This window comes from Mauremys mutica, chromosome 13 (genome assembly GCF_020497125.1).
Source record: "Mauremys mutica isolate MM-2020 ecotype Southern chromosome 13, ASM2049712v1, whole genome shotgun sequence".
Classification (NCBI taxonomy): domain Eukaryota; kingdom Metazoa; phylum Chordata; order Testudines; family Geoemydidae; genus Mauremys; species Mauremys mutica.
In genome coordinates this window covers 50,684,653-50,755,427 of record NC_059084.1, presented here as the reverse complement: position 1 = coordinate 50,755,427, position 70,775 = coordinate 50,684,653, and the positions used below count along the sequence as shown (strand labels likewise).

General features: G+C 51.6%; 9 gene segments (V, D, J or C); all 9 read left to right on the top strand.

Annotated features, from left to right (window-relative positions):
- The first annotated feature begins 5,966 nt into the window (after positions 1 to 5,966).
- LOC123347612 lies at positions 5,967 to 6,578 on the top strand. The segment is given in 2 exon segments: positions 5,967 to 6,012; positions 6,106 to 6,578. Coding segments are annotated over 2 exon segments (519 nt in total).
- Positions 6,579 to 15,070: 8,492 nt separating this feature from the next.
- Positions 15,071 to 16,203, top strand: LOC123348467. The segment is given in 2 exon segments: positions 15,071 to 15,156; positions 15,258 to 16,203. Coding segments are annotated over 2 exon segments (420 nt in total).
- Positions 16,204 to 20,887: 4,684 nt separating this feature from the next.
- On the top strand, positions 20,888 to 21,511 carry LOC123347611. The segment is given in 2 exon segments: positions 20,888 to 20,933; positions 21,027 to 21,511. Coding segments are annotated over 2 exon segments (531 nt in total).
- A 5,894-nt stretch (positions 21,512 to 27,405) lies between these two features.
- On the top strand, positions 27,406 to 28,173 carry LOC123348465. The segment is given in 2 exon segments: positions 27,406 to 27,533; positions 27,617 to 28,173. Coding segments are annotated over 2 exon segments (432 nt in total).
- Positions 28,174 to 30,884: 2,711 nt separating this feature from the next.
- On the top strand, positions 30,885 to 31,386 carry LOC123347610. The segment is given in 2 exon segments: positions 30,885 to 30,970; positions 31,073 to 31,386. Coding segments are annotated over 2 exon segments (360 nt in total).
- A 4,613-nt stretch (positions 31,387 to 35,999) lies between these two features.
- LOC123348502 lies at positions 36,000 to 36,443 on the top strand (the record flags this gene model as incomplete). The annotated part of the segment is given in 2 exon segments: positions 36,000 to 36,045; positions 36,139 to 36,443. Coding segments are annotated over 2 exon segments (351 nt in total), but the record flags the coding sequence as incomplete, so codon positions are not given.
- A 17,830-nt stretch (positions 36,444 to 54,273) lies between these two features.
- On the top strand, positions 54,274 to 54,756 carry LOC123347609. The segment is given in 2 exon segments: positions 54,274 to 54,354; positions 54,442 to 54,756. Coding segments are annotated over 2 exon segments (396 nt in total).
- An 8,026-nt stretch (positions 54,757 to 62,782) lies between these two features.
- LOC123347608 lies at positions 62,783 to 63,428 on the top strand. The segment is given in 2 exon segments: positions 62,783 to 62,899; positions 63,088 to 63,428. Coding segments are annotated over 2 exon segments (387 nt in total).
- Positions 63,429 to 66,702: 3,274 nt separating this feature from the next.
- LOC123348484 lies at positions 66,703 to 67,305 on the top strand. The segment is given in 2 exon segments: positions 66,703 to 66,748; positions 66,977 to 67,305. Coding segments are annotated over 2 exon segments (375 nt in total).
- The last annotated feature ends 3,470 nt before the right edge of the window (positions 67,306 to 70,775 follow it).

Here is a 70,775-nt window from a genome sequence, read left to right as displayed (position 1 = left end):
GCATCCTCCTGCTGTCCCAGCACTGGGTCACTGGCAACTCGCTTCCAGGGCAGGTCATTCAGCAGGAATTTTAGATGTGAGGAGAACACAGACAGGATTGGTTCCCATATGGTTACAGAACTGCAGTAAAGTGGAACAATTTTCAGCTTGCGTGATTGGAGGATATCTGGATGCATATTATAAGACTGTCCTCCATAAATGAGGAAAAGTTGAGGTGCCTTTATTATTCTTTTGTTCCACTCTTTCTTTCTATGGGGAATTTGCCAATTCAATATCACTGTCTTCCTTTTAAACAAACAAAAGGCAATGGCTGTTGAAAATAGCAATTCCAGTCCTAAAAACCACTGGGAAGCATTTCTTGCTCAATTTTATCCTACTTTTTCTACAGCAAGTTACAGTGGATCAGTATATTTGGTTTGGGAGAAATGAAGTAACAGCTGCCCAAATTGAGCTTGAGCACTCCTGAATTGTGAGGTGTTCAAATCTGGAAGGCAGGTGCTAGATTCCCTTTCTCAATATTAGCTAAATCTGGAAAGGAAAAGTCAATTTCTGCTTCCATGGCTCAGAAGTGGAAATCCTCCTACGTGCCTGATACTGTATCTAAAGCTGCCCAGCTCCAGTAGAGCCTCCCCTCCCTTACTTTTCATTTTAAATTCTAGTGGGATCCATGTACCTCCCTTGCTAGGCTTCAGATAGAGACAGACACTGTCCATTTAGTCCACCAATTCCTTCTTTGGGGGCTGCAAGGTGAGGTCACACCAGTATCCCTAATCCAGTCTGGGGATGTCTTCTGAAGGGGATATCTGGGCCAAAGCCTTCTACTCTTTGGGCACACTTGTTCCCAGTTCACAGTGCCACCCCCTTCCATTCACAGCAAGCTGCAGCATGGCTCAGTTACCTCACTCCCTACCCCTCCCTTTCCTGTTGATAGGTGCCAAGGGATTGCTGGGAAATGTAGTTCTTTCCCTACTTCAGGGCTGGCTCTATAGGGAGGGAGCTAACCAAGAAACTACAGCTCCCAGGGTCCCATGGGTTCTCAGCTCCCATGCTGGATCCCCTGCTGCTCCATGGCTCCCCTTCTGTATGGTTGTGAGAGGGGAGGAAGTGAGTAAAAAAAAAGGATCCCCCAAATGCCGCCCCTGCTAATGTGCTACCCCAAGCACCTGCTTGTTTTGCTGGTGCCTAGAGCCGGCCCTGACCGTGTTAAAGACACAGTCCTTGTACACGGTCTAGTCCATCACTCTCCTCCGTGAGCTCGGGGCTGGGATCTGGAGCCCACTCGCAATTGAATTTCCCAGTCCCTTAGGAAAAGGGGAAGGTGCAAATGCAGCTACTCCCCTCCCCTGCTGAAAACCCCTCAATCCCCAGACCTGCAGCTCTCGCACTGAGAAGCCGCAGCCGCGGGGGGTTCAAGCAGTAAAATAGTTATTTACCCTTTCCCCAAATACACAAACCAGGGGTCACCAGATGAAATTAATAGGGATCCGAAAACGCCCTGTGCCCGGCGCTGCACAGACACTCAGGAGGGGACAGTCTGACTCCCGCACCCGGAGCGCTGGGGCGAGTCACTCAGATCACTGGCAGCAGGAGTGTGTGTCTCTTATAAAGTGGGGACATGCAAATGAGGGAGACAGTTTCCTGTTTATATCTGTGCCTCTCTCTGTCCAGGCTGCATCCGGAGACACAATCCGCAGCCCCTGGGTCTGTGCAGTGACCAGCCAGTCCCTGAGAACTTTCCCCTCCAGCACCCGGGAAAATGGGATTTTTGCTCCTCGTAATTTTCGCTGTAGCCGCTTTGGAAGGTATTTTCCTCCTCCGAATAACGGGCAGAGTTAGAAGAATATTGTGTTACCGCTGTTTTTATACCGATATTAATGGCCTGTCTTTGTTCTCAGGTGCCCGGTCCCAGGTGCAGCTGGTGGAGTCCGGAGGGGATGTGAAAAAGCCCGGAGACTCTCTCCGCCTCTCCTGCAAAGCCTCCGGGTTCACCTTCAGCAGCTACTGGATCACCTGGTTCCGTCAGGCTTCCGGGAAGGGGCTGGAGTGGGTCACTGAGATTAGCACGGATGGTAGCACCACAAGCTATGCAGACTACGTTAAAGGGCGATTCACCATCTCCAGGGATAATTCCAACAGCCTGGTGTACCTGCAAATGACCGGCCTGAGAGCCGAGGACACCGCCCGGTATTACTGTGTGAGAAACACAGTGACACAAACCTACTTGTGGTAATGCAGAAACCCAGGCTGCGGAATCCCCCTTTCCCCGCTCGCCACACGAGGGCAGCAGATGCACAAACAGCTCCAGGCGAGGCACAGCAGTGAGGCCTGGCATAGGGTAATGAGAACCTGCTAGCAGGTGTTAACCCTTTCCTTCCCTTGCAGTGTCACCCCTGGCGGCACCAGGCCCAGCTCAGCCTGTGGTGCAGGGATCACCGAGATCCTGGACTCAGCCCGGTCCGCTCCCCCTGGAACGGGGCAGGGCTGGGGTTCTGAAGATGGCATTCCGGCATTCCTGACCTCAATGGGGGGAGCGAAGGAGCCAACCCACAATAGATTTCCCAAATTTAATATAGCGACCAGGGTGAGAAGCCCCCCAACCCTCAGACTTTGTGCACCAATAACGCGGGGATTGCGCTGAGGCCCAGCTGGGATGCTGTGCCGCGAGGTTGGCTGGAATCGCTCCGGGAGAGGCTGTGACGCAGGTAGAAGCAGAGACCCATAGGTGAGAGGTGAGGGGGCACCAGGATCAGAGAGCCCAAGGCTCGAGGCGGTTCCTGGTGTCTGCTGCTCCAGGCGTCTCATTTGTCTTGTGAGTGCATGTCCGGACCAGCCCAGGTCAGATGAAATCGGGGAATGTTTTACAGAGTAAACCGGTGCCACCCAGGCTTTCAAAAAGAGCAGAGGGACCGTAGAGGGACACTTCTGGCTGGGGGCGGGGGAATGGGGGAGCTGAGACCTCCCTGCTTTGTTTCTGGGAACCAGCCACCCCACTGGGACCCACCATGGCCCCAAACGAGAGTAACTTCTCCCCTCCCCCAATCCCCCCTCATTTCCTCTCTCCCTCCCACCGGGGCCCACCAGCCTAATGTCACAGTTCACTTTCTTCCCCCGTGTCTGATTCTGCCTCATTGTCCCTGTCCCAGTTTTTACAACAATGTCAGTAGTTTGAGGTGCAGGGAGCTGGATAATGTCCCGTTAACCCCAGTAACCTTAATCTTCTCCTTTCGCACCAACCCGCCCCCTCGTCCAGCAAGCCGGGGGCTGCCCTGCCCCGTGCTCACCGCAGGCCTGTATCATCCCTGTTCACATAGCGGGGGCAGGGCCGGCTCTAGGTTTTTTGCTGCTCCCCACCCCAGCCCTGGGCTCTCTCCCCCCTGAGAACTTGACCTCCTGGTTCACCACAGCAATCCCCATTTACACTTGCACTGGGATCAAATCGTTTCTCCTATTTTCATTTCACTTTAGTATAAATCTCGCCCCCCCATCCCCTGCACCCCGTCTTTAGTGCTCCAAATGCACACGGAAGGCACAGGGACTAACCCTCAAACCTGGAAAGGGATTGGGATCTAGGAAAGAGGGTTCAGGCAGAGGAGCGGGTGTGGGGGTGCTTGGGGGCTCCACACTGGCAGAGAAGCGGGGTGTGATGTGCTCGTGGAGGAGGAGAGGGGGTATCAGGAGGGTTGAGGGAGAAGAGGTACGGGGGAAGGGGGAGGTGCGGGGGGAGAGGGCTGGGGGAGGGTACAAGGGGAAGGGGTGCGGGTGAAGGAGCGATGGGGGGAGGTACAAGTGGAGAGGCTGCGAGTGGGATGGGGGGTGCAAGGGCTGAGAGGGGCAGGTGCTGACAGCTGCTTCCCCAGCCCCGTGCAGGCAGAGCCAAGAGGACGGACACTGACCCCGAGGTGCCTGAGCCGCGGGGGTCCCCTGGCAGGGCAGTATCCCCCGCTGCCCCGCTCGGAGCCTGGCTCTGCCTCTCCCGTCCCTGGCACTGTGGGGTCTGGGGCAAGCAAAGCGGGGCTGAGGTGGGGGAGGTGCGTGGTGGGCTGCATCCGAAGGCAAGAGGGGGCACCTCCCTGGCAGCTTGGGCTGGCTGGCAGCTTGGGCTGGCCGGCCACTGGCCCCATCAGCGCACGAGCCGGGATCCGCGCCCCCTGCCCACAGGAGCGGTGCCAGGGTTTCTCGCAGCCTAGGTAGAATGTGGGGGGTGGTATTTTGTGCCCGCCCCATGAGGCACACTGGAGCTTCCGGTTCCACACCCATCGCGCTGCCGAAGAAGGACCTGCCCCTGAAATGCCGCAGGCGACAGCGGCAGTCACTGAGCTGCTCAATTGCCTGGCGCTGTTTTCTGCGGCACGTCAGCAGAAGGTCCTTCTTCGGCGGCGCCGGAAGCTCATGTGGGGAGCGCACAAAATGCCGCCCCCCGAATCCTGGTACCCTCGGCGACCACCTAGGGTCGCCTAATGGAAGCGCCGGCCCTGCCTACCCAGCCCGGTGGTGCCCTGCACAACCCACTGGGGCGGGGAAACGCTGTGCCCCCCTGGGAGACTCAGAGCAGCAGCAGTGGTGGCAGCAGGACCCTGCATCCCAGGCCCTGCTTCCCTCCCTCCCCGGCTCCTCACACACTGCGGGAGCCCCTCTTGCTGTCGCAGCCTGGGCTCAACTGCAGGGCACGATGCTCTGGCTCTCCAGCTGCAGGGCTCTGGCAAGGGCCGGCTCCCGGCTTTTTCCCACCCTAAGCAAAAAATAAATAAATAAAAGGAGCCGGAGTGCCGCCCCTTGGAAAGTGCCGCCCCAAGCACATGCTTGGAGTGCTAGTGCTTGGAGCCGGCCCTGAGCGGGGGGCAGGAGTGACACCCCCAGAGCACAGCTGTGGGATGGGTATGAGAAGGGGCTTCAGGGTGGATGCACATGACACAAGCTTTTAACTCCACGGGTCCATGGGAATCTCCCACATCGCATCAAGGTCGAGCACAACTTACTCCCCTGCTCAACCTCAGCCCCTTCCCATACACACCACTGGTCTCGCTGACATAAATGAGAGACGTCCCGGGAGTGAGAACATTGGAATGTGGCCTGAGTCATGTGTCTGACCTGCCAGGAAATAGTTCCCTCTAGCACGTGTCAGTGGAGCTGGTCCCTGCTGGGAAGGGGTGTGGACAGGGGTTTGATCCCAGCAGGGCCACCCGGAGGATTCGGGGGCCTGGGGCAAAACAATTTCGGGGCCCCTTCCATTAAAAAAAAGTTGTAATACTATAGAATACTATGTTCTCATGGGGGCTCCTGCAGGGCCCAGGGTCTGGGGAAAAATGCCCCACTTGCCCCCTCTCCCCCAGGCAGCCCTGGTTCCTAGTTCTCTCCCAGAGCTCCAAGTTATCTTCACTCTCCAGCGGGTGGGTGACCCAAGCCCTCCCCATCACTAATGCTAGTTACACAGCCCCACTGAGCTGAGTTTCACCCCCGCACACACACACCGTTTAGTCATATTTTTACTGCCTGAACAGTCAACCTCAGTCATTTGTTTCTAATAGATTTAAAACATAATTTTCCTCATTATGTGGCAAATCTCCACAGGCATCTCTGAGTCTCCCGTGGCCAAATAACGTGGCTGTAATCCGGCCCCAAAATTTCCTTTGGGGGAATCGAGCACCTTCCAAACATCTCTTTATTTTCCCTTTGTCAAAAATGTATTTAGCATCCCACCGCACTGTGCCTGGCGCTGCACAAACACACGGGCTGAAATAATCTGACTCCCTCCCTCTGAGTCCTACTGCATGTAACACATCACATCAGATTTTGTTTCTCTTAAAAGGAGGAGAATATGCAAATATGGAATAAAGAATATTCAAATTCCCCTTCAACCCCCCCTTCCCCCGCCCAGGTTGCTCCCGTAGAGATAATCCAGAACCACTTGTGTCTGTGCATTTATCAGCCAATTCCCCTGAGAACTTTCCCCTCCAACACCAGGGAAAATGGTCCTTTGTCTCCGTTTGTTTTTCATTGTAGCCAATTTAGAAGGTATTTTAGCCCCGTAACTGCGCTGGAGGAACAGGGAACATTACACTGTTGCCACTGAAATTAGAGTAATTTGAAACCTGTCTTTATTCTCAGGTGTCCAGTCGCAGGTGCAGCTGGTGGAGTCTGGAGGGGGTGTGAAAAAGCCCGGAGACTCTCTCCGCCTCTCCTGCAAAGCCTCCGGCTTCACCTTCAGCAGCCACCGGATGAGCTGGGTCCGCCAGGCTCCCGGGAAGGGGCTGGAGTGGGTCGCCTACATTTACAGCACCAGCATATACTACAGTGACTCGGTAAAAGGGCGATTCACCATCTCCAGAGATGACCCCAACAGTCTGTTGTACCTGGAAATGACCGGCCTGAAGCCCGAGGACACCGCCTGGTATCACTGTGCGGGATTCAGAGTGAGGCGAAGCCGGGCTGAGCTCAGACAAAAACCTCCCACTGCGATTAGCACAGAAACTCCCGGCTGCTTTGATGCCGCCAGTCCAGCTGCTGCGGGTTCTCACCAGCGAGTCAGTCTGTTCGGTCTGGAACGGTTCGGATTCACCGGCTGCTTTAGGCAACCCTAGGGCCACAGAAAGCAGGATCCAGGGACCGGCCCTTTCTCACCGGGACTGGGGGGATTTACACTCGGCCCCATCAATTACCCTGCCTGGCCGGAGTCTCAGTCCTACCCCCCAGGACTCTGCCGGACGAGCACCGAGCATTCCCCTTTCACTGCAGCCCCTGCTGCTCTTTGTAGGGCAATCGCCTCCTCTCGCCCAGGTTTGGCACCTGTGTAATCAGGGGTGGCTGGGCCCAGCTCCTTCCCTCCTTTGCCACAAGCCAGCCTGATGCAGGGAAGCAGCGCTGTCCCGCTGAGACGGCTCCATTAGGAGAGTTTATTTGGGGGCACGGCAGGGTAGTTGCTGGCCCGCTGGGCTGCTCTTGGGACACGTGGGCTCTAATCCCAGTTCTGCAAAAACTTGGCAGCCTGAGTCCAGAAGAGACCCCCGCCCTGTGTTTACCGTGCAGACAGCAGAGGGAAAGGAAACCAACCTGACCTCTGCCAAAAGCTTCCTCCCCAACTGCATGAGAATGTATCTCCCGGTGGTGCTCAAGGGCTGCAAGGAACAACGAGCCCATTCGGTACAAAGTATCAGAGGGGTAGCCGTGTTAGTCTGGTTCTGTAAAAGCAGCAAAGAATCCTGTGGCACCTTATAGACTAACAGACGTTTTGCAGCATGAGCTTTCGTGGGTGAATACCCACTTCTTCGGATGCAAAGGAGAGTAAACAAACCCGGTGGTTTAATTTCACTTTCTTCCCCATGCTTCATTTCACAGCGGGCATATACAAATATAGATGTGTAATGCCCACATCTCCAATACTGTGCACACTGGGTAAGAATGGTGTCCCTAGCCTCTGTTCATCAGAGGATGGAGATGGATGGCAGGAGAGAGATCATTTGATCATTGCCTGTTAGGTTCACTCCCTCTGGGGCACCTGGCATTGGCCACTGTCGGTAGACAGATACTGGGCTAGATGGACCTTTGGTCTGACCCGGTACAGCCGTTCTTATGTTATGTTCTTATGTGGTCCCCTCATCTCAAAAAAGATATACTGGTCTGGCATTAGAAAAGGTTCAGAGAAGGACAACTAACATGATTAGAGGGGTTGGAATGGGTCCCATATGAGGAGAGATTAAAGAGGCTAGGACTCTTCAGCTTGGAAAAGAGGAGACTAAGGGGGATTATGATAGAGGTCTATAAAATCATGAGTGATGTGGAGAAAGTGAATAAGGAAAAGTTATTTAACTGTTTCCACATTATAAGAACTAGGGGCCACCAAATGAAATTATTATTACTATTATTGACATTTTTATTATTAGTGTTGGAGTTGGGAGTGGCTGTGGTCCAAGCACCTAAGTCCAGGGGTGACCAACCTGAGCCTGACAAGGAGCCAGAATTTACCAATGTACATTGCCAAAGAGCCCCAGTAACACATCATCAGCCCCCCACATGAGCTCCCCCCAGTTGCCAGCGCCTCCCCCTCCCCCTCCCCCCCCCCGCTGCATGTCTCCTGCTTGCCGTGATCAGCTGTTTTACATGCAGGAGGCTCTGAGAGGGGATGAAGAGGGGGGAGGGCACAGGACGTTCGCAGGAAGAGGCGGGGGGCATTGGAGGATGGGATGGAGTGGGGGCAGGGCCCAGGGCAGAGCAGGGGGTAAACAGTGAGCACCCCCCCATTGGAAAGTTGGTGTCTGTAGCTCCAGCCCTGGAGTCAGTGCCTATGCAAGGAGCTGCATATTAACCTCTGAAGAGCACTGTTCCCTCTAAACTGTGCATGTGTGCGTGCGCGCACAGATCCAAAACCCCACACACATGGCGAAACACAGTGCACACAACAAATGAAATACTACATCAGAGTGAGGCTGAAATATCATTTATGGGTGACTTTCAACATTGTTCGCCCGCCATCTGTCAACACAGCCGGATTCTACTAGCTGGCAAGAGACGGAAAGGATAAGGAGGGCAATGAATCGTACCCCTCCTCACCAGCATTTTGAACATGGAATGTTGATCACATCAGGACGGTTGGGACCCACACATCTCCCTGTAGTCTATTCATTTGCCTGTGTACAAACTCAAGTACATGCGAATCAGTCAAATTGCTTGGCCATAGTTGGTAAGGAAATGCAAAGATTTCCCTGAAATGAACAAAGTGTTGTTTTCGTGATTGAAACCTTTCAAGGGCATTGGACTTCATACATTTACTCAGGATGTTTTACCATTTTCCCACGGTTTTTTGCCCCATTTTTTTGCTACCCACAAACTTCCGGTATCCTGATCTGAATGATCTCCTGTTTGCCCCTTTTGTCAAGTCACACTGTTCAGTGCATTGAAATAGTAGCCATATAATAAAAGTATTAATTTTAAATAAACCAATCTGGTAAAAAATCAAGCCCAAAATGTCACTTTCTAGTGGTCTAAAGCGTAAAAGAACAGCGACTTCATTTAAATCTGGATGGCTGGAGGAGACTATAGAGAGGGTTACACCGAAGTCACATAGTGTAATGCTTGTTAAACTCTGTGAAATATTCACATGTGATGAGGACAATGGAGTGGTTTGTGTATATTGTCGAGATGCCAGAGGTTCGGGAGAATATTCAACAGGAAGAATGTGGAAAAACATATGGAAGTTGGATTTCTTAAAGTGATCCGCCACTTCCACAGACAATTCTATACCTGCACGTGACCAGCCTGAAACCCGAGGACACCGCCTTGTATCACTGTGTTAGAGAAAGACACTGTGAGGCGAAGCCGGGCTGAGCTCAGACAAAAACCACCTGTTGCGGTCAGCAAGGGAAGTCCCAGCTGGTTTGACACTGACAGTCCGGGCGTTGGGCTCTCACAGGAGACAACAGTGTGTTCCCTTAGAAATGGTTAACATTTACTCAGCTCTTCAGCCAGGTCTAGTGGCACACACAGCAGAGATCTCGAGGCCGGCACCTCCTCCCTGGAATAGGGGAGTGACATGCTGGGTCCCATAAACCTTTATATGCTTCATAATAGATTCTATTGAGCCAAAGAAAGGGCCAAAATTTTCCCCATGTGAACCCCCATTTTCTGTCTGCTGGGAAAAACCAGGATAAAGAAAAACATGGACCAGGACAAGCAGCAAAGAGCAGAGGACTGCTCCCCAAAACACTGTTGATCAGTGCCGTAGAGCTGTGTAATTTCTGCGTAAAAGGCTATTAAATAGGTTATGTAATTATCTGACTCCCTTCCCACCCATTGTCTCATTTCTCATGGCCTCAGGCTGCTCATGAGCCATAGCACACTGGACTTAATGACTTCCGGAGATCCCTTTCCAGTCCTACTTTTCTGTGATTCTATGATCTGTTTATTGATTGATCCATCACTGATGGATACTACCCCCCCCCCCAACACACACACACTTTTGGTCATAGAGGTCAGAACTCGCGCTGGAGACAGTGTCTCTTATATTTATAAGTGTCTATGCAAACTAATAACCAAATGCCCACTTTCGAAACCTGCCATGCCTCCTGTGATAAATGGGGGGCTGGGGTAGCTCCCTTTTATGGACACTGAGCCAGTCAGTTAGCTATAAAATCCTTCTTGGCAGCTGTTCTCTCCTTGCTTTACCTGTAAAGGGTTGAAAAGTCTCACTGCTGTGCATAGGTAAAAGGAAGTGAGTGGGCACCTGGCCAAAAGAGCCAATGGGAAGGCTAGAACTTTTTTTAATTGATAAAAAAACCCTCCCCCTTTGTCGGTCTGTCTTTTATTCTTTTGACTCCACAGGCAGAAAGGGCAGCAGCTATGCTGTAAGAAGCTTGGGGCCAGGTATGAAAAATCATCAGTATCATACCAAGAAACTATTAATTAAAAAACCTAGATATGTAAGTAGATCAGGACATGTCTAGGAAGACATGATTAGGTTTGTTTCTTTTTATTTCTTTATGGCTTGTGGATTCCTCTGTGCTAACCCCAGGTGTTTTGCTTGGTAACATTTAAGCTGGACTCCAGGAAAGCTATTCTTGGTGCTTAATACTTGTTGTTGCTCTTTTAAAACCTAGCAATAGCCTGAGTTTCCAGATGTCTTTTCTTTCGTTCTTTTTTTAAATAAAATTTATCTTTTTAAGAACATGATTGGATTTCTGTGTCTTAAGAGGTTTGTGCACATGTTTTTTAATTAGCTAGTGGCAACATCTGATTCTTTTTTCTTTTCCTTTCTCAGCTCTTCCAGGGCATGTGGGGTGTGAAAGGGCTTGAGGGTACCCCACAGGGAGGAATTCCTAAGTGCACCTTCCTGGGCTCTCAAAGGGGTTCTGCACTTGGGTGGTGGCAGCATCTACCAACCCAAGGTCAGAGAAAAGCTGCAACCTTGGGAGTTTAACACAAGCCTGGAGTGGCCAGCAGGGGCGGCTCTAGCTTTTTTGCTGCACCAAGCACGGCAGGCAGGCTGCCTTTGGTGCTTGCCTGCGGGAGGTCCTCGGACCCGCGTATTCGGCAGCTTGCCTGTGGGAGGTCTGCCAGTCCCGCGGCTTCGGCGTACCCACCGCCGAATTGACGCTGAATCCGTGGGACTGGCAGACCTCCTGCAGGCGTGCCACCAAAGACTGCCTGACTGCCGCCCTCCAGGGACCGGCAGGGTGCCCGCCACCGCTTGCTGCCCCAGGCACGTGCTTGGAGCACTGGTGCCTGGAGCCGCTGGTGGCCAGTATTAATTTTTATAGTCCTTGTGGGCCCCCACCTTCTGTACTTGCAGTGCCAGAGTGGGGAATCAGTCTTGATACCTATGTCCTTGAATCTCCCCGTATACAGGGGCTCTGGCTTCTCTACAGTTTCTCATTTACTCCCCATCCTTGGACACATTCATTTTCTCCTCCAGGAAGATGAGATTTTGGTCACGTTATCAACTTCCCAAGGAAAACTTTAGCCTCTCTAAAGGCTGTAGGAAGTAACCTATGTTACCATAGCCACCCAAATTATTGCTTCTTTTCTTTATTTCTTTGGGATCTTTTAACAGAAACACCAGATAACGGTGAGCAGTTTATACAAATATAAAACTTCTCTGAAGTGCCCCGCCCCCTCCTTTCCCACCAGTCACAATCTCTCTGCCCCTCAAGGAGTGGTGGAATTATTTTTGATATATTTAAGTAGTCTTTTTATTGATTCATTACAGCCCCAAACCATACCCTTTACGAAAAACACAACCAAAACAATGAAGAGGAAGCTTACAGGGAATGTGGGTAGGAGAGGCAAGAATCTATAGCAGGCTAAAAAACACAAAAACACTCCTTCCTCCATAGAACAGCATGATACAATAATACAACCACCCGTTGGATTCCAAATGAGAAGCCTGAGATCTGACCGCACTACTTTGTGTTACTGTGCCAGTTAGGGACACTTGGGTGATCCAGCCTATTACAAATATACAGAAATTGATTTCTGCTACAGGTGAAAATTAACCTTTCCACCATCTTTCCTCTGTTCCGGTACATTATCACTCGGGAATCAGTTAAAAGAAAATAGTTGTATTTACACGAGTGTTTTTTAAAGGGAATTGGAGGAATTAGGCCTTTAATTCCCATTGATGCTGGAATGCAGGGCTTACTGAGTGCCTGACTCCCTGAGGTTCCTTTGACAATCACAGCAGCAGTGAAGGGTCAGAAAGGCGCTTATACACTTCATTGAAAATGCACAATGCAGCCAGAGACTGTTTGGGGGTGAAAACTGCAGACGAGCTATAAACTCTGGCTCTGATTTATAAAGGAGCCTAAGAGAGTTAGGTGCCAAAATCCTTGTGATGGTCAGGGGGAGTTGGGAACCTAACTCCATTATCCTCCATTGGAATTGCAAGTCTACAGCTCTACTTCCAATCCCGTCTGAAAAGAGAGGATACATTGTCACACATATCTGACTCCAATAACCACAGGTACTTTCATTTTCATCTGTCCTGCCAGGTAGGTAGCCAAATATTCTTGTCTCTCAGGGGTGATCCAAAGCCACTCAGGCCAGAGAGGACATTTCCTTTGACCACAAAAGATTTTGGTTCAACCTCTAGCCATTAATGCCTCGGAATGGGAGGTCATTGACCTCCTGTCATTATTTCTCTGCTGCAACGGAGGTAGAACATCACATCACTGGTTGGAAACATATAGCAATGGAGAAGTCTGACTCCTTCTATCTGAACTCCAGTGCAGGTATTCAGAACATCAATAGAAGGGGTTTGTGTCTCTTATAAGAAGCGGGATATGCAAATAGAGGCGACACTTTCCTGTTTAAATTTGTCTCACTCTGCCAAGGCTGCACCCACAGAGATAATCCAGAGCTCTGCAATTGTGCAGTTACCAACCAATCCCTCGCCCTGAGAACTTCCCCTTCAATCACTGGGGGAAATGGGACCTTGGATTCACTCACTTTTTGCTATAACATCTTTTAAAGATAGTTTTGTACCCTCAGTAATTTGCAGAGTCATCAGAAGAACAACTGCAAGGATTAAACACCAAGAATAGTTTTATTGGTGTCAAGTTTAAAGGTGACAATTGAATGTTCACTCTTTTTATACTAACATCTATAAAGCGTCTTTATTCCCGGGTGCCCGGTCTCAGGTGCCGCTAGTAGAGTCCGGAGGGGATGTATAAAAGCCTGGAAACTCTCTCCGCCTCTCCTGCAAAGCCTCCGGGTTCAGATTAGAAGACTATGGATATGGACTGGGTCCATCAGGCTCCTGGGAAGAGTCTTGAGTGGTTGGCTAGGGTTAACTCCCCAAGTGGATAGAGCCAATGGCTTTTTCAGGCTGTCCAAGGGCAAGTCACCATCTCCAGAAACAATTCCGTCAACACGGTATATTTGCAAATGACTGTCCTGAAACCCGAGGACATTGCCCTGTATTACTGTGCCAGAGACACAGCGAGGGGGAGCTAGTCTGAGCTGAAACAAAAACCTCTTCCTGAAGAGAGGATCATTGACTGGAAGTGTCAAGGCTGATTCCCCACTCTGGGACTCCGAGTGCAGAAGGTGAGAGCCTGCAAGGACCCTAAAAATTAACACTGGCCACTCCCTGCTTGTATTAAACTCCCAAGGTCACAGCTTTACCTGGCCTTGGGTTAGTAGAGCTGACACCACCCAAGAGCAGAACCCCTTTCAGAGCCCAGGAAGGCGCACTTGGGAATTCCTCCCTGGGAGGTACACCCAGGCCTTTTCAGACACACCCTGAAGAGCTGAGAAAGGAAAAGATAAAAATAAAAAATCAGCTGTTGCCACCAGCTAACTAAAAAAAAAAGTTCACAAACCTCTGAAGACACAGAAATCCAACCATGTTCTTTAAAAAGGTAATTTAGAAAAAAAAAAGGGGGGGGGGGATAAAAGAAAAGAAAAATACATCCGGGCACTCAGGCTATTGCTAGATTTTAAAAGAACAACTGCCAGGATTAAGAACCAAGAATAACTTTCTTGGGGTCCAGCTTAAAGGTTACAACAAGGAAACTAAAGCACCTGGGGTTAGCACAGAGGAATCCACAAACCAAAATAAGAAAATCTCTGGTTGTGTCATTCTAACATTTCTACTTCCATATCTGGGGTTCCAAATGAGCAGTTTCTAGGTATGATACTGATGATTTTTTATACCTGGGCCCAAGCTTCTTACAGCAAAGCTGCTGCCCTGTCCCCCTGCAGCGAGAGAACAAAAGACCCCTACACCCAGCAGTTTGTCACAATTTGAAAGGGTTCAGCTTCCCTATTGGTTCCCCTGGCCAGGTGCCAACTCACATTAAGTTTACCTCTTAACCCTTTACAGGTAAGGCAATTAGGGTACAGCTGCTAAGGAGGATTCTGTAGCTAAGTGCATGGTTGGGGAGTTACACAAGGATGCTAACCCCCCCCCCCCCATTTATCACAGGAAGGGAGGGAGTCTGTGATAAAGGACTTTCTTTGTAAAGGGGCCAACACAAAGGCCTTTGCACCTACTGAACCCCACCTAAGCCGCCTGTGGCTGCGTGACTTTTATTCTTTGTCTGTGGCACTAAGCAACTTGACTCCAATATCCTTTTGATCATTATAACCTGGAGCATAAGTTTCATGAACCATCTTTGTAAACTCTTTCCATACTCATTCTCCAAATCGTCCTGCAAAGGAATGGCTCGGTGATATAAATAATTGCTCGTATGTAACATTGGCCACAGCACTGAAGGGAATAAAGACAGAGATTAGATAGATAGAGGGGGTGGATGGGGATAGATAGATAGATAAATGGGGTGGATGGGGATAGACAGACAGAGGGGGTGGATGGGGATGGATAGATCACTCAACTGCTTTCATTTAGTGGTTATATATTTTCAAATTAAAAGGTGCAAAGGAAATGCAGTTAGTGGATTCTGTGACCCACCTGCCATTACATTTAACAACACGATTCAGCGTCACACGTCCTGGATCCCATTTTATATTGTCTCCACGCCCCCCGCCCCCACCCCCGGCCCATGCAAATGTGCTCCCCAGGGCCCTGTTCATAGCCCAGTCCCGGCCGCTCACCCCGCTCAGAGCCAGCGCCGGGCTTCAGCTTCCCATCCCGCCTGGGGACCGAGCCGCCAGCCGCAGCCATGACCCCCAGCCTGGCCATCGCCTTCCTCCTGCTGCTCCCCGCGGGTACGGGCGGGACCTGCGCTGCCGCTGGGCGCCCGGTACCGCGTGTTCCCTAATAACTGCGCCTCCGGAATCACTGACATATTCCCCCTTTGTCTCTGCAGGTGTCTATTCCCAGGTCAGCCTGGTGGAGTCCGGTGGGGGAGTCAGGAAGCCCGGGGAGACCCTCAGACTGACCTGCACCGTGTCCGGATTCTCCATCACTAGCTACGGGGTGAACTGGGCCCGCCAGCCAGCGGGGAAGGGGCTGGAATGGGTCGGTACCATCTGGGCAGGTGGAAGCACTGATTATAATGACGCTCTCAAAAATCGCCTCAGCATCACCAAAGACACTTCCAAGAGCCAAGTGTTCCTGCAACTGACCGGCCTGCAGCCCGCAGACACCTCCGTGTATTACTGTGCCAAACACACAGTGAGAGGAAACCTATCCGAGCCCGGCCTAAAACTAGCCGTGCAGAGAACCAGCCTTCCCGTGTGACGCGCCGAGAGCAGCAGCTGCCAGCACCGCGGTCTCTCTGCTTGGTTAGTTTTTTGCTTCATGCAGATTCCTCAGCAAGTTACAAGCGCTTGTGAGATAAACTCCGTATCACCCGAAATCTCACAGTGAATCAGCGACACCGAGCCTGGGAATAAAACCCAGGAGTCCTGACTCCCAGGGCCCTGCTCTGCCAATGTGTCTATCATTGTGCTAACAAGGGGACGGAAAGACCCCAGGGATATTCATACCTAGACTCACGCTATAGCAACTAGATTATTCTTCCCTCCCACCATGGCTGGGGAAATAAACAGGGAGTCTTTACACTGGTGCCCACTGCTGACACTAGAGCCCGGCTGTCATATGGGAGCCAGGAACAGAGCCCAGGCCTTCTGTTTCGTGGAGGACAAAGTCTGAGTCGTTGGCTCAAGGGCCTGTGGACAGAAAGAAAAAAGCCACCAACACCCCACTCTGGAGTCTGGCTCTATGCCTGCAAGGTTGTGAGCGGGCTAAATCTCTCCCTTCTCAGCCCATTGATAAATCTCTGCCAGGGCTGGCTCTAGGTCTTTGCCGCTCCATGCAAAAAACAAAACAAAACAAAACAACTGCCGAAAAAGAAAACAAACAAACAAAGAACACTCCAAAGTGCCGGTGAAGAGAAAGAGAGGAAGTGCTGGGAACAGAGCCCGGGGCTGGACCACACAAACATCTGCAGAGTCTAGCTCTTTTTAAGGTCTTGCCATCCTTACTAATGGGAGTGACCCCACTGGCTCCGGGGGAACAATATGTGGGGTAAGGGTTACTCAGGCTAGGAAGAGTTTGCAGGGCCACTCTCAAAATCCCAATGGAGCTGAAATCAAGAACCTCTCTGAGCGCAGACCTCACTGGTTCCAATCAGATTTGCCTCTCTGGGCGCCAATCCATGTAGGGTTTAAACGGAAATCAGTACCGCTTCCAAGCTAACCAGTCTGCAATAAACTCAGGAGCCCTCAGTCCTGAATTTCAGGGGTGTGCGAGGGGTCAGCACATCTGGGAAGAGGAGAGCACAGAGGGGCTAGCACAGACGTGTCAGCCAATGCAGGGTCCCTTCACTGGGCTGTCTTGTAACCGCGATGCTTTGTAATGTCAGAACGCAGTGAGGCACCTGAGGGGAGAGATCAAACAGCTGGTTTGTGGCTCTCCAGAGTGAAGTTCAGCCTGACAGCTGGATCCCACGTGCATCGACCCTGTCCTCTAAGCGAACGTGGACTGGCCCTTGGCGAGGCTGACACAGAGCTCAGGCTATTTCACACTCGTGTGTCTGGATGGAGAGAGAGATTCCAGACCGGGCGCTCCTAGGGAAACCTAGGGGGACTGTCCGTACAAATAGGCAGCGTATACAGGGGGTCAGGCTGATGCAGCCAGCCCCATTTCCGCCCCACCATCGCCGCTGGAGCCCAGTTCCCCCAGTCGCTCTGTACGGCTGCAGCAGGCTGCCCCAGCCAAAGGCGCCTGGTCTGACAGAGCAGTGTCAAAAGAAGACCTGACTCTAAAGAAACAAGGACTGGTCAGAGGGACAGGGCGTACGGACACTTTTCTGGGAGAGGCGATCTCCTCTCTCCGTATTTCTGCAGCACCCCGCTGCTTCCACCCAGGCGGCTTTGGGAGAAGCAACGACTCATATGAACATAACTGTCAGACTCAAACACACTCCTAACAAAGGCGACACCAGGGGCACGTGCTTTGCAGGGCTGCATGGAAAGGCGCAGGGCTGGAGCCTCCCCCCCGAGCAGTCAATGGGAGTTTCGCCCCAGGAAAGGTTGGAGAGGGAGGACTCCACCATCCCACTTCCAGCCTTGCTCCTTCCCCAGCTCACAACGGGCGGTGAGACCCCGCACAACAGGAGCCCTGGGAGAGCTCCCCCGTGTCGGGGTGTAGCTGACAGTGCGAGGACACAATGGATGTATAGATCCTGTCTAGACATGCTTATAAACTCCGGGGGTAGGAATTGACAGCGGATTGGCGGGGATCCGGATCCGGCCAGCACATCCCTCGGCCCACACCACTTCCAGCAGCTCCCATTTGCCCGGAGCAGCGATCCGCAGCCAGTGGGAGCTACGATCAGCCGGACCTGCGGGCGGGGCAGGTAAACAAACCGGCCCAGCCCGCCAGGGGCTTTCCCTACACAAGCGGCAACCCCTGTTTGAGAAACTCTGTCCTACAGCCAGAGAGAGACTGTTCGCTTGATCTCCTGGCTCAAGCCTTTATAGGGCCAGCTGGGCCCTAACTGAGGCATGCCCCAAGCTGAGCCTGCTTCCCACTCAGCCTGGGCTGTTCTCCCAGCCCTCCTGCCCTCTCCCAGGGCTGGTTTTAACCCTGACAGGGCTGGAGCGGGTAACCACCCCGCTACACTCCTAGTTTTCATTGCTGTGGCTTCGGAAGGTATTTTCTCCCCAGTCAATCTACTGAAGGGTGAGGGATTGTTCTGTGAGTGACACGGCAATGGCTGTGATTGATAACAGAGCTTTGAGCAGCGCCTGGATGTGTTGATTCAGATGGGAGCCCAGGATGGGGCTGGAGTGGCTGGCCAGGTACTATGATCCCTCCATCCACAGTTACGCCTCCTCCATCCAGGGGAGATCTACAGTGTTCAAGGACAGCACCACTTTCCGCTTGCACATGAACAGCCTGAAAATCGAGGACACTGCCATGTAGAGACACTGACACAGCGAGGGGAAGCCAGTCTGGGCTCAGACAAAAACCTTCCTGGCAGCTGCAGCAGAGGCAGTTCACCGGCTGTGGGTGCTGACCAGACACAGACAGGAAGGGACACGGTGATGGGAGCATTGGAGAGACTGGTCAGGGGAAGAAATGCAGGTCCCTGGATTATAAATATTGGCAGGGCAGCAGCATTTCTAAATGGATTTTAATTATTCATTCTGGAATTCCTCTGAACATGAGCTCTTCTCAACCCATTTTCTATACCAGAGACAGAAAAACAGAAACACACACACACAAACATAGGGACACATCTCAACATGTAAACACAGACACAACAGAAGCAGGGGCGGCTCTAGCCATTTCGCTGCCCCAAGCATGGTGGCACGCCATGGGGGGTGCTCTGCCGGTCGCCGGTCCGGCAGCTCCGGTGGACCTCCCACAGGCATGCCTGTGGATGCTCCACCGAAGCCGCGGGACCAGCGGACTCTCCACAGGCATGCCTGCAGGAGGTCCAGCGGAGCCACCTGCCGCCCTCCCGGCGACCGGCAGAGCGCCCCCCGTGGCGTGCCGCCCCAAGCACACGCTTGGCATGCTGGGGCCTGGAGCCGCCCCTGACCACAAGTACACACAAACACATGCTTACAAACACGAAATATATACAAACAGATATGAACACATAAACACTCACATGCAATCACATATACTTAGGTCTTCAAGCACCCATACCAACACCTACACATAAAGACAGAATCACACACCCTCCCCGTACACCCAAGCACTTCAAGCACTCGCTCAACTATATACACATGAAAGTACACACAGAAAAATCTCTCAGACAATTTCTAAGTGGTGAAGACACTGAATTTGAAAAGACTTAGCCAAATTCTGCTCTGGCTTGTCTACACTACAAAACGGAGTTGACTTTATCTAATTTGACCTCAAGCCCCCGATTTAATGAAGTCGATGGAGCATGGCCACACCATGCTCATTGTCTCAATGGAGTGTGTCCTCAGTAGCAGTGTCTGCATCAATGCAAAAAGCAGTGCATCATGGGTAGCTATCCCAAAGTGCAACTTGCCACAGTGTGTTATGGGAAGTTTGTGCAATGCCTCATGGGACCAAAACATTGTTGCAGGGAGAATGGGAAAAATGTGTAGGCATCCCATGATGCACTGTCCTCGTTTTTGTGCCTTAAAACTGCTGAGCGTAGGCCATAACCCTGGAAGCATAGAGCCGGCTCAGTTGTGCACTCTTGCTGTGAGCATCTCAAATACCTCACACCATCTCCTGCAGTATTCCCAGAGCCAAAGTAGGGCCCACTACGTGGAACATACCGATTTTCTGCAAGCAGCCCTGCTGGAAGCCATTTTAAAAAAATCACAGTTGCTTCTGGCACTCACAGAGCAGCTGCACTCTGTGGAGCGCCGTTTCTGGTCCTATGAAACAAGCACTGAGTAGTGGGACCACATTGTTTTGTAGGGGTGGGATGATGATGAGCGATGGTTGCAGAACTTTTGAATTGGAAGGCCACCTTCCAGGATCTTTGTGCAGAGCTTTCCCCTGCCCTGCAGTTCAGCAACACAAAAATGGGAGCTGCTCTGACAGTGGAGAAGCCAATGGTGATCACTATTTGAAGCTTGCAATGCCAAACAGTTACTGGCCAGTGAGGAATCAATTTGGAGGAGGTTAATCAACCATGGAAGCTGTGTTGCTCCAAGTGGGCAGGTCCATTAATCAACTTCTGCTACAAAGGGTAGTGAGTCTGGGAAATGTGCAGGACATAGTGGATGATTTTGCCACGATGGGGTTCCCTAATTGCGGTGGCGCAATAGATGGCACTTATATCCCTATCGTGACACCAGGTCACCTTGCAAAGATCACATAAACTGAAAGGGGTACTTTTCAATGGTGTTGCAAGCGCTGGTGGATCACAGGGGGAGTTTCACCTACATCAATGTAGGATGGTCAGGAAAAGTTCATGACACGTGCATCTTTAGGAATTCGGATCTGTTCAAAAAGCTGCAATCTGGGACTTTCTTTCCAGACTGCAAAATTAACATTGATGATGTGGAGCTGTCTAATGTTTACATGTATTAGACTCCCTGCCCTGTACATTGCCTCACTTCTATTAGCCTCGTCAGTGAACTGGTCTCCAGCCAGTCTGAGAGCCTAATACCATGTCACAATATGGAGCCAGCCACTCACCCACCCTCATCGTCTGAGTAATTAAATCTGTCTATTTAGCATTCCCTTACCAAATATGGATCTATCTATTCATCCCCAGCCACACCACCCCATCTAATCTAATCTATCTATCTATCTATGTCTCTTCAATCCTTAGTTCTCTACTGACGGGTCTTCCTCCTTGTCTTGGATCCCCAGCCCCAGACAGTGTGATCGTTCGTTTCTTATATCGATGGCGATATGCAAATACCGATGTCTGTTTCCCGTTTAAATCTCTCTCTCTCTCTTTCTCTCCGGAGAGACAATCCGCAGCCCCCTGTGTCTGTGAGTCACCAGCCAATCCCCTGAGAACTTTCTTCTCCAACATCAGGGAAAATGAGGCTTTGGTTCCATTTAATGTTCGTTGTAGCGACTTTGGAAGGTAATTTCTCCCCCTAAATGCACTGGATAGGCAGAGGAAGATTCTATTATTGTTAGGGGTATTTATATGATTTACAACGTGCTTCATTCCCAGGTGCCCGGTCCCAGGTGCAGCTGGAGGAGTCCGGAGGGGATGTGAAAAAGCCCGGAGACTCTCTCCGCCTCTCCTGCAAAGCCTCCGGGTTCACCTTCAGCAGCTACAGGATGGACTGGGTCCGCCAGGCTCCCGGGAAGGGGCTGGAGTGGGTCGCCAGCATTTACAGCACCAGCATATACTACAGTGACTCGGTAAAAGGGCGATTCGCCGTCTCCAGAGATGACCCCAACAGCCTGTTGTACCTGCAAATGACCGGCCTGAAGCCCGAGGACACCTCCCGGTATCACTGTGCGAGACACACAGTGGGGGGAATCCCGGCAGGGCTCGTACAAAAACCAGAGACGCAGAACCGCCCTTCCGCCATGCGCCGCGCGGGGGCAGCACTTCCACAAACAATCCAACCCTTGGCACAGGAACGGGATCTACAACCAGAGGGAATAAAAATCACTCACCAGGTTTCTGAGCTCAATGTGCATCTATGACCATGTGTCCATAAAACTGGGGCTTCTTGAATATTCACAGGTCTGAATGTGGCCCTTATCAGACACCTTTGAAAAATCACCCGATGCCACTGCAGCTCTAACACACTCCTGAAAGGAGACAGCAGGTTCCAAACTCCTCTGCCCTCGATACAAACACAGATTTTCACATGATACTGAACTGCTCTGGTCTTCACTGTAAGGGTCTGATCCAGACTCGGCATAAGCCAGTGGTGAATCTTTCCATCCCCTTCCGTAAACTGTAGCTCAGCCCTTACACCTGGAGGGATGGGAGGGGATTTCAAGGGAGCTCTTGGTGAACCAGTGTGGTCAGATGGCCCCGCACTCGCTGGGCACTGCCCAGGCAGAGCGTTAGCACCAGTCCGACTCCCTCTCCTAGAGCGACCGGCCAAATAACTCTGATCATTCAGGCAAAGGGTTTGTGTCTCTCCTATAAGCAGCGGGATATGCAAATAAGGGTGCGAGTTTTCTGTTTAAATCTGTGCCTCCCTCTGCCCAGGCTGCACCTGGAGACACAATCCGCAGCCCCCTGAGTCTGTGCAGTGACCAGCCAGTCCCTGAGAACTTTACCCTCCAGCACCAGGGACAATGAGGCTTTGGCTCCACTTAGTTTTCATTTTTGCAGTTTTGGAAGGTATTTTTGACTCCAGAGTAATTTGCACAGTCAGGTGAATGTGATACTGTTGCTCTTTCTGTGTGATTTCTATTGTGCCTTTCTTCCCAGGTGCCCGATCCCAAGGGTTGGTGGAGTCCGGAGGGGATGTGAAAAAGCCCGGAGACTCTCTCCGCCTCTCCTGCAAAGCCTCCGGCTTCACCTTCAGAAGCTACAATATGCCCTGGGTCCGGCAAGCTCCCGGGCAGGGACTGGAGTGGGTGTCATTCATCGGCAGCAGAGGGCGAAATATCTACTATTCTGACACAGTAAAAGGCCGATTCACCATCTCCAGGGACAGCTCCAACAACCTGCTGTATCTGCAACTGACCGGCCTGAAGCCCGAGGACACCGCCCGGTATCACTGTGCGGGGGAAGCATGGTGAGGGGAAGCCGGGCTGAGCTCAGACAAAAACCTCTCCCTGCAATAATTAGTGAAGCGGGTTGGAGGCGCCCAGGATCTGTAAGTGAAAATGAGATCAGTTATGGGAAGAGGTCTAGCAACAACAACCCCTTTTTACTCTTCTTATTCCTCCTGTTTTGATCTTACTGAAGATCAAAGAGTTTACACAAGTTCCCACAAAGGAGAGAAAAAAAATATTTGGGTCCCTTCCTCTTTCTTTCCTCTTCCGGGGACAAATTCTGAGCCCACTCACAGTGTCCTGGACAGTCACAGATTCATAGACCTAAAGGCTGGAAAGGAGCAGGATGATAAACTAGTCTGACCTCCTGCATAACACAGGTCACAGAGCCTCAACCCGGTTCATTCCGGTTCCGTCTAGGACCCTCTTCAATTCACCATGCTGGGATTCCGCTCAGTGTCACCACTGTCAGTATCAGTGACACACTCCAGCGGAAACACACCGCTCTCTCTGCTTTTGGCACTAGAACGCACGATTTGTTTCTTTTCTTTTCTTGTTTTGTTTTGTTTTTTGTTTCTTTGTCTGTTTATTTGAATAATGTTTCCACCAATGCAGGCTTCTCTGGCACAAGGAGCATTTTCCTAGGAGAAAAAAATCCTTGGTTAAATGAATAAAGAAATAAGCCCCAAAATATTTATTTTCTGTTTTTAATAATAATACAAAATGGGGGGGATCCATGAGAGACAGAGAGAGGGGGTGTGGTGCAGGGTCCCTGAAGGACATAAATCCACACCGTGTAGAGGTCAAGCATAGGAGTTCATTACGCACAGCACTGGCGGAGTGTCACCTGGCTTATTAGGCTCAGAGACACTGTCAATCAATTGATTACAATAGAATATATAGATTTTCTGTGGGTGGGGGAAAGTGACGGGGTAGGCAGTTCCAAACCCCCGGATAGGTTTTGCAGCAAGACAAGATAGCACATTAGCCAATGGTTAAAAGGTTACATAATGTCTCCGCCCATAGTCTCAAGTTAGCAAGTTAACATTTAATTAATACTTTGGTAAAATATTATTAGTATTTATATATATATATATATGTTGAATTCTTATTTGGAGTCCATAGGAATGGAGCAACTCCTTTGATTGTCCAAAAGGTACATTCCTAGGGGTTAAAGCAAAGGAACAGTGAAAGTATATGGCAATAAAGGTTGTCCCCTTTATGTCTTAAGGCAGGCATTGGTCCCTGGGAAGGGAGCTGGAAGGATGCCATATCTTATACTGACATGTGTCAACTTTTCATAAACTCAAGGTTGGATCTGTGGAAAGAACGTTCCCTACAGAAGAGACTGACACAATAGGAACAGGGATCCTTTGTTCAATCTGAAACATTAGATGAAACATAATTATTTAGTTATTGCTTCAACATCTGTCATTTCTACCGACCAAGCACATTTTAGCAAACGCGGTTATCTGTTTACCCAGCTTTCTCTTAGCTAATCACTATTTGCTAGGCCTCTGGTCTCCTGACCAAACTCTAGACTTTGGGTCTGGAAAAGAGCTGGTACAATTCACGTACCAGGTTGTTATATAAAGTGCATATGGATTTTAACCCTTCAGTCCCCTTCTCCCGTCCAGCAAGAGAGGCAGCAATGAAAAAACAGCACAGCACAGCCTTGGAGACACGCCTGAAAAAGGGCCTTGAGGGTTGTAAAACATCATTTTAAACTCTGTACCTACACAAACTGCTCATTTGCACATAGAAAACCTGCAGGTGCCCTTTGACTCCCCCTCGCTAGTAATGTCTCAGGGTTAAACTTCAGTGCTGGGTCCCTCAGGCTCCTGGGAAGCATCGGGAGTGGGTCTCCAGGGCGAAGTACACAGGAAAGAGTTCACACTACACCGATTCAGCGAAGGGGAGATTCATTGTCTCCCGAGACAATCCCAGGGGCCGGCTGGATTTACAAACGAGCAGCTGGAGACCCGAGGACACAGCCCGGTATCACTGTGTGAGAGACTGGACCAGTCACAAAGCCCATCACCAAAACCAACGGTGAGTTCACACCGTGTTTGGCTCTTAAAATGGCTAAATTTAAGAAAAGACAGGAATTAACCCCAATAGTCAACGTTATGTCAAAGGCACCGATTTATGCTCAGAACTGAGTAGATGAAATAGTTAGAATTTTACTGAACGTCCGGAGCACTGCATAAAATCCTTTCATGTTCTATATTCCCTAACTTCTTGCAGGAATCATTGGTCTGAGCTACCATGGCAGGAAATATAAACAGTGATGAAGCACGTAAAGTTGAGTGACAAATGCCCCCCCGCCGCCAAAGTGCCACCGAAGCCGGACCCGCCGCCGAAGTGCAGCCCGGTCTTCGCCGGTAATTCGGCGGGGGAGGGGATCCCCGCCGCGGGTCTTCGGGGCACTTCGGGGGCGGGTAGGGTGACCAGATGTCCCGATTTTATAGGGACAGTCCCGATTTTTGGGTCTTTTTCTTATATAGGCTCCTATTACCCCCCACCGCCTGTCCCGATTTTTCACACTTGCTGTCTGGTCACCCTAGGGGCGGGTCCCGGAACGAAGGGGCCCCCGGCCGCCGAAGACCGGGCTGCGCTTCGGCGGCGGGTCCCGCTTCCCCCCCGCCCCGGCCCCAGCCTCTTACCCCCGGCTCCCTCCTCACCTGGAGCCTCAGCGCCTCGCCGGAACAGCCGCAGCGTGTGGCCGGCGGGGCCTGAGCTCCGTCCCGCTCAGAGCCGCGTGGTGAGGGGGCGGAGCTGGGAGCTCCACGCCGAGCGGAGGGAGCTCAGGCCCCATTGGAGCTCCCAGCCCCGCCCCCTGATCACGGCTCTGAGCGGGGTGGGGCTCAGGGGCCCCGGCGGAGACTCGGCGCTTGATGCGCTGAGGCTCCAGGAGCTGGGCGGAGGCGGGAGCCTCCGCTGTTCTCTTGGGGGCCCCTGCGGGGCCCGGGGCAAATTGCCCCCTTTGCCCCCCCCCCCCCCAAGCGGCCCTGGCAATTAACAGCCAGTGGAGTTAATACAAGAGCCTGTCCAAGTGTCATGGATCATTTCAACGCAGCTGGTCAATGCTAGGAACGAAGGGAAAGGGGAGGGGCTTCCGTCCCAAATCCCACCCAGTGGGAGGTTAAATCTTCCGTGTCCAGTGGATCCCTGGGACACGACTCCTCCGCAGAGCTGACCCCACTGGCCAGACTTTGCATGGCTCCTCTCCTCATGGGACAGGGCTCCAGAGACAAGTCCCCTCCCAGCATATCGCCTCACAATACCCAGGCCCTCAGGTCCTGGCTGAGGAAATACAGCCACTGCAGGGAGCTGGTCATTCCTCCAAGGGGTACGAAAGTGTCAGGAGGACCCCAGCACCCTGTGCCCGGTGCTGCACAGATACATAGAACGGGACAGTCTCACTCATGCACCTGGAGCCCTAGCGCGAATCAATCAAATCACTGGCAACAAGAGTGTGTGTATCTTATAGGGGACATGCAAATGAGGAAGACGGTTTCCTGTTTAAATCTGTGCCTCTCTCTGCCCAGGCTGCACCCGGAGACACAATCCGAAGTCCCTGAGTCTGTGCAATTACCAGCCAGTCCCCTGAGAACTTTCCCTTTCAATACCAGGAAAAATGAGATTTGTGCTCCTTTTAATTTTCTCTGTAGAGGCTTTAGAAGGTATTTTCTACCTCTGAATAACTGGCGGAGTTAGATGAATATTAAATTATCGCTGTTTTTATACCGATATTTACAACCTGTCTTTACTTGCAGGTGTCCTGTCCCAGGCGCTGGTGGAGTCCGGAGGGGATGTGAAAAAGCCCGGAGACTCTCTCCGCCTCCTGCAAAGCCTCCGGCTTCACCTTCAGCAGCTACGGCATGAGCTGGGTCCGGCAGGCTCCTGGGAATTGGCTGCTTATATTATCCCTAGCGGGGATAGTCCGCAGTTCGTTGATTCAGTGAAAGGCCGATTCACCATCTCCAGGGATAATCCCAAGAGTGAGCTGTATCTGCAAATGTCCGGCGTGAAAGCCGAGGACCCCGCCCGCTATTACTGTGCGGGACACACCGTGAGGGGAATCCTGGTAGGGCTAATCCAAAAATCCAAACTGCAGAATTATCCTTCTTAGAACAGGATCAACAGGCAGAGTGCAAACAAATCTGTCAGTTGGTTTCGGATCTCTGCACCCATATTTGATCACGTGTCCATAAAAAACTGCAACAACTTGACCACTCACATGGTTAAATGTGGCACTGATCGGACACCGAAGTAATGCAGGCTGCACAAGAAGAATATTTGGGGACTCCTTTGTTCAAGGTGTGATAACTAGCACTTGGGTTTCTGGAGGTGCCTAAAAGTGATGACTGCCAAGATGCTTCTGTGGGTTGTTGGGGGATGGATAGAAATACTCTCAGATTTCTTTGAAAAAAAAAAACAACGTGCCACTATAGACCGAACACATCAGGCACAAACACCTCTGGCCTCAACAGAAAACCAGATTTTCACATGATGCTGCCCTGCTCACCCGCCTGATATTCTTCCTTCTAAGGGTCTGGTCCACAGTCCCCTAAAGCCCGTGGTGGAGCTTTCCATTCCCTTCAGCCCTTACACCTGGAGCGATGGGAGGGGATTCAAGGGAGCTCTTTGTGCAGCAGTGTGGTCAGGATGGCCCCGCACGCACTGGGCGCTGCCCAGACACAGAGTTAGCACCAGTCCGACTCCCTCCCTCAGAGCCACCGGCCAAATAACTCCGAGCATGCAGGGAGCGGGTTTGTGTGCCTTATAAGGAGGGGGATATGCAAATCGGGATGAGAGTTTCCTGTTTAAATCTGTCCCTCCCTCTGCCCAGGCTGCACCCGGAGACACAATCCGCAGCCCCTGGGTCTGTGCAGTGACCAGCCAGTCTCCTGAGAACTTTCCCCTCCAACACTCGGAAAAATGAGGATTTGGCTCCATTTCGTTTTCATTGTAGCAGCTCTGGGAGGTAGGTTAGCCCCTGAATGCCCTGCAGACTATTGAGTTATTGACTGTAATACCCATGTGTTTGTAACCTGTCTTTATTCCCAGGCGCGCGGCCCCAGGTGCAGCTGGTGGAGTCCGGAGGGGATGTGAAAAAGCCCGGAGACTCTCTCCGCCTCTCCTGCAAAGCCTCCGGGTTCACCTTCGGTGACTACTCGATGAGCTGGGTCCGGCAGGCTCCTGGCAAGGGCCTGGACTGGGTGGCACGTATAAGCTACTTGGCCGGCAGCACTGTGCGTTACGCCGACGCGGTCAAAGGCCGATTCACCATCTCCAGAGACAACCCCAACAACCTGCTGTATCTGCAAATGACCGGCCTGAAGCCCGAGGACACCGCCCGCTATTACTGTGCGAGAGACACAGTGAGGCGAAGCCGGGCTGAGCTCAGACAAAAACCTCCCGTTGCGGTCAGCAGGGAAAGTCCCAGCTGGTGAGAGCCTGACACTCCCGGGACTGGAAACTGAAAAGAGGAAACAGCGTGTTCATGTCAAGGTGCCCTGCTCTGGCCAAATACAGCTTCAGCCAAGGCACAGGTCCAGGGGCCGGCCCCCTCCTGAGTGAAAAGGGCTGGACCTGGACCTTTCCCTCTGATTTTTAATCAATTCTATGTGCAAATCAAGACTCCCATTCTACACACTCTTAAAAGCGCGGGGGGGTGGGGGTGGGGGACAAAGCCAGTAAACAAAGCCAGTAACACTGACAGCCAGAACCAGGCACCGGGCTACCCCCAGTGATGCTATCGACCATTGGATATTTGTTCTATGTGCGCAAAGGTGTTAAACAACTGATATTATTAATCGACTCCCTGCCCTGCGCACTGTCTCACGTCTATGGGCCTCATCAACAACGCCCATCCACCCGGTGTGAGAACCTAGGGCCATGTCACATAGCAGATCTCTCATCCTCCCAACTCCCTCTCTCAGTGTAATCCCATTAACCTACCTGTATTTAAACAGGAACCCTTCGCCGCCCCCCGCGAGGGATGTCCATGCAAATTTCACCCAGGGAGGTTGGGAGTTGAACGGGGCTGTCAGCAGGTGCCCTAGGTCGATGGGCTCACTCTATCCAGGCCACAAATGGGCAGCTCCTCGGTACTGGCTGTTCACATTTTACCAGATGATGTTACTGGGGAAATCCCATAGATCAGACTTGCCCAAGGAAAGGGCTAAATTCAGGATTTATCAGTCAGAAATGTGTGACCTGAATGGTCTTTGCAAGCGAATGTTTTCATAGCTAATGTGATTATAAAGACCTGAATGGATCCCTCTCTCCATTCACACCCACATTCTCCCTGTCACCAACGCTTACCCCAGGGTTTCTCAAACAGGGGTTGCGCTTGTGTAGGGAAAGCCCCTGGCAGGCCAGGCCTGTGTGTTTACCTGCCCCTCCTGCAGGTCCCGCTGATCGCGGCTCCCACTAGCCGTGGATCGCTGCTCCGGGCCAATGGGAGCTGCAGGAAGCGGGGGTCAGAAAGTGCCTCGGCCCGCGCCGCTTCCAGCAGCTCCCATTGGCCCGTGAGCAGCGATCCGCAACCAGTGGGAGCCGCCATCGGCCAGACCTGTGGACTGGACAGGTAAACACACCGGCCCGCCTGCCAGGGGCTTTCCCTACACAAGCGGAGACCCCGGTTTGAGAAACCCTGACTTACCCAGTTTCACAGTAGGGCATCTGCCAGCTTCATGAAGATAAATGCATTTCGGGGCTGATCCAATTCCCATTGCAATCGATTGTGAAGAGTTTCTCGACTTTACTGGGCTTTGGACAAGGCCGAAAGAAGGACAATCGTTCTGGGGTCAGAGCCTCACAGGTGTTAATTCTGGAAGCTCCTTGGATCCCAAGGCTGCTACCCCGACTGACTATAGCTGGTGTTCTGGGCAGGGCCGGCTCCAGACCCCAGCGCACCAAGCGCGTGCTTGGGGCAGCATTTTGCGGCGCGGAACAGGTGAATCTCCCGCAGACATGCCTGCGGAGGGTCTGCTGCTGCCGTGACTCCGGTGGACCTCTGCTCTACCGGAGCCGCGGGACCAGCGGACCCTCCGCAGGCACGTCTGCAAGAGGTCCCCCGGAGCCACGGGACCAGCGTGCTTGGGGCGGCCAAATTCCTAGAGCCACCCCTGGTTCTGGCCCTTCATTCAAACGAATTAAAACATTGGTAACAGAAGGGACCTAGCGATGCAATGAGATGCGGGCCAGGCACTCACTCAATTGAACCTGCAAGCCTGATTTAAATGGGTGTTCTAGCTACATCTCTACGGATTTGTTCAGTACCCAACAACCATCCGGCAGCACTAAGGAGAGGAATACGGGAGAGTCCTTTCAGTTATCGATAACCAATTATCAGTTATTGCAGGGAGCAGATGCTCAGAGTGTGTTTCAGCGGAGCAGAGAGGGTCAGCTCGGCCCTCGCCCTGTGGACGCCCCCAGTGACTCTCTGATCAGACACGCTCCACTTTAAGGCTCCCTCCATCTCCCAGCGAAGTCACTGGAGAAGTTGAGCCCTCAGCGAAGAGCAGTGGGAACGCGGAGTCCGGAGTGCGGATTATGGGCCGGAGGGTTCTGGCCAATAAACTAGAAGTGACCTTCCCCGGCAGCCCATTGGTGATCCTGGGTGTGAAATTCACCTCTTTGTAAAGGGGCCTCACAGGGGCCTGTCAGCTACTGAGCACCAGGGGCGACTTTTCTCCTGCCCCCGCAGCACTGACCCTTCTCCTCAGACTGAGAAGTTTGACTCCAACCCCCTTTCCAACAATACAGCCCCCAACATTTTCCCGAAGCATTTCTGTACAGTTTGTCTCCATCTTAATTTTCCAGATTCTCATGAACAAGGAATGGTTCAGTAATGAAACTGGCTCCTAATTTATAATATTGACACCAACATAAAAAGGGGAGAGGATAGATAGATAGATAGATAGATGGGGTGTATGGGGGTAGATAGATAGATAGATAGATAGATAGATGGGGTGTATCGAGGTAGATAGATAGATAGAGGGGGCGTATGAGGATAGATAGATAAATAGATGTATATGGCGATCAACAGAGCGGAAGATAGGCGGACAGACTGTCTCCATCCAATTATTTCCTGGTTGCAAATCTCTGGCGGGCAGAAGAAAGAGCAGAAGGGAACATTCCGTGTCACAGCTGGACTCGGGAATCCACCTGCCAGGAGACTTAACAACGCGACGCAGCGTCACACACCTCCTGGGTCCCCCCGTTATATTGTCCCCACCCCCCGGCCCATGCAAATGAGCTCCCCGGGGCCCTGTTCATAGCCCAGTCCCGGCCGCTCACCCCGCTCAGAGCCAGCGCCGGGCTTCAGCTTCCCATCCCGCCTGGGGACCAAGCCGCCAGCCGCAGACATGACCCCCAGCCTGGCCATCGCCTTCCTCCTGCTGCTCCCCGCGGGTACGGGCGGGATCTGCGCTGCCGCTCCGCGGCCGGTGCCGCGTGTTCCCTAATAACTGCGCCTCTGGGAATCACTGCAATATTCCCCCTTTATCTCTGCAGGTGTCTATTCCCAGGTCAGCCTGGTGGAGTCCGGAGGGGGAGTCAAGAAGCCCGGGGAGACCCTCAGACTGACCTGCACCGTGTCCGGATTCTCTCTCGCTACCTACGGGGCGCACTGGGCCCGCCAGCCAGCGGGAAAAGGGCTGGACTGGCTGGGAGGTATCTGGGGTGATGGGGGCACTGCTTATAGCAATGCTCTCAAAAGTCGACTCGCCATCACCAGAGACACCTCCAAAGGCCAAGTGTCCCTCCAACTGACTGGCCTGCAGCCCGGAGACCCCTCCGTGTACGACTGTGCCAGAGACACACTGTGAGGAAAATCCTATTAAAACGTGCACTAAAACTGACTTTGCGGAGAACCAGTCTGGGTTGCAGATGATACTAAACTTCTCAAGATAGTTAAGACCAAAGAACATTGTGAAGAACTTCAAAAAGATCTCACAAAACTAAGTGATTGGGCAACAAAATGGCAAATTAAATTTAATGTGGATAAATGTAAAGTAATGCACATTGGAAAAAATAACCCCAGCTATACATACAACATGATGGGGGCTAATTTAGCTACAATGAGTCAGGAAAAAGATCTTGGAGTCATCGTGGATAGTTCTCTGAAGATGTCCACGCAGTGTGCAGAGGCAGTCAAAAAAGCAAACAGGATGTTAGGAATCATTAACAAGGGGATAGAGAATAAGACTGAGACTATATTATTGCCCTTATATAAATCCATGGTACGCCCACATCTCGAATACTGTGTACAGATGTGGTCTCCTCACCTCAAAAAAGATATTCTAGCACTAGAAAAGGTTCAGAAAAGGGCAACTAAAATGATTAGGGGTTTAGAGAAGGTCCCATACGAGGAAAGATTAAAGGGGCTAGGACTCTTCAGCTTGGAAAAGAGAAGACTAAGGGGGGATATGATAGAGGTATATAAAATCATGAGTGATGTTGAGTAAGTGGATATGGAAAAGTTATTTACTTCTTCCCATAATACAAGAACTAGGGGTCACCAAATGAAATTAATAGGCAGCAGGTTTAAAACAAATAAAAGAAAGTTCTTCTTCACGCAGCGCACAGTCAACTTGTGGAACTCCTTACCTGAGGAGGTTGTGAAGGCTAGGACTATAACAATGTATAAAAGGGGACTGGATAAATTCATGGTGGCTAAGTCCATAAATGGCTATTAGCTAGGATGGGTAAGAATGGTGTCCCTAGCCTCTGTTCGTCAGAGGATGGAGATGGATGGCAGGAGAGAGATCACTTGATCATTGCCTGTTAGGTTCACTCCCTCTGGGGCACCTGGCATTGGCCACTGTCGGTAGACAGATACTGGGCTAGATGGACCTTTGGTCTGACCCGGTACGGCCTTTCTTATGTTCTTATGTTCATACCCACTTTGGCCTTCCTCTTCCCTCCATGGAACATGAAACTCACAGACATGTTTCCTTTGGATTGTGGTGGGAATATGGATCTGGGCATCAGATCCTCAAATGCTTCGGTGCCACTCAGTAGGTGCATAGACGCTTGTGCTGCCCCCTCTACAAAAGGGTGGATTTTTATCCAGAGGATGATCAATGGACTGAGGGGGGAGATCACTCAGAGATCACTGACCCCACCCTGCCTGTCAAACAACCCTCACTCTGGGCTCCGCACGCCCCCTGACCTGCACTAAGGGCTCGGCTTCTCCACAGACCGCACTGGGAGAAGGGGGAGCCTTAACCTGGAGAAAGCAACGAAGAGTCCTGTGGCATTTTACACACTAAGGGTACGTCCATATTACCCGCCCGGGTCGGCAGGTAGCGATCGACTTCTCGGAGTTCGATATATCGTGTCTCATCTAGACACGATATATCAAACTCCGAACGCGCTCCCGTCGACGCCGGAACTCCACTACCGTGAACGGTGGTGGCGGAGTCGATGAGGGAGCTGCGGACTTCGATCCCACTCCGTGAGGACGGGTAAGTACTTCGAACTAAGATATTTTGAGTTCAGCTATGCTATTCGCGTAGCTGAACTTGCGTACCTTAGTTCGAACCCCCCCCCCAGTGTAGACCAGGCCTAATAGACGTATTGGAGCATGAGCTTTCGTGGGTGAATATTCACTTCATCAGACGCATGGGTATTCACCCACGAAAACTTATGCTCCAATACTTCTGTTAGTCTATAACAGGGGTCGGCAACCTTTCAGATGTCGTGTGCCAAGTCTTCATTTATTCACTCTAATTTAAGGTTTTACGTGCCAGTAATACATTTTAACATTTTTAGAAGGTCTCTTTCTAGAAGTCTATAATCTATAACTAAACTATTGTTGTATGTAAAGTAAATAAGGTTTTTAAAATGTTTCACAAGCTTAATTTAAAATTAAATTAAAATGCAGAGCCCCCGGACTGGTGGCCAGGACCTGGGCAGTATGAGTGCCACTGAAAATCAGCTCGCAAGCCGCCTTTGGCACACATGCCATAGGTTGCCTACCCCTGGTCTATAAGGTGCCACAGGACTCTTTGTTGCTTTTTACAGATCCACACTAACACGGCTCCCCTCTGATACTTAACGTGGAGAGTGTCTGACCGGAGAGTCACTGGGGACATCCACAGAGCAAGGGCTCTGTTCTTTTCTCCTGCCCCTCTGAAATCCACCCTGGGCATCTGCTCCCTGCGCTCCCCAGGGGCAGATGGAGTCAGTCTCTCTCCCATTACAGACTAACAAATTGTTCTTTTTGCGGATACAGACTAACACGGCTGCTACTCTGAAATCTCCCATTACAGCTGTGTGCTGTGTCCATAAGGGGAGATACCTTGTGTTCATTCTCATTGCTGTGGAACCAGAGCGCCACCCCTAGGAAATCCCTTCCCCTTTTGTCTGAGCTTCCCCTCACTGTGTCTCTCGCACAGTAATACCAGGCGGTGTCCTCGGGCTTCAGGCCGCTCATTTGTAATTATGCCGTGTTAATAGAATTGTCTCTGGAGCTGGTGAATCACCCTTCGACAGTCTTAGAACACCAATGACTTGATCCGCTTAGGGAGCTAAATCCAGGGCCCTGCCCTGAGGCGCACCCAGTCCCCTGCCGGAGAGCCCTGTGGCCCCTCCCCACCCCAGCTCACCTCTGCTCCACGTCCTCCCCGAGCACACAGCCCCTGCTTTAATTCTCCTCCCAGGCTTGGGGTGCCAAACAGGAGTGCAGCAGCAACAGGACTTGGGGACGAACCGCTGTAACAAAAAAAATTGGGGGCACCCGCCTAGTTTGTCTTAATGGTAGTACTGACCCTGCTAAATCCAGCCACCCACTGCAGCCCCGACCCCAGAGCCTGTAGGACCCAGTCCATATCATAGCTGCTGCAGGTGAACCCGGAGGCTTTGCAGGAGAGGCGAGAGAGTCTCCGGGTTTCTTCACATCCACTCCGGACTCCACCAGGTGCTCCTGGGAAGGAAGCCACGATACAAATCACATAGAAAGAGGAATAGTATAACAGTCACCTGACTGTGCACATTACTCGGGACAAAAATACCTCCCAAAGCTTCAAAAACGAAAACTAAATGGAGCTAAAGTCTCATTTCTACTGGTTTGGGAGGATAAAGTTCTCAGGGGGGGTTGGTTGGCAACTGCACAGACCCAGGGAGCTGGCGATTGTGTTGCCGGGTGCAGCCTGGGCAGAGAGAGGGATAGATTCAAACAGGAAACTGTCTCCCTTATTTGCATATGCCGCTCCTTATGTAAGACAGACTCCTTCCATTAAGCTTCCATTGCCTCTGGAAATTTTCACTACATGCATCCGAGGAAGTGGGTATTAACCCACGAAAGCTCATGCTCCAATACCTCTGTTAGTCTACAAGGTGCCACAGGACTCTCTGCTGCTCCTTCCATTAACCATGTGAATTACTCTCAGTAGTGGGTATTCACCCACGAAAGCTCATGCTGCAAAACATCTGTTAGTCTATAAGGTGCCACAGGATTCTTTGCTGCTTGCACTCTCAGTAGGGCTCCAACGGGAGTCAGACTCGCTCTACGTTTCTGCAACTAACAACCTGCGGTGGGCTCCTGAATAAGCATTTGCCTAAGGGACGAATGAACAACTGCCTGAAATTCATATGGATGATTCTAGTGTCTGGTTCAGTGTCTGTGGTACTCACTGCAAAGCCTCCATTATAGGTTTGGGATTAGGCTTTCAGGGCGAACACTCTTTGGCTACAAAGCAGGGCAGACACAACTAACAATTTCTGTGTATCAGGGCCAGAGATGTGTGAAAACTGATGGTCTCCTTCAAGAGGTTTGGGAACTGTGGCTGTAGGTTGTGATTTAATCTATCTATCAGTCACACTCACAGAAAAGGTGCCAGCTCATACCAAGGTCCCCATGTCTAAACCAAACACGTAACTGGAACCGGTCTGTCTCCTCTGTATGCTAGTAATGCTAAATTAGGTATTAGAATGATAAGAAGGTGTTTAGGATTTAGGCTTTATTGAAAGCTTGTGAGTTGTTGCGTGCATTAATGTCACTTGTAATATATGTATGCCATAGAGTAAGGTCATACTTAAGTGAGCCTGTGTGACTCACCAAACTGGGGAGACATATTAATTAGAGTGTTACACTGAACCACAACAGATAGTGTTACCTCCTTCCCAAGAGAGTTCATTCATCCCAGGGGTCCGAAAGTGTCAGGAGGACCCCAGACCCTGTGCCCGGCGCTGCACAGACACAGGACAGGACAGTCTGAGTCCCGCACCCGGAACCCTAGGGCGAGTCAGTCAGATCACTGGCAACAGGAGGGTGTGTCTCTTATAAAGCGGGGACATGCAAATGAGGGAGACGGTTTCCTGTTTAAATCTGAGCCTCTCTCTGCCCAGGCTGCACCCGGAGACACAATCCGCAGCCCCTGGGTCTGTGCAGTGACCAGCCAGTCCCTGAGAACTTTCCCCTCCAGCACCAGGGAAAATGGGATTTTTGCTCTTTGTAATTTTCGCTGTAGCCGCTTTGGAAGGTATTTTCCTCCTCTGAATAATTGACAGAGTGAGAAGAATATTGTGTTACTGCTGATTTTATACCGATATTAATGGCCTGTCTTTGTTCTCAGGTGTCCGGTCCCAGGTGCAGCTGGTGGAGTCCGGAGGGGATGTGAAAAAGCCCGGAGACTCTCTCCGCCTCTCCTGCAAAGCCTCCGGCTTCACCTTCAGCAGCTACGAGATGCACTGGGTCCGGCAGGCTCCCGGGAAGGGACTAGAATGGGTCGCTTTTATAAGCACTTATGGGAGTCCTATATACTACCCTGATTCAGTGAAAGGCCGATTCACCATCTCCAGGGATGATCCCAAGAGTGAGCTGTATCTGCAAATGACCGGCCTGAAGCCCGAGGACACCGCCCGCTATTACTGTGCGAGAGACACAGTGACACGAAACCGGTTTGTGATCATACAAAAACCCAGGCTGCGGAATCGCGCTTCTCCCGGCAGCCGCGCGGGGGCAGCAGTGACACACACACCGCTCCGGGCTGGGACAGGAGACCCGGCACCCGGGTGAATGTAACACAAACCTCCCGGCAGTTTTAACCCTTCCGTTCCCGGGCAACGTGTCTCCCTTTCCGGTCTAGAGCCCCGCTGGGCCTGCGGCGCAGAGATCCCCCGCTCCATCTGTGAACCCCAATCCGGAGCTGGGGCAGCAGTTGGGTGTGGGGGAGAGCCCACGGCTGGGGTGGGGGCAGCCAAATTTCTTTTTCCTTGGGGCGGCAAAAAAACCTAGAGCCTTTCTCCCCACAGCGCCGCCGGGAGGCCGGGAACTATCCCAGCCCCTGGGTCAGAGCTGGGAGACTGAGGCACGGAGAGCTGGAGGCTGGATATGGAAATGGGCCATTCAGAGTCCGGGCGGGGCTGTGGGCAGAGATCACCCGGCGCCTGAACAAACCCCACTCCGCTGAGCCTGGGGATGTGGCACCACTGGGACTTTCCCAAGCGGCTCGTGGATTGTTTTCACCCCACTGACACTGGGAAATCACCGCCCGGACTCTCCGCGGGTGTCAGGGGGTGGAGCTGAGACATCCCGACCCACAGAGTAAAGTGCCACAATGTCACAGAGTCACCATGGAGATAACAGACCCCGCCCCTCGGACCGTGATGCCATCACTCAGTCTCAGCCCACTCTTGGCACTCAGGGCATTGGGGACAGTCCTGTGACTAAGGGCGCTACGATGGGGTCACTGGACTCGCTCAGAGTCAGGCGGGTGCGGAGGGAGACGCTGAGCCGGGCTGGAGAGAGGTGGGGCCAAGAGGGACAGACAACGCGGCTCCCACTGAAATAGGCCCAGGGCTTCCCTCAGCCTTCTGTGAAAGTCCCACCCTACATTAGGCGCCACCTCAGTGTCAAATGTCAGGACTCCCCTGATTCTAAACAAGCCAGTCTTCATTGTCTCTGCGGCTCAGACAGAGCCCGAAAACACCCTGTGCCAGGCCAAGGGAAGCCGTGTGCCCAGGTGTTGTGTGGGGGCTGCAGATGGAAAGTGCCACCAGGCCAGGAATAAAGTCAGGTTTTAGGTCTCTAATTGCCAGATAATATTCCCGATTGCCCATCGCTCCACAGTGTCCGTGCAGCTCGGCTCATTCTCCCTTCAGCGACACTCGGTCCCACTGTAACACACAGTGCCGGGATTTTGAGAGAAATCTCATAGATTGAGGCAGCTCTCTCATTCAAAAACAATCCAGCCCAGACTGTGATTTGGCCTCAGTGTCACTTTCTTAAGGATGTGTGTGAACGGGTGCGGGAATATTAATGGCAACAGGAGTGAGTCCGAATGCTGCCAAATACTCGTGTCTCTCACAGTCTAACCCAGGAGTGGGCAAACTTTTTGTCCCAAGGGCCACACCTGGGTGGGGAAATTGCATGCAGGGCCATGAATGTAAGGCTGGGGCAGGGGACTGGGGTCCAGGAGGGGTGCAGTGTGCGGGAATGGGCTTGGGGCAAGGGGTTGGGGTGGAGGAGGGGTGTGGGGTGTACAAGGGGGCACAGGGCATGGGGTTGGGTGCAGGTGGAGGCTCAGAGCAGGGGGAGGGGGCTCACAGCAGAGGGAGGGATGTGGGAGGGACTCAAGGCAGAGGGTTCAGGTGCAGGAGGGGTGCAGGGTGCAGGCTCCTGCCCAGCGCCACTTTCCTGGAGTGGCTCTGGAGTGGCAGCGGCGTGCACCGGGGCTAAGGCAGGCTCCCTGCCTACCTGCCCTGGTCTCGCACCACTCCTGGCAGCAGCTGGCACCACATCCCTGCGGCCCCAGGGGGGGAGGGGGCAGAGGGCTCCGCACGCTGCCGTCACCTGTGGGTACCTCCCCCAAAGCTCCCATTGGCCACGGTCCCCCATTCCTGGCCAATGGCAGTTGTGGGGGTTGGTGCCTGCAGGTGAGGACAGTGCGCAGAGCCCTCTGCCCATCCTTCCTCAGGGGCTGCAGGGACGTGATGCCGGCTGCTTCTGGGAGCAGCAAGAGACCCGTGGCACCAGGGGGTGGCAATCCCGTGGGCCAGATCCAAAGCGGGACATAGTTTTCGCACCCCTGGTCTAACCCAAAGGCAAGGAGGAATAAGGGAAGCTTTTCTCTGACCCCAGGACACGCTCTAGCAGGCCAGGGAAGGATGTCTTGGGATTTGAGATCATTTTATTTCTCCCTTAGGTAAAAGCACAGACATGATCCCCCAGCCCAGGCACTTCACAACACAGAATAAGGGACCCTCTGAGTCCTCTTCATTGTTGCAACCATTGTTATATATTTGCAGCAAATATTGTACAAAGGTTGTCTAATGAGGTGTCTGTGAAAAGGTTATGAATTGCTGGTTATGATCATGCTACCTGTGTGCATGTATCATTTTTGTATGTGAAGTTATAAGTATTGGAATATCCACCCACTTTTGGGGATTGTCTGCTCCATTCTTTTCAGTTCACCCTAATGCAGTGACCACAGCTATCCCCCACTAGGACACCAGTCACAGCCAGATGTGCAGTGTAAGATATCTGCAAAAATGGATTCAGGGATTCTGGATTTAAAATCCTAGCTCTGAACAAATCACAGTGTGGAATTTTAAAGCAACCTTGTGGATTTGGATACCCAATTTTCATTAATTTTTAATGGGAAGTAGGTGTCAAAATCCCTTAAACATGAGAATAACTGTACTTTCCTACTTCACAGCAGGGTGGTGTGAATAAATTAATTAGAAGATCAGAAACTGTTGTGAGGAGAGCAACAGAAAGACTTGGATAAACGTTGGAAGAGGAGGAAAAAAATGGAATTAACTGGGGTTTTATTGTTGTTTATTGACAGAAGTTAGCTCCCAAATCTAGCTGACCCAGTCTGGGGCAGAAGTCAAGAAGCCTGGAGAGTCTGTGAAGGTGACATGTAAAACCTCTGGCTACACCTTTACAGCTGTTAGGGAAGAAGACCCCAACACAGTGCCCGTGGGTGCCATGGCACCCATGGGGGCATCTAAATGCGCCCGCATCCTGGCCGGCGGTCGAGCATCAGCTGATGTCATCAAGAGGCGTTGCCACCGAAATGCCGCTGAAATTCAGTGGCATTTCGGCAGATGCTCAACCGCTGCCATGGTCCTTCATCTGGCCCCCACAAGAGGAAAAGGTTGGGGACCCCTGTATTAGGGGATGTGATTCAGACCTGGGGGTCTGGGTTTGCAGCAGGCTAGTGGGTCTGGCTCAAACCAGGAAGGGCACTGAAGTCCCAAGCTGCCAGGGCAGGAAAGCAGGGGCAGAAGTAGTCTTGGCACATCAGTTGGGGGTTTCTGTGATCCAACCCATCACAAACAGAACAGGTGATCATCAAGTGATCCACCCCCAGTCACCCATTCCCAGCTTCTGGCAAAACAGAGGCTAGGGACACCTTTCCTGCCCATCGTGACTAACAGCCATTGATGCACCGATCCTCCATGAATATATCTAGTTCTTTTTGGAACCCTGTTATATTCTTGTCCTTCACAACATCCTCTGGGAAAAGGTAGAATATTTCGACGTAGACTCCTGCTGTTACCACTACAGACTTCTTTCCTTGCATAACTCAGAAGATAAGACCGGACGCTTTACCCTGAGTTAGCCTGCAATAATCAATGTTATTTTTGAACTGCCATCCAAAATCTGGGACCCTAAGAATTGCCAGACCCAACACTCTCCCAAGGGCCCACCTAGCTCAGTCTTCTGCCTCCCACAGGGGCCACCAGCACCAGCTCTTTTATAGAAAGCAGAGAAATGTGTGGCAATTATCAACTCACCCACTCAAAAGCATAAGATTTCTCATTCCTCCCTCCCTCAAGCGTTCTTGTGACTCTGAAAGCATGGGAGTTTACATCCCTCCCAAAGTTGTCCTTTGAACCAGTGTGAAGCTCTAACTCTGTTTGATACATTACCAGACTGAAGCTCTAACTCTAACTGTTTTAACCAGAATGACTCTTTGAGCACTACCAGGGTCTACATGGGACATTTGAAGCACAATGAGCCAGTGCACTCTACAGGTTATAGTCCATGTAGACAAGACCAGGGGCTGCAAAGTGCACACCCAGAGGCCGAAACATAGGTGCCCAGGGAACTTCTACTGGCAAAAAACTTAGATGAAAAGTGATCTTAGATGTATACAGAATTCAGGGATAGCTGGGCAGGGGGGAGGATGCGTTGAATCCCATTTGGGGCCTGATTATGGGATGTGGGTTCCTAATGTGGCAATTGGGCTCCTAAATCCATTTGTAAATCTATCCCTTAGTATTTAGGGGGCTTAGGAAGGAGAAGAAGAAGAAGATATTGGATTTACTGTTAAACGACTGATGTCCTAAACATCTTACAGAGTCTCCTACAGGTTTACATAAAGACGTTTGGTTAGGTCTCTCTACCTGAAGTGAATTAATTAGGCCTGAAATTTCAAAGATGCCTAAGGGAGTGAGGTGCTACTTTGCAGCTTCTTTCCACTATGGCAAGAAGGACTCTCACCACAGGGCCTCTTCCATTTAAACACCCACTCCAGGTAAACAAACAAAATCCTGGAACAAACAAATCACCCAACAGAAGGGAGCAAAGAAAACACACCCCGAAGTGCAAATTTTACCTCCAAAGGGAAGAGAAACTCCAAGATCTCAAATGGTGTCAGTCTAAGGAACTTCATGGTGCATTGCTCCCTTTGGGGGTACACGTCTTCCTCGGGTGCCCAACTCAGCTGGACTCTCTGAAGGGAGCTCATGGACTCTCTGAAGCAGGGAGGCTGGAGGCTCTAAGTTTCGGTTCCCAAGAGGTGGTGAAGCCAAGTGGTTTACCCTAGTGAGAATGTGACCCTATGGGGAGTGATTCCTTTAAGGGGTCCTCCCAGTGACTATTGCAGAGGTGTTCAAGAGCACCAGACCTATGCATTCGTGCCCCCTTTGCCAATCCTACACTATGTAAAGATTTGTTTTAAATAGGAAACAAGAGGGTTATTTACAAGATTAAAGCAAGTAAACATATTCATAAATGAGTTCCATACTAAAGTTTCTAAAGGTAATAGAAGTTATATATATATATATATAAAAGAAACCTCTATGTGTCCTACAGGGCTAACACAGACTACGCAGCTGGGGGTCTCTGTATATTCAGGAGCTCATCGCAGGTTGTTAGTTGCAGAAATGCAGAGAGAGTCAGACTCAACTCGGAGCTCTACTGAAGGTACGTCTACACTACGGGACTATTCCGAATTTGCATAAACCGGTTTTGTAAAACAGATTTTATAAAATCGAGTGCGCGCGGCCACACTAAACACATTAAATCGGTGGTGTGCGTCCATGGTCCGAGGCTAGCGTCGATTTCTGGAGCGTTGCACTGTGGGTAGCTATCCCGTAGCTATCCCATAGTTCCCGCAGCCTCCCCCGCCCCTTGGCATTTCCGGGTTGAGATCCCAGTGCCTGATGGGGCAAAAATCATTTTCGCGGGTGGTTCTGGGTACAGCCTCACCCCTCCCTCCCTCCCTGACAGCGGCAGACAACCGTTTCACGCCTTTTTTGCTTGGTGAACCGTGCAGACGCCATAGCACAGCAAGCATGGACCCTGCTCAGCTCCATACCGCAATCGTGGATGTTTTAAACACCTCGCGCACTCTCGTGCAGTATATGCTGAACCAGGACCTTCGAACCGAGGCGAGTAAGAGGCGGATACGGCAGCGCGGCGATGACAGTGATGAGGACGTGGACACAGAATTATCTCAAACCGCGGGCCCCGGCGCTTTGGAGATCCTGATGGTAATGGGGCAGATTCTATCCATTGAACGCCGATTTTGGGCCCGGGAAACAAGCACTGACTGGTGGGACCGCATTGTGTTGCAGGTGTGGGACGATTCCCAGTGGCTGCGAAACTTTCGCATGCGTAAGGGCACTTCCATGGAACTTTGTGACTTGCTTGCCCCTGCCCTGAAACGCCATAATACCAAGATGAGAGCAGCCCTCACAGTAGAGAAGCGAGTGGCGATAGCCCTGTGGAAGCTTGCAACGCCAGACAGCTACCGGTCAGTCGGGAATCAATTTGGAGTTGGAAAATCTACTGTGGGGGCTGCTGTGATGCAAGTAGCCAAAGCAATCACTAAGCTGCTGCTACGAAAGGTTGTGACTCTGGGAAACGTGCAGGCCATAGTGGATGGCTTTGCTGCAATGGGATTCCCTAACTGTGGGGGGGGCGATAGATGGAACCCATATCCCTATCTTGGCACCGCAGCACCAGGGCACCCAGTACGTAAACCGGAAGGGGTACTTTTCAATGGTGCTGCAAGCACTGGTGGATCACAAGGGACGTTTCACAAACATCCACGCGGGATGGCCAGGGAGGGTTCATGATGCTCGCGTATTCAGAAGCACTACTCTGTTTAAACGGCTGCAGCAAGGGACTTACTTCCCAGACCAGAAAATAACAGTTGGGGATGTTGAAATGCCTGTCGTTATCCTGGGGGACCCAGCCTACCCCTTGATGCCATGGCTCATGAAGCCATACACAGGCAGCCTGGACAGTGGTCAGGATCTGTTCAATTACAGGCTGAGCAAGTGCAGAATGGTGGTGGAATGTGCATTTGGCCGTTTAAAGGCGCGCTGGCGCACATTACTGACTCGCTCAGACCTCAGCCAAACCAATGTCCCCTATGTTATTGCTGCTTGCTGTATTCTCCACAATCTCTGTGAGAGTAAGGGGGAGACCTTTATGGCGGGGTGGGAGGCTGAGGCAAATCACCTGGCCGCTGATTACGCGCAGCCAGACACCAGGGAGATTAGAAGAGCACACCAGGAAGCGGTGCGCATCAGAGAAGCTTTGAAAACGAGCTTCATCAATGGCCAGGGTACAGTGTGACTGCTGTGTTTGTTGATGAACACCCAACCCCCTTGATTGACTCAGTCCCTGTAAGCAACTCCCCCTCCCCCTTCGAGTACAGCTTACTTATGCAAATAAAGTCACTCTCATTTAAAAAGCATGAATTCTTTATTGATTCATTATAAAAAGAGGGAGAGAAGTAAGGGTGTGCTTTGGGAGGAGGAAAGGAGGGATGGAGAAGGCCATTAAAAAAAAATTCAGAGTAACGACATCCTTCTGGTTGGGCTGTCCACGGGGGTGGAGTGGGCGGGTGCACGGAGCCTCCCCCCACGCGTTCTTACACGTCTGGGTGAGGAGGCTAAGGAACATGGTGAGGGGGGAGGGTGGTTATACAGGGGCTGCAGCGGCACTCTGTGATCCTGCTGCCGTTCCTGAAGCTCCACAAGACGCCGGAGCATGTCAGTTTGATCACGCAGCATGTCAGTTTGATCACGCAGCAGCCCCAGAGTTGCATCCCGCCACCGCTGATCTTCCTGCCGCAACCGCTGATTTTCCTGCCGGTCTTCCTGCCGCCACCTCTCATCTCGGTTGTCCCTCCTGTCCTCACGTTCACTGGCCTCTTTCCTGTAATTTGAAACCACGTCCTTCCACTCATTCAGATGACCTCTTTCATTGCGTGTAACTTCCATAATATCCGAGAACATCTCATCTCGCGTCTTCTTTTTCCTCCGCCTTATCTGTGCTAGCCTTTGGGATGGAGGAGGGACGCTTGAAACATTTGCAGCTGCATGAGGGAGATAAATATTTAGAAAGATACATTTTACAGAACAATGGTTATACTCTTTCACAGTGAAAAGCACTATTCACCTTACATAGCACATGTGATTTCCCTACAAGGTCGCATTTTTCATCTTAATAGTGACTGCTTGCATCTCTGGGGTTACAGATCTCAGACACAGGTCCAGGCATCAGGATTCAGCTTGCATGCGGCCATGGTAAGCCACTGTCTCAGTGATTTACCCCTCCCCCCCCAACGCATGGCTAATACCACGCTAGCTCCCTGCTAATCAACAACCTTCCCCCTCCCCCCCACCCACTGCTTGTCCGGTAGCTTGGGGAAGATCGCCTCGCCGGTGACCAAACAGAAAAGATCATCGGCATTTCACTCCTCCCCTCCCCCCGCTTCGCTACGTGCAGGAAAGTGTTTTTTTTAAGCTGCTGCATTCCACGAACCCAGTAGAAAAATGGCCACCCCCCTTACTTAAATTCCTGATTTTTAACCAGGTTATCCTGAACGATATCACTTTGCTGAGGATAACAGAACAAGATAAAGAGCGGATGCTTCTTGAATGCCAGCAGTCACCGGGACCATACGCTGCGATGCTTTGCCACGCAATGATACCTGATTACTTGCTACATGCATGGCATGGTAAAGTGTCCTACCATGGTGGGCGGAACAAGGATGCCTTGCCCAGAAACCTTCTGCAAAGGCTTCTGGAGTACCTACAGGAGCGCTTCATCGAGATGTCCCTGGAGGATTTCCTCTCAATCCCCGGACATGTTAACAAAATTTTCTAAGTAACTATACTGTCTGCGAATGCATCCCAAGTCCTCTGGGCAAATCAATCATTAAAAAAGGCTTGCTTAAAAAACACTGTTTGCTATTTGCAAAGGTACACTCACCAGAGCTCCCTTCCAGGGCGTCATTCTCTGGAATAGTTGCTTGTGAGGGCTGGGAGCAGGGTAATTCCGTCAGGGTGATAAAAAGCTCCTGGCTGCTGGGGTTCACGGAGTGCTGTGTGCTCTCTGCGAGGTCTTCCTCTTCTTCTTCCTCTTCATCTTCCCCGTCTGCATAATCCTCAGACATGGCAGAGATTACAACCCCCACCTCGGAATCCACGGTCAGGGGTGGGGTACTTGTGGCGCAGCCCCCTAAAATTGCATGCAGCTCAGCATAGAAGCGGCATGTTTTTCGACCTGCCCCGGACCTTCCGTTTGCTTCTTTGGTTTTCTGGTAGGCTTGTCTGAGCTCCTTAACTTTCACTCTGCACTGCACGGAGTCCCTGCTGTGGCCTTTATCCATCATAGCCTTAGAAATTCTTTCAAATACTTTTTCATTTCGTCTTTTGGAACGCAGTTCTGTTAGCACTGAATCATCTCCCCATATAGCGATCAGATCCATTACCTCCCGAGCGGTCCATGCTGGGGCTCTTTTTCGATTCTCAGGAGACTGCATTGTTAACTGTGCTGATGAGCTGTGCGTGGTCACCTGTGCTGATGAGATGAGATCTCCACGCTGGGGAAGCAGGAAATGAATTTCAAAAGTTCGCGGGGCTTTTCCTGTCTACCTGGCCAGTGCATCCGAGTTGAGAATGCTGTCCAGAGCGGTCAGTGGTGCACTGTGGGATAGCTCCCGGAGGCCAATACCGTCGATTGCGGCCACACTAACCCTATTCCGATATGTTAATACCGATATTAGCGCTACTCCTCTCGTCGGGCAGGAGTACAGAAACCGATTTAAAGAGCCATTAAAATCGATATAAGGTGCCTCCTAGTGTGGACGGTTGTGGCGTTAAATCGGTTTTAGGCTCCTAAAACCGATTTAAACGCCTAGTGTAGACCAGGCCTGAGAGTAATTCCCTTAGTTAATGGAAGGAGTCTGTCCCTTATAAGGAGCGGGATATGCAAATAGGGGTGACCGTTTCCTGTTTAAATCTGTCCCGTTCTCTGCCCAGCCTGAACCAAGAGAGACACTTCTCAGCCCCCTGGGTCTGTGCAATTACCGGCTAGTCCCCTAAGAACTTTTCCTTCCTATACCAGAGAAAATGAGACTTTGGCTCCATTTAATTTTCACATTCGCAGCTTTGGAAGGTATTTTGTCCCCTGTGTAATTCGCACAGTCAAGTGAATGTGATACTGTTGCCCTTTTTATGTGATTTGTGTTGTGTTTTTCTTCCCAGGTGTCCGGTCTCAGGTGCAGCTGGTGGAGTCCGGAGGGGATGTGAAAAAGCCCGGAGACTCTCTCCGCCTCTCCTGCAAAGCCTCTGGCTTCACTTTTACTGACTACGAAATGAACTGGGTCCGTCAGGCTCCTGGCAAGGGGCTAGAGTGGGTGGCTAGGGTTAGCTCCCCAAGCGGATCGAGCCAGTGGTATGCTAAGGCTGTCGAAGGGCGATTCACCGTCTCCAGAGACAACTCCATCACTACGGTAAACTTACAGATGAGCGGCCTGAAGCCCAAGGACACCGCCGTGTATTACTGCGCCAGAGACACAGCGAGGGGAAGCTGGACAAAAACGTCCCCCCAGCCCCTGCAGACACAGGGAAAGGAATTTCCTGCGGGTGGCGTTCACGCTCCGCAGCAGTGAAAACAGACACAAAATATCGCCCCGCACACAGCTGTACTAGGAGTCAGAGGCTCTGGTAATCACATCTCCCCAGGGGATGCCAAGCGTGTATTTCACACACAGCAGGAAGAAAGGACAGGTGCATCCGACCTCGCTAGACTGTGGATATCCCCAGTGACTCTCTGATCGCATACTGTCCATTTTAAAGCTTCTTCCTTCTCCCAGTGAAGTCAGTGGAGAAGCCGAGCCATTCGTGCAACCCAACTCAGAGGGCATGTTGAGCCCTGAGTGAGGGTTGTTTGACAGGCAGTATGGGGTCAATAATCTCGCAGTGATATTCCCCCTCCACCCTTTTTATAGGGGCAGCACAACCCCGCCATAGAAGATGGGGGTAGAAAGAGACTTCAGGAGGCCATATAATCTGAGAGCCTGACAACGTGCCCAGTCCGCACACAGTAACAGGCTGGGCCTTAGTGAGATTTGAGCTGACGCCCACTGGTTTACAACACCAGGGCGCTAAACGCTGAGCTATGGAGCCAGGAAGCGGCATTAATTGCTGGCGCCGTAGCTATGCACCTACTGCATACAATATTTTAGTGATTAACATTATTTGTGGGTCTGTTGCCCAGATCCACATTCACACAAAAATCAAGAGGAATTATGTCTGTGAGTTTCATGCACAGTGATGGGTCAAAGTGGGTATGACTCCAAACATAACTGGGAATGGGAAGAGGAATATAAATGGAAATATAAAGGGGTATTAATTTGAATCGGAGTTTGAATTGGGATATGAACTGGAGTATTAATAGGTCTATAAAGGGAAATACGAATAGATATATATGACTGTGAACTCCTATGGATGGCATTGGCGATATGAATGGAAGTGTGAATTCAAATGGGAATGGGAATAACAGCGTGAATAGAAATACGAATCCAAATAGGAATATAAACATGAAAAGCAATATGAATGCCGACTACTAGTAACTGAGCTGCTGTTCTGCCTGCCCGATTCAGCCTCTCTCTGCTTGGATTCATGTTTTTCATTTCCTTTCAGTTAAAAGTGTCATTAGGGGACTATTATACTGCGAAAGTTACTGGTGACCCCCCCTTAACAACTAGCAGGCAGCCAGTAGTGGGAAGCAGAAGCCTCACATACACAGTGATCTGAACTTCTGAACTGTCTTTTTTCCTCTGCCTTGAAGCAGAAAAAGCGAGCTCCAAACCGCTTTTCACTGACCAGATAGCAGAAGTACGGGGTCTGGCAACCACCAATCAAGTGTTAACACGGCAGGGGTCTTTGTCTGAATTTGTATAAAGGATCTGTGAAATTTGTGTAAGATGGAGTCAGGGGCAGCTCTAGGATTTCCGCTGCCCCAAGGACGGCGGCACGCCGCGGGGGGCACTTTGGCGGGCGCCTGTCCTGTGGCTGCGGCGGACCTCCCACAGACGTGCCTGCGGAGGGTCCGCTGGTCCTGTGGCTCCGGTGGACCTCCCGCAGGCATGCCTGTGGATGCTCCACCAGAGCCGCAGGACCAGCGGACCCTCCGCAGGCACGTCTGCGGGAGGTCCGCCGGAGCCACCTGGCTGTTACTGGCTCTCAGCTAGACGGACCCGATATTTCCGTAACATACTGACATGCCCCCTCACACTAAAATCTCCTTTCCCCTTTATACCTACCTCCCACAGCCACTCTCACCTCACAGAGACCCCTACAATGCTGCCTATTTTCCTCCTCGCTGCACCTACCCACCATACCTGCCCACAGCCTCTGTAGCATTTGGGGAAGGGATATAGTGGGGGCAATTTAGGGCTTGGCTACACTTACAAGTTGCAGCGCTGGGAGTTACAGCGCTGGTCATGCAGCTGTGTAGGGCCAGCGCTGGAGTGTGGCCACACTTGCAGCACTTTCCAGCGCTGTATTGAGAGGTGCATTGTGGGCAGCTATCCCACAGAGCACCTCGTCCCATTTTGGTGCTGAGTATTGTGGGAAGGGGAAGGAAGTGTGCGGGTCATTCCGCTTCCTGTTTGCCAGCGCCCCGTGGTGCATCGCTTCACATCCCAGCATTCACTCTTTCCGGCAGCGTTTGGCGCCATTGTGAGTGTCTTTCTGTTTTACTCTCTGTGTGAATCGCGATTTCTGTGGCAAATGGAGCCCGAGCTGCTGAGGACTGTGCTGATGAGTGTCGCCAGCACAACACGTTTGGCAGTCGAGCTATTCCTTCAGCTCCAAAGTGACAGTGAGGAGTCTGATGATGATATCGATATCGATTCTCCTGCCGCGTGTGACACCAAAGTGCTTGTGGCATTCACAGAAATGCTCAGCACCGTTGAACGCCGCTTTTGGGCTCGGGAAACAAGCACTGAGTGGTGGGATCACATCGTCATGGAAGTCTGGGATGACGAGCAGTGGCTGCAGAACCTTCGTATGAGAAAAGCCACTTTCATGGGACTGTGTGCTGAGCTCGCCCCCACTCTGCGGCGCAAGGACACAAGATTGAGAGCTGCCCTGACGGTGGAAAAGCAGGTGGCTATTGCAATCTGGAAGCTGGCAACTCCAGACAGCTACCGGTCGGTCGGGAACCAGTTTGGTGTGGGAAAGTCGACCGTGGGAATCGTTTTGATCCAAGTTTGCAAGGCAATTAATCGCATCCTGCTAAGAAAGACCGTGACTCTGGGGAGCGTGCAGGACATTGTGGATGGCTTTGCACAAATGGGTTTCCCTAACTGTGGAGGGGCGATAGATGGGACGCATATTCCTATTCTGGCCCCCCCCCCACCTGGCATCAGAGTACGTTAATCGTAAGGGGTATTTCTCTATGGTTCTCCAGGCGCTTGTGGATCACCGCGGGCGTTTCATTGACATTTACACAGGCTGGCCTGGAAAGGTGCATGATGCACGCATCTTTCGGAACAGTGGCCTGTTCAGGAAGATGCAGGCAGGGACTTTTTTCCCAGATAGGAAGATCACAGTAGGGGACGTCGAAATTCCCATTGTGATCCTTGGAGACCCCGCTTACCCGTTACTGCCTTGGCTCATGAAACCCTATACAGGGAAGCTTGACAGGAGCAAGGACCGGTTCAACTACAGGCTGAGCCAGTGCCGAATGACTGTGGAGTGTGCTTTTGGCCGTTTAAAGGCACGCTGGCGTTGCTTGTATGGGAAGCTAGACTTGGGGGAAAGCAGCATCCCCGCGGTTATATCCGCTTGCTGTACCCTCCATAATATTTGTGAAGGGAAGGGTGAAACATTCAGTGAGGCATGGACCACCGAGGTTCAAGTCCTGGAGGCTGAATATGCACAGCCAGAGAGCAGAGCTAATAGAGAGGCCCAGCACAGGGCTTCAAGGATTAGGGATGCCTTGAGGGAAGAATTTGAGGCTGAAAGCCAACAGTAATGTTTGCTGCCTTGCATGGGAGTGAATTGCACTGTTTACACTGTTATTCTATTATCCCTAAAATGATTTGCAGTGCCTCTTTCTTTACTGGGCTAAGGTATCTTTCACTATCTGCTATAATAAAGACTGTTTTCAAAGCCAAGAATTGTTTTATTGAAAAGAAAAAAACTTCCTTGACAGACAGACACACAACATTTCATGAACACAAGAGGGAAGGGGTGTGGGTTGGTGAACTGTACAGTCACAAGTTTGCATATGTCCTGTCTGGAGTGCTGTTTAACGAATCCTGCACTTCAGGGTGCATATACTGCATGGTGATGGGGGTTGAGTGCAGAGGGTAAGGGTGGTGGTAGGTATCAGGGCTGGTTGGTGAACGTACAGGTGTTGGAGGCAGCTGGTGGTGGTAAGAACCTGAATGCTGGGGAAAGGCGGTTTGAGCTGACATTGGCGCTATTCTCTTGGGGGCCCCTGCGGAGCCCGGGGCAAATTGCCCCCTTTGCCCCCCCCCCCTTTGAGCGGCCCTGGCAATTAACAGCCAGCGGAGTTAATACAAGATCCTGTTCCAAGTGTCATGGATCATTTCAACGCAGCTGGTCAATGCTAGGAAGGAAGGGAAAGGGGAGGGGCTTCCGTCCCAAATCCCACCCAGTGGGAGGTTAAATCTTCCGTGTCCAGTGGATCCCTGGGACACGACTCCTCCGCAGAGCTGACCCCACTGGCCGGACGTTGCATGGCTCCTCTCCTCATGGGACAGGGCTCCAGAGACGAGTCCCCTCCCAGCATATCGCCTCACAATACCCAGGCCCTCAGGTCGTGGGTGAGGAAATACAATCACTGCAGGGAGCTGTTCATTCCTCCCAGGGGCCCGAAAGTGTCAGGAGGATCCCAGCGCCCTGTGCCCGGCGCTGCACAGATACACAGAACGGGACAGTCTCACTCATGCTCCTGGAGCCCTAGCGCGAATCAATCAAATCACTGGCAACAAGAGTGTGTGTATCTTATAGGGGACATGCAAATGAGGGAGACAGTTTCCTGTTTAAATCTGTGCCTCTCTCTGCCCAGGCTGCACCCGGAGACACAATCCGAAGTCCCTGAGTCTGTGCAATTACCAGCCAGTCCCCTGAGAACTTTCCCTTTCAATACCAGGAAAAATGAGATTTGTGCTCCTTTTAATTTTCTCTGTAGAGGCTTTAGAAGGTATTTTCTACCTCTGAATAACTGGCGGAGTTAGATGAATATTAAATTATCGCTGTTTTTATACCGATATTTACAACCTGTCTTTACTTGCAGGTGTCCTGTCCCAGGCGCTGGTGGAGTCCGGAGGGGATGTGAAAAAGCCCGGAGACTCTCTCCGCCTCCTGCAAAGCCTCCGGCTTCACCTTCAGCAGCTACGGCATGAGCTGGGTCCGGCAGGCTCCTGGGAATTGGCTGCTTATATTATCCCTAGCGGGGATAGTACGTAGTTCGTTGATTCAGTGAAAGGCCGATTCACCATCTTCAGGGATAATCCCAAGAGTGAGCTGTATCTGCAAATGTCCGGCGTGAAAGGCGAGGACCCCGCCCGCTATTACTGTGCGGGACACACCGTGAGGGGAATCCTGGTAGGGCTAATCCAAAAATCCAAACTGCAGAATTGTCTTTCTTAGAACAGGATCAACAGGCAGAGTGCAAACAAATCTGTCAGCTGGTTTCAGATCTCTGCACCCATATTTGATCACGTGTCCATAAAAAACTGCAACAACTTGAGCACTCACATGGTTAAATGTGGCACTGATTCGACACCGAAGTAATGCAGGCTGCACAAGAAGAATATTTGGGGACTCATTTGTTCACGTCTATGGGCCTTATCAACAACGCCCATCCACCCGGTGTGAGAACCTAGGGCCATGTCACACAGCGGATCTCTCATCCACCCAACTCCTCTCTCAGTGTAATCCCATTAACCTACCTGTATTTAAACAGGAACCCTTCGCCGCCCCCCCCCCCCCCCGCGAGGGATTTCCATGCAAATTTCACCCAGGGAGGTTGGGAGTTGAACGGGGCTGTCAGCAGGTGCCCTAGGTCGATAGGCTCACTCTATCCAGGCCACAAATGGGCAGCTCCTCGGTACTGGCTGTTCACATTTTACCAGATGATGTTGCTGGGGAAATCCCATAGATCAGACTTGCCCAAGGAAAGGGCTAAATTCAGGATTTATCAGTCAGAAATGTGTGACCTGAATGGTCTTTGCAAGCGAATGTTTTCATAGCTAATGTGATTATAAAGACCTGAATGGATCCCTCTCTCCATTCACACCCACATTCTCCCCGTGACCAACGCTTACCCCAGGGTTTCTCAAACAGGGGTTGCGCTTGTGTAGGGAAAGCCCCTAGCGAGTAGGACGGTGTGTTTACCTGCCCCGCCCGCAGGTCCCGCCGATCACGGCTCCCACTAGCCGTGGATCGCTGCTCCGGGCCAATGGGAGCTGCAGGAAGCGGGGGTCAGTAAGTGCCTCGGCCTGCGCTGCTTCCAGCAGCTCCCATTGGCCCGGAGCAGTGATCCGCAGCCAGTGGGAGCCGCCGTCGGCCAGACCTGCGGGCGGGGCGGGTAAACACATCGCCCTGGCCCGCCAGGGGCTTTCCCTACTCAAGCGGAGACCCCTGTTTGAGAAACCCTGACTTACCCGGTTTCACAATACGGCGTCTGCCAGCTTCAGGAAGATAAATGCATTTCGGGGCTGATCCAATTCCCATTGCAATCGATTGTGAAGAGTTTCTCCCTGACTTTACTGAGCTTTGGACAAGGCCAAAAGTAGGACAATCGTTCTGGGGTCAGAGCCTCACAGGTGTTAATTCTGGAAGCTCCGCGGATCCCCAGGCTGCTCCCCCGACTGACTATAGCTGGTGTTCTGGCCCATTCATTCAAACAGATTAAAACGTTGGTACCAGAAGGGACCTAGCGATGCAATGAGATGCGGGCCAGGCACTCACCCAATTGAACCTGCAAGCCTGATTTAAATGGGTGTTCTAGCTACATCTCTACGGCTTTGTTCAGTACCCACCAACCATCCGGCAGCACTAAGGAGGGGAATAAGGGAGAATCCTTTCAGTTATCGATAACCAGTTATCAGTTATTGCAGGGAGCAGATGCCCAGAGTGTGTTTCAGCGGAGCAAGGAGGAGCAGCTGGCTCCGCCCTCGCCCTGTGGACGCCCCCAGTGATTCTCTGATCAGACACGCTCCACTTTAAGGCTCCCTCCATCTCCCAGCGAAGTCACTGGAGAAGCTGAGCCCTCAGCGAAGAGCAGTGGGAACGCGGAGTCCGGAGTGCGGATTATGGGCCGGAGGGTTCTGGCCAATAAACTAGAATTGACCTTCCCCGGCAGCCCATTGGTGATCCTGGGTGTGAAATTCACCCCTTTGTAAAGGGGCATCACAGGGGCCTGTCAGCTACTGAGCACCAGGGGCGACTTTTCTCCAGCCCCCGCAGCACTGACCCTTCTCCTCAGACTGAGGAGTTTGACTCCAACCCCCTTCCCAACAATACAGCCCCCAACAGAAATTTTCCCGAAGCATTTCTGTACAGTTTGTCTCCATCTTAATTTTCCAGATTCTCATGAACAAGGAATGGTTCAGTAATGAAACTGGCTCCTAGTTTATAATATTGACACCAACATAAAAAGGGGAGAGGATAGATAGATGGATGGGGATAGATAGATACAGTGGGTGAGGATAGATAGATAGATAGATAGATAGATAGATAGATAGATAGATAGATAGATAGATAGATAGATAGATAGATAGATAGATAGATAGATAGATAGATAGATAGATAGATGGGGCGTATGGGGATAGATAGATAGACAGATAGATGTCTATGGTGATCAATAGAGCAGAAGATAGGCGGACAGACTGTCTCCATCCAGTTCTTTCATGGTTGCAAATCTCCGGCGTGCAGAAGAAAGAGCAGAAGGGAACATTCCGTGTCACAGCTGGACTCTGGAATCCACCTGCCAGGAGATTTAACAACGCGACGCTGCGTCACACACCTCCTGGGTCCCCCCGTTATAGTGCCCCCACCCCCCGGCCCATGCAAATGAGCTCCCCGGGGCCCTGTTCATAGCCAGTCCCGGCCGCTCACCCCGCTCAGAGCCAGCGCCGGGCTTCAGCTTCCCATGCCGCCTGGGGACCGAGCCGCCAGCCGCAGCCATGACCCCCAGCCTGGCCATCGCCTTCCTCCTGCTGCTCCCCACGGGTACGGGCGGGATCTGCGCTGCCGCTCCGTGCCCGGTACCGTGTTTTCCCTAATAACTGCGACTCCGGGAATCACTGCAGTATTCTCCCTTTATCTCCCTCTCTGCGGGTGTCTATTCCCAGGTCAGCCTGGTGGAGTCCGGAGGGGGAGTCAAGAAACCTGGAGAGACCCTCAGACTGACCTGCACCGTGTCCGGATTCTCTCTCACTAGCTACGCGGTGCACTGGGCCCGCCAGCCAGCGGGAAAAGGGTTGGAATCGATGGGAGGTATCTGGGCTGATGGAAGAACTAACTATAACGATGCTCTCAAAAGTCGACTCACCATCACAAGAGACACCTCCAAAGGCCAAGTGTCCCTTCAACTGACCGGCCTGCAGCCCGGAGACACCTACGTGTCTTACTGTGCCAAATACTCACTGTGTGGAAAATCCTATTAAAGCCTGCACTAAAACTAACCTTGCGGAGAACCAGTCTGGGTTTATGAGCCCCAGGGAGGAGCAGCTGCCAACACTGCTTCTGCCTTGTGTTACAAGCACTCCAGAATCTAATCCCTTAGCACTGAAAGGCAACCATTGTATCAGAGCTCCCAAGGCTGGGAGTGGAACCCAGGAGTCCTGGCTGCTGCATTTTGTCTATAGTGTCCCTAAGAAATGAAGGGAAAGACCCCAGGAATAAGAACATGAGAACAACCATACTGGGTCAGACCAAAGGTCCATCTAGCCCAGTATCCTGTCTCCGACAGTGGCCAATACCAGGTACTTCTGAAGGAATGAACAGAACCGGTGATCAAGTGATCCATCCTCTGTCGCCCATTCCAAGCTTCTGGCAAACAGAGGCTAGAGAAACCATCCCAGCCCATCCTGGCTAATAGCCATTGATGGACCTAACCTGGGACACTAAGAATTGCCAGCCCCAACACTCTCCCAAGGGCCCACCTACCTCAACCTTCTGTCTCCCAGAGGGGTCGGCACCCATTATTTTATAGGAAGCAGCCCAAAATTTGGCAATTATTAACTCACCTGCTCAAAAGCGGAAGATTTCTCATAATCTGCTCTCCTTCCGAGATTCATCTCACTCTGAAAGGAGGGGAGTTTATCTCCTTCCCAGAATTGCTCAGTGCTCCAGCTTGAAGCTCTAACTCTTCCCTGTTTGAACCAGAACAATATCTCTGTGCACTAGTAGGGTCTACATGGGGCATTTTAACCACAATGGGGTGCTGCACTCTACAGGTTACAGCCCTCTGCTGGACACTGCCACACCATGGAGACAAGACCTGGGCCTGCAAAGTCCATACTCACAGGCAGAAATATAGGTGCCCAGGGAAGTTTTACAGCAAAAACTGAGGTGCAAAGTGATCTCAGGTGTCTACAGAATTCAGGGACAGCTCTGGTGGGGTTTCAATCTCATTTTAGGCCTGATTGTGGGATTGAAGTTTCTAATGTGGTCATTAAGTTCCTAAATCCATTTGTGAATCTATCCCTTGATATTTAGGGAGCTTAGGGAGGAGAAGATGTTGGATTTCCCGTTAAAAAACTGATGTCCTAAATATCTTACAGAGCCTCCTACTGCTTCATATTGAGACCTGTCTGGTTATGTCTCTCTGCAGTGAAATGAATTAATGAGACCTGAAATTCAAAGATGCCTAAGTTCTCCACTTGTGAGGTAACTCTCTTCATGTATAACAATGCCTACATCTGTAATTTTCACTCCATGCATCTGAAGTAGTGGGTTTTTATGCACAAAAGCTTATGCCCAAATAAATCTGTTAGTCTTTAAGGTGCCACCAGACTCCTCCTTGTTTTTTAGGGGAGTGAAGTTCTACTCTGCAACTCCTTTCCACCACAGCAAGAAGGACTCTCACTGCAGGACCTCTTCTACTTAAACACCCACTCCAAGCAACCAAATAAACAAACAAACAAACAAAAATCTGGAACAAACAAATCAACCAACAGAAGAGAACAAACAAAACACACCCCAAGTGCAAATTTCACCTCCAAAGGGAACATAAACTAGTGACTCCAAGAATTCACCTACTGTCAGTTTAAGGAAGTTCACAGTGAATTGCTCCCTTTCGGGGTACACGTCTTCCTCAGGTGCCCAACTCAGGTGGACTCACTGAAGGGAGCCCATGGCGTGAAGCAGGGGGGCTGAACTCTCTAAGTTTTGGTCCCAAGAGGTGGTGAATCCCTGTGGCTTACCCTAGTGAGAGTGTGACCCCACTGGGGCTGACACACTGAAGGGGTCCTCCCAGTGACAGTTCCAGAGCTGTTCGAGAGCATGAGACCTATGGATTCGCGCCCCTTTTGCCAATCCTATGCTATGTGAAGATTTATTAAAAAAGAATAGAAACAAGAGAGTTATTTACACCCTCCCATTCATATTGCCAGTCCCATCCATAGGAGTTCATAGTCATATAGCAGTTCCTATTTCCCTTTGCAGTCCTATTCATACTCCACTTCATATCCCCATTCAGATTCAGGTTCTGATTAATACACCCTGGATACTTCCGTTTCGATTCCCCTCCCCATTCATATTTATGTTGGATCCATACCCACTTTGGCCTTCCTCTTCCCACCACGGAGCATGAAACTCACAGACGTGTTTCCTTTGGATTGTGGTGGGAATATGGATCTGGGCATCAGACCCTCAAATAATGTTAAACACTAAAATGCTTCCACGCCACTCAGGAGGTGCATAGACGCTTGTGCTGCCCCCTCTACAAAAGGGTGGATTTTTATCCAGAGAATTATCAATGGGCTGAGGGGGGAGATCACTCAGCGATCACTGACCCCGCCCTGGCTGTCAAACAACCCTCACTCGGGGCCCCGCACGCCCCCTGACCTGCACTAAGGGCTCGGCTTCTCCACTGACCGCACTGGGAGATGGGGGGAGCCTTAACCTGGAGAAAGCAACGAAGAGTCTTGAGGGCACCTTATAGACTAACAGACGTATTGGAGCATGAGCTTTCGTGGGTGAATATTCACTCCGTCAGACGCATGGCTATTCACCCACGAAAGCTCATGCTCCAATACTTCTGTTATTAGTCTATAAGGTGCCACAGGACTCTTTGTTGCTTTTTACAGATCCACACTAACAGGGCTCCCCCTCTGATACGTAACCTGGAGAGTGTCTGATCAGAGAGTCACTGGAGGCATCCACAGAGCAAGGGCTCTGTTCTTTTCTCCTGCCCCTCTGAAATCCACCCTGGGCATCTGCTCCCTGCGCTCCCCAGGGGGAGATGGAGTCAGCCTCTCTCCCATTACAGCTGTGTGCGGTGTCCATAAGGGGAGATACTTTGTGTCCGTTCTGGTGTGGAACCAGAGCGCCGCCCCTAGGAAACCCCTTCCCCTTTTCTCTGAGCTCAGACCAGCTTCCCCTCACTGTCTCTCTCGCACAGTGATTCCGGGCGGTGTCCTCGGGCTTCAGGCCGGGCATTTGTAATTGTGCCGTGTTAATGGAATTGTCTCTGGAGCTGGTTGAATCGCCCTAAGAGTCTCCGGGCTTTTTCACATCCTCTCCGGACTCCACCAGCTGCACTTGGGAAGGAAGCCACGATACAAATCACATAGAAAGAGGAATAGTATAAGAGTCACCTGACTGTGCAAATTACTCGGGACATAAATACCTCCCAAAGCTTCAAAAATGAAAACTAAATGGAGCTAAAGTCTCATTTCACCTGGTTTTAAAGGGGAAAGTTCTCAGGGGAGTTAGCTGGCAACTGCAGAGATCCAGGGGGCTGCGGATTGTCTCTCCGGGTACAACCTGGGCAGAGAGAGGGACAGATTTAAACAGGACACTGTCTCCCTCATTTGCATATCCCGCTCCTTATAAAAGACAGACTCCTTCCATTAACCATGTGAATTACTCAGTAGGGCTCCAAAGGGAGTCGGCCTAGCTCTATGTTTCTGCAACTAACAACCTGCGGTGGGCTCCTGAATAAACATTTGCCTAAGGGAAGAATGAACAGCTGCCTGAAATTCATATAGATGATTCTAGCTCTGGTCCAATGTCTGTTGTAGTCACTGCAAAGCCTCCCATTATAGGTTTGGGATCAGGCTTTCAGGGAGGAGACTATTACACTAGAAAGCAGGGCAGACACAACTAACAATTTCTGTGTATCAGGGTCAGAGGTGTGTGAAAGCTGATGGAAACGATCTGTGTCACCTGTGTGCTAATATTGCTAAATTAGGTATTAGAATGATAAGAATATGTTTAGGATTTCTGAATACTGTGAGTTGTTGCATGCATTAATATCACTTGTCACATATGTATGCCATAGAGTAAGGTCATATTTAAGTGGTTGTATTGTGAGCCTGTGTGAATCACCAAACTGGGGAGACATATTAATTAGAGTGTTACACTGAACCACAACAGAAAGTGTTACCTCCTTCCCAAGAGAGTTCATTCATCCCAGGGGTCTGAAAGTATCAGGAGGAGCCCAGCGCCCTGTGCCCGGCGCTGCACAGACACACAGGACGGGACAGTCTGATTCCCGCACCCGGAACCCGAGGACGAGTCACTCAGATCGCTAGCAGCAGGAGTGTGTGTCTCTTATAAAGCGGTGATATGCAAATGAGGGAGACAGTTTCCTGTTTAAATCTGAGCCTCTCTCTGCCCAGGCTGCACCCGGAGACACAATCCGCAGCCCCTGGGTCTGTGCAGTGACCAGCCAGTCCCTGAGAACTTTCCCCTCCAGCACCCGGGAAAATGGGATTTTTGCTCCTGTTCATTTTCGCTGTAGCAGCTTTGGAAGGTATTTTCCTCTTCTGAAAGCTGGCAGAGTTAGAAGAATATTGTTACCGCTGTTTTTATACCGATATTAATGGCTTGGCTTTATTCTCAGCCGTCTGGTCCCAGGGGTTGGTGGAGTCCGGAGGGGATGTGAAAAAGCCCGGAGACTCTCTCCGCCTCTCCTGCAAAGCATCCGGGTTCGACTTCAGCAGCTACTACATGAACTGGATCCGTCAGGCTCCTGGCAAGGGACTGGAATGGATCGCTTTTATATACCCCGGTGGGGGTACTGCAATCTACCTTGATTCAGTGAAAGGCCGATTCACCATCTCCAGGGATAATCCCAAGAGTGAGCTGTATCTGCAAATGACCGGCCTGAAGCCCGAGGACACCGCCCGCTATTACTGTGCGACCGGAGACAAAGACACAGTGAAACCAAACCGATTTTTGATCATACAATAACCCAGGCTGCGGAATCGCGCTTCTCCCGGCAGCCGCGCGGGGGCAGCAGTGACACACACACCGCTCCGGGCTGGGACAGGAGACCCGGCACCCGGGTGAATGTAACACAAACCTCCCGGCAGTTTTAACCCTTCCGTTCCCGGGCAACGTGTCTCCCCTTCCTGCCCAGAGCCCCGCTGGGCCTGCGGCGCAGAGATCCCTCGCTTCATCTGTGAACCCCAATCTGGAGTGAGTCCTGTTCTGAGTCGCTCTCCCCTCGCTGACCCGGCACGTTGGCTCCCCCCGGGGCCCGTCTCGGTGTCAGACTCACAGGACAGCGTCTGTCAGTGTAAACGCGACAAGCGCATTGGGTCTTTATCAGAACCAACGGATGGAGCGAATTGCTCCTGAGGCCAAATCCTCCCCTGGTGTAAAGTCACCGCAGCTGCTTCCGCTAGACTCGAGTTACTCCGGATTTACACCAGGGAGGCTCTGGCCCTTTCAGCAACCTGGGATGTTTAGCGGATTAACGCAGCGGAAGGTGATTAGTTCATTATAACCCGTGTGGGGGCCCTCACCGTGGCGTCTCGGCCCTTCACACGCGGTTATCGCCTTTATCTCCACAGCGCCGCCGGGAGGCCGGGAACTATCCCAGCCCCTGGGTCAGAGCGGGGAGACTGAGGCACGGAGAGCTGGAGGCTGGATATGGAAATGGGCCATTCAGAGTCCGGGCGGGGCTGTGGGCAGAGATCACCCGGCGCCTGAACAAACCCCACTCCGCTGAGCCTGGGGATGTGGCACCGCCGGGACTTTCCCAAGCGGCTCGTGGATTGTTTTCACCCCACGGACACTGGGCAATCACGGCCCGGACTCTCCGCGGGTGTCAGTGGGTGGAGCTGAGCCATCCCGACCCACAGTAAAGTGCCACAATGTGACAGAGTCACCATGGAGATAACAGACCCCGCCCCTCGGACCGGGATGCCATCACTCAGCCCAGCGCTGGTACTGAGGGCATTAGGGACAGTCACGTGGCTAAGGGCTGCCCCCGGGAACACGGTAGATCAGAGTTTCTCAAACAGGGGCCTCGGCTTGTGCAGGGAAAGCCCCTGGCGGCCGGGCTGTGTGTTACCTGCCCCATTCGCTGGGCCAATGGGGGCTGCTGAGGCGGCGCGGGCTGAGGGACCTACTGTCCGCCGCTTTGCGGGTCCCATTGGCCCGGAGCAGCGATCGGCGGCTAGTGGGAGCCCGATCAGCCGGATCTGCGGGCGGGGCAGGTAAACACACCGGCCTGGCCCTCCAGGGGCTTTCCCTGTACAAGCCGCGACCCCTGTTTGAGAAACCCTGTATTAAGGGCACGTTGGTGCACGTATCAGCAGGTAAACGTAGCGATTTCTGTCTGGTTTAGTGATATGAGATAAATATTCTTTCAGGTCCTGTACAGCCATTGACACTACTGAGAATAAAGTGCAAAGTTCAGTCAGGGACACTAAGAATTGTGCTTAAATTTAAAGTAGTGTCCTGAATAGAGATGGGTTTAAGCAAATTCTTACATGCTTTCATGAATCAAGGCCTAAGACATTGTACTAGGGTCTCCCTGAAATCATTTGCATCCTTGAAAATCATCCACCGCCATCTCCCTTAAGCGATTTGGAATATCTCAGCCCTGCACTGCGCTGGGATTTTACATAACAGATTTCCCACACTTAAATATTGCGGAGCTGTGCGTCTGAGCACACTGTATCACACCTGAGAAAGAACAGTCTCTCCACCAATTAGAGTGTGAGACTGGGATTTTCAAAGGCACCCAAAGTTGGGAAGTTTCCAGCTCCCATGCGATTTGAGTATTTACATTAAGACCCTTTAAAAACTCCACCCTGTTGCATAAACACAGTGGCAAGGTGGAGCTTTTAAGATCTATGCATTGTTAAATTTTATTATTTTATCCAGCATTTCCATAGAAACTTTAGTTTGACATTTTTCTCTGTATTATTGCCTATTTATAGTGGGTATTGAAAATAATATGAACGGTAATACTAAGAGGAAGAAGAGTGATACAACACTACTATGCAACTGAACTGTGATTCATACCATTAGCCCCGCTCAAAGCAGTGCAAGTACTGTACTCTCAGTTACAGTGGCACAGGCCTACAAACCCCTGCAGGGTTATAACCTTATCCCACAGATAGATTCTTTCAGGGTACCGACTGTCCATTTTTACTGTATGACCTAGCAGAATTCAGTTATTCGTCTTCTGGGCTAAAACATTCAAAGCAGGCTAGGCGGGGATCCACACCCAACCATTCATTTTCAGGTGCCAATCTAATAATAATTCTGTCTTGTAGTCCAGCATTGCAAGGCAGAATTTCAAACATAGGTGCTGGACCTTGGGGTGCTGGCTTGAAGGTGATTCCTTTATATACAGAGTTTACAGTCAGGTTCAGTGTTTCAGCACCCCCACTATAAAAATTGTTCCAGCGCCCCTGGTTTCAAATGCTTGCCTCTTCCTTCTCATAGAAGAAGAAAGGACATTTTCAGACATTAGTAATAACACCAACCCCTAGCATTTTATAAAAGCGATTTTCAGCAGGGGATGTCAGAGCTCTTCACAAAGGAAGGTTAGGTGAACCTAAAAGGTTATTCCAATTTTACGGAGAGAAATGACTTATCCAAGGCAACCCAGCAGACCAAGGAATGAATACCCGGTTTTCCATGGCCCAGTCTAGTGCTCTATGCACTAGGACACACAGTGGCCAGGACTCACAAACTAAGAAGAGACAGAATTCAGCAGCAGGTGAACACTCAATGGTGCATTTTGTCTATGAGAGGTCCCGCGGCTCTAGCCATTTCCCCGCTCCAAGGCACGCCGCGGGGGGCGCTCTGCCACTCGCCGGTCCTGCGGCTCCGGTGGACCTCCCACAAGCGTGCCTGCGGATGCTCCACCGAACCCGCGGGACCAGGGGACCCTGCGGGAGGTCCCCCGGAGCCGCCTGCCGCCCTCCCGGGGACCGGCACAGCGCCCCCCGCAGCATGCTGCCCCGCTTGGCGTGCTGGGGCCTGGAGCCGCCCCTGCCGAGCATTCTTGTAGAGATCACTGAAGAAGTGATCCTACAAGAGAGACTCTAGCTCCTCCTCTCCAGCCAAGTAGCTTTTTTCCTCTGAACTCCACTCCGGAAGGCCTCAGTTTAACGAGGGTTGTGGTTTCTGGTGTGGTGTTTTTTTTCAAGAGGAGGTGATGCAAATTCAGTGTCTCGGGGTCCTGCATAAATCCTGTGTTCTCCTGGACGACAGAGAATGAAAAGGGATCAGGCCAAGGTCTTGGTGTCTTTGCAGTTACCGTCAGAAACCCTTCCCGCGTCAGCAACATGATATCGTGGTTGAATCTTCTCTTGATTCTAGCAGCCCTTGCAGGTAATTCTCCCCCCCCCCCGCCCGCCCCCAACTTTAGTGGGAGACTCCGGGGACGGTTGGACGTTCTTGCCCCAACCCAAAGCGCAGTGAAGTGAATGGGCATCTTCCCAACGGCTTCTGTGAGCTTTGGCTGAGGTCTTGTACTAAGGTGAATCTAACGGAGCTTTTTCTTCTTCTTTTCCCCCCAGATGTCCGGTCCCAGGTTCTTCTGGTGGAGTCCGGAGGTGGAATTCAGAAGCCCGGGGGATCTCTCCGCCTCTCCTGCAAAACCTCCGGGTTCACCTTCACCAGCTACCATATGAGCTGGGTCCGTCAGGCGCCCGGGAAGGACCTGGAGTGGGTCGCACTGATATACAACCCTGCTAATAGCCACAGCACGTTTTACAGTGATGCCGTTAAAGGGCGATTCACCATCTCCAGAGACGACTCCAACAGCCTGGTGTATCTGCAAATGACCAGCCTGAAAGCGGAAGACACCGGCCGCTATTACTGTGCGAGAGACACAGCGATCAGAAATCAACTGCAGTGAATACAAAAACCTCCTCCTCGAATCCAAACATTCTCAGCGCCAGCAGAGAGCAGCAGGCACTGACAGGGCAGGGCAGTGTAAACACAGATACATAGACTGTAAAGTCTCCAGCCCTTAATCAGGGCTTCCGTCCTCTAAAAATGCACATTGGTAATTAAAGACTCACTATGTTGACAGAACAGAGAGTAGCTTATTTAGCGGACAGCAATGGAGAAATAGAATCCACCTCAGTTACTATGAGTAATTAGCTTTCTGCCCTTCAACCCGCCTCCTAAACATGAACTAAGAGGAAGAAATGCCAGAGACATTATTTAAAGAGTCTCTTGTTATTTAAAATAGGATTGTGTGATTATAAGAGCACATTTTTACACATTTTTAAAATAGCTGGGTAGAAGCAGGTGGAGCTCTCCAATTAGTCATCCATTTGCATTTTCCTGCTTCCATTAGATTTTGAAGGAACAACAAAGTCAGCAAAGCCAAGGCCTCTCGGAGCAGGAATATTTCTAATTCACTGCTGCTTCAGAAAGAACCTGCTTACAGTATCCAGGAGACTAAAAGGCCAACACTTCCAAATGCTAGTGTAATGAGGTTTATACACATTTTGATATAGCTGTATGCAAATTGGGCTGGCAATTGTGCACCTACTTATTTGTATGTACTAATTCCCCTTTTGTGCACATAAATGTGGGGGGTTGTGGGTATAAAGGGCACATAAATATTTTGTGGATACACCCATTGCACCCACATTTTACAGTTTGCTGGTCAGGGCACTGTACCACAGTGTTTGCCAGAAGCTGGGAATGGGCGACAGGGGGTGGATCACTGGGTGACTCCCTGTTCTGTTCATTCCCTCTGGGGCACCTGGCACTGGCCATTGCAGGGAGACAGGACACTGGGCTAGATGGGCCTTTGGTCTGACCCGGTCTGGCTGTTCTTATGTTCTTTAGAGCTGTGGTGGACCCGCCCTAGAATTTTTCACACCATAATTTTGTCACTCTCTGCAGATACCTGGAGAAGGCTGAAGGGTGCTCCATGAGCGCATTGCCTCGGTTTGCTCTTTAATGCATAAGCACAAGCTGGAGAAGAGTTAAAGATGAGTTTGTTTTATTTCCTGGGTAATTTCGGGCCGTTCCTATACACCTGGTGGTTCACCCTGAATACAGCCGTTAGGACTCTGTTCAGAGACAAGACCAAACCATTTTAGTGTGGGATTTTCAAAGGCTCCCAAATGGTTCCTTCCAGCTTTCTTTTTCGAAACTCCTGTCTTGGGCAGGAGGTGCATGTTGGAAACAGCTGTGGGGTGAGGTTTGGCCAAATTGCCAAGAACACACAGTAAGGAAGCATCGCTTTCAGATTGCCTGTAGGTCATGTCCAAAGACTAGTGTCAGGGGATAGTTCTGGTTCTGTTTTCACATAGTCCCGTTCTTTGGCTGAGGGTTCTGGTCTCTGCTCTTCCCTATCAGGTCACCGCCCCCCCGCCCTCAATCTCTCATCGGGCCTGCGCCCCTTGCTGAATTTGGCACCGTTTATTTCCAACCCGCCCGGCTCTCCCCAGATTATGCAAAGCTGGCACAGCCAAGCCCCTATTTACGCACTGACTCGGGCGTCCCAGCCACAGGCCCCGCATCTGGCTCAGGGATTTACCGGGCTGCGCTCCCCTCCCATCACCAGGCTGGGTCCGCTGAGACTCCGCATTTTCCTGGCTGGACTCTCATGTGCGTTTGTTTGTCTGTTCACCCGCCCATTCTCGGTATCTCTGCAGTTGTGGGGCTGAGGGGGGTTTTCAGAAGTTGCCAAGTTCCCCAGGAACACTCAGAAAGTCAATAGTGCTCGTGCTGCTAAATGATGTGAGTGCGTTAGAAAAAATCCCCTCTCCAACATCCTGCGTGGGAAGGCCAATGGAGTCACGCTAGGGATGTATTAGACCAATATCTGCCGAGCTGTCTGTCTCCTTCCGTCGATTGTATCTATTTAATGTCACTGTTCCTTTTAAACATTTCCTGTAACAACCCACTTTGTTTGTCTCCAGGGGCCCGGGCACAGCTGGTTCTCACCCAGTCCAGCCCGGAGAATCCACCAAACTGACCTGTGCCCGTGAGCGGCTTTGGTCTCAGCAGCTGTTATATGAACTGGGTCCGACGGGCTCCGGGAAAGGGGCTGGAGTGGCTGATCTACTATTATACATCGTCTGACAACAGCTACTCCCCGGCAATCCAGGGGCGATTCACAGCCTCCAAGGACAGCTCCAATTTCTACCTACACGTGACCGGCCTGGAAGCGGAGGGCACCGCCTGGTATTACTGTGCGCAGGGCCAGCTCCAGGCACCAGCATCCCAGGTCGGTGCTTGGGGCGGCAATCTGCAAGGGGCAGCAGTCCCTGTGTTTTTGCCCCCAAGCAGCGCCCCGAGTTGCTGCGGGAGGGCGGGGGCAGGCCGCGTGCCCGTAGGGCGGCAGGCCGGTTTCAGCGGGGGCGGCAATTGGGCGGCAGGGGCGCAGCTTCTGTCTTCCGGCTGAAGACAGAAGCTGCCTCCGAATTGCCACGGCCGGGGAAACGCGCGAGCCGCATTAAGGGCACACGGACTGCCCCCGCCCTCTGGCGTCAATTCGGCGCGCTGCTAGGGGCGGCAAAAACAGTAGAGCCGGCGCTGATCAGCCCAAAGACTTCCACTGAACTGAACTGATTTCAACAAAGCCGCTATTCACTGGAAATGTAGCTATGCCTGTACAGTAAATGCAATGCTGCCCCCAGCACTATCATTAATCTCTACCGAGCACGGGTTAGGATACCAGAGATACTGTAAGGGAGTTAAACCCTCCATTTCCCAATTCCCTGGGGCTCTATTGAAATCCCCGCCAAAGCCACAAGAGAGGAGGTTACATTTCCCGTTCCCAAACATCCCGCCGTTGCTAAGAAGGCGCTGTCCTGCGCTTATACGTGGCTGAGAATCTCACACACCTTTACGAGTGTTAAACGACCAAAATGCTGTTTATTTAAATTGAGTTGGGGCGTCCGTACGCCTTAAGAGGCTTCATAATTTTCTGAGCTGAACTCACTGTCTTAGGGGGACACGCACCCCAGGGAGAGATCCTCATGTGCTGACAGAGCTCACACCCGGTCATCGCTTATAGTCGCCTTGTGAAACTCGCATGCAAATCCCTGCCCCGGAGGGTTCCTGTTTAAATACAACCCCCTGATTGGAGGAGCCTCAGACTCCCTCCAAACACAGAACTGCCCGGGTCTCGCTGCTGGGGACAGTTTGCACCTTCACTTAAGATGAACCTGCTGCTGATTTTCCTGTTCATGCTGGTGGCACCTTTAGGTACGTGTCTATTGGGGGTCACGAGGGTTCCTTGCTGCAGTGACTGCAGAAGAGGCGCTGTTCAAATGAGCCTAAGGGAATTAGGTGCACATATCCCAATGGAATTTAGTGGCAGTTGGGCGCCTCACTCCCTTAGGTGCGGTCTCGAGGTGTTTTATTTTCACGTGGTCCCCGCTCCCAGAGGACAGGGGCCTGGCTCACTGGTTCATTTCTGTGTTTCCTTCCCAGGGGTCCTCTCCCAAGTGCAGCTGAAGGAAACGGGCCCGGGAGCGGTGAAACCCGGGGAGTCCCTGACACTCACTTGTACCATCTCCGGAGACTCGGTTTCTAGCACCAGCGTCACCTGGGACTGGATCCGGCAGCCCGCGGGGAAAGGGCTGGAATGGGTGGGACGCATTTACTACAGACCGAGTCAGTGGCACACTAACTACGCCAGCGCTCTGCAGAGTCGAACGACCATCACACAAGACACTTCCAAGAACCAGTTCTCCCTGCAGCTCCGCTCGCTGACAGCTGCAGACACCGCCACCTATTACTGCGCCAGAGACACACAGTGACACAGAGCAGAGCGGGACTGGCACAAAAAGGGGAAGCGGATTCTGTCCACTTAATTTTCACAATTTGAACGGAAAGAGCTGAGATTCTCCTCTCCCCCTTCCCCATAACACTCCATGTACGTGGAAGGAAAATGCAAAGGGGAGGCGGGTAAGGAATCTGAGAGAACTTCTAATGTATATTTGGACCAAGGTGATGCCACGAACAGGAGGATCATGAGCCCAGTGACACGCACCAACGCCCTGATGGCAACATTTACAAAAGTGCTGGCAGCGCTTGTCCAGCAAAATGAAGTATCCTGGATCTTCCAAGGGCTTTTCGGGGAAACCCACAAACAAATCCAGTCCCTCCCCTCCGGATGGGAAAGAGAAATACGGAAAGAGATAACAAGGGATTAAACGGAAAAATGAGGTTGACCTGGAAAGTTTTCGGGAGCACCGATTTGAATCGAGCTGCTGAGGAGGATGAAGACGTTGATGATAATAATAATAATAACAAAATAATAACAGATGGTGTTCAGATCGGGTGCTGTACTAACACCAAGGAAACAAAGAACAGGAAATTGCACAAGGAAAACGAGGAAGTGGAGCAGGGGTCTCTGGGTGGCTGATGGCTGCAGCCCTGGGCTCCTCAGTTTACCTTGGAGTCCATATGGGTGACCTGCCAGAGCATCTGCCTCTAGCAAGGATGGCTAGGCCTTCCTCACACTGATTCCTACTGAGTGGCGGATTTCGTTAGTGGGGCCCTGTGCTCAGCTTCAGTTTTGCTCCCTGCATGGGACCCAGACAAGAAAAATAACATTCTCTCTTATCTCCCCTGCCCCTCGTTTTTCATTCTTTTTTCCTTCCTCCTCCTCCTATATTATAAGTAATTGGAAATAAGTGAAAGTAAAGTGAGGAACCTTGATTGTTTTTGTAGTCTAACCTTTTTCAGGGACCTTTTGAAAAGTGCTGAGTGTCTCAGTGGACCATTTAATGATCTTTCCAAATATTGTTTGTACCATTAGCTAACTATTGTAAAGTGCTTTGGATCAGAGTGCTTTATAAAAAGAAAAATATTATAATAATTTTTCCTCTGTCCACCTGAATGGAGTTCTCGGACCCCAGTTTGAGAACTTCTGGTCTAGATGAAAGTTTGTGTTTGCATTATGCTAAAGTGAAAAATGCATAAAAATAAATAGTATAGATGCATGAATGGAAAAATAAAATTTAACTTCCTCTGGAGAAACGTATTCAATTTGGAAACAAAACCCAGATAACATTTTTTCTACACTGTTTCTTTACAAAATCATCAATTATGTTCTCATAAGTAATATTTTGTAAAGAGGCACTTTCAATTGTATCTCGCTAAAGGGCAGCTGGTGCACTGCCTACACTGCCGCTTGACAGCGCTGAAACTTGCTGCACTCAGGGAGGTGTTTTTTCCACACACTCATGAGCGAGAAAGTTGCAGCGCTGTAAAGTGCCAGTGTAGACAAGTCCTAAGCCCTTGGCTACACTGGAGAGTTGCAGTGCTGGTGGTGGCTTTACAGGACTGTAACTCACTCCCCATCCACACTGGCAAGGCACATACCGCGCAGTATCTCCGTGGCTACAGCGCTGTTTGTACTCCACCTCAAGGAGAGGAATAAAGAGTATAGTGCTGCTGCAGCGCCAGAGTAAACGGGCTTAGTACCCTGGGACTGAGCTCCGGAAGCTTCCCATAATCCTTTTAAGAACTCACTGTTTGCTGTGAACGAGCAGAGGCAGGGAGCTGCCTTTGGAACACCCACAGCTAGTGTAGAGGAGAGAAGCAGCTCAGCAGGCAGGAGGGGGGAGGGGTCTGTTTCCGCGAGGCTGCTTATCTGGGTCTGTGAGGAAAAAAACAGCTACTGTTTGCTTTCAGTGAGTGAGAGAGGGGTGGGGGTGGGGGTCAGAACTTGCAAGGCTGCTGCTGACAGTGTCAGCCCCAAAAATCCACTCTCTCTCTCCCCCACACGCTCTGTCACACTCCACCCTACTCCCCTCCCCCTTTGAAAAGCACGTTGCAGCCACTTGAACGCTGGGATGGCTGCCCATAATGCACCACTCCCAATGCCACTGCAGATGCTGCAAATGTGGCCATGACAGTGCACTGGTAGCTGTCAGTGCAGCCAGACTGCAGCACTTTCCCTACTCAGCTGTACGAAGACAGGTTTAACTCCCAGCGCTGTACAGCTGCAAGAGTAGCCAAGCCCAAAGACAATCAGTTTAGTCAAAGGAAGGATACAGTTTTCTCTGGAGAAACTCCAAGTAGGTCAGGCTGCGGGGCCAGCAGCCTCTGTTCTGCACTGCCAAGCATGGAATCAATGACATTTGTTGTGTCCTTCCCACATTAGGTATTTTCTTATATTCAAACATTTGTCTGCATGAAGAGCTGCATTCTGCTCATTTGGGCTGCACTAACAGCGGTGAATGAGACCAGTACTGAACACCCCCCTGAAGGGTGGGGGAGGCAGGGCCGGCTCTAGGCACCAGCCCTCCAAGCAGGTACTTGGGGCAGCACTTTCTAAGGGGCAGCACTCCGCCCCCTCCTTTTTTAATTTTTTATTTTTTTGCTTGGGGCCTCATTGCCAGGAGCCGGCCCTGGCACAGCCACTCGCCGGAGCTGGGATCCAGGAGCTGGGATCCGCGCCCCCTGCCCAGCCCAGCAGCACCCTGCACAGCCCACTCTGGAAGGGAAACGCCGCGCCGCCCTGGGGAGACTCGAGGAGGCAGCGGCAGCAGGACCCCTCCTCCCTCCCTGCATCCGGGCCCCACCTCCCTCCCTCCCAGGCTCCTCACACATTCCGGGAGCCCCTCTCACCACTGCAGCCAGAGGGGCTCTCAGAGTGTGCAAGGAGCTGGGGAGGGAGGGAAGTTGGGTCCCCTGGAGCCGAGCCTGGGCTGTGGCAGCAGCGAGAAGGGCTCCCAGAGTCAGGGCCACCCAGGGGGGAGCAAGTGGGGCAATTTTCACCAGGCCCTGGGCCCCACAGGGGGCCCCGGGAGTATGTTGGAGTCTCCCCCACCTCCGTCTTCTCCCATCCCCCAGTGTCTCAGCTGATAAGGGAACGGGGCTGCAAGCTGCAGCCAAGCACTGGGAACTCAGGCCCCAGTTGGAGACACCACGCGGCTGCAGCGCTCTCCGGGAGAGGGGGTAAGCAGCATGGTAAGGAGCTGGGGCCTGCACCCCCCTGACTCCATCCCCCCAAACCCTGACCCTCAGCTCCGAGCCCAGCCCCTGTGAGCCGGGCACCCCCCGACCCCATCCCCCACAGCCCTGACCCCCGCTCTGAGCTCAGCTCCTGTGAGCCAGGCACCCCCCAACCCAGAGCCCAGCTTCCCACCCAGCCCTGGGCAACAGCTGCACCACCCCCAGGCAACGGCAGCCCATTGGCACCAACCATCACCATCACCCAGCAACAGCCCATTATGTAATTGCAAATGTAGACAGACCAGTAAAGCAGTTCATGTTT